The 71,864-nt window shown below is 47.1% G+C and overlaps 1 protein-coding gene and 1 long non-coding RNA gene across 2 annotated transcripts in view; both read left to right on the top strand.

The window, feature by feature from the left end:
* The window catches only part of LOC144172660 (uncharacterized), an 11,006-nt gene extending 695 nt beyond the window's left edge, over positions 1–10,311 (top strand). Inside the window, exons 2-5 of the long non-coding RNA XR_013323082.1 lie at positions 1,199–1,266; positions 1,869–2,364; positions 4,832–5,128; positions 10,088–10,311. This is a non-coding gene — a long non-coding RNA (uncharacterized LOC144172660). The remainder of the gene's footprint in view (positions 1–1,198; positions 1,267–1,868; positions 2,365–4,831; positions 5,129–10,087) is intronic.
* A 16,774-nt stretch (positions 10,312–27,085) lies between these two features.
* On the top strand, positions 27,086–64,116 carry LOC144172659 (uncharacterized). Its single transcript, XM_077701299.1, has 12 exons — positions 27,086–27,325; positions 27,835–27,923; positions 38,400–38,519; positions 40,338–40,563; positions 40,795–40,863; positions 40,950–40,982; positions 46,171–46,212; positions 46,783–46,845; positions 48,597–48,653; positions 50,094–50,197; positions 61,366–61,579; positions 63,874–64,116. The coding sequence occupies exons 1-12, from the start codon at positions 27,142–27,144 to the stop codon at positions 64,113–64,115; spliced, it is 1,443 nt and encodes a 480-aa protein (XP_077557425.1). The 5' UTR covers positions 27,086–27,141; the 3' UTR covers position 64,116.
* Positions 64,117–71,864: the final 7,748 nt, after the last annotated feature.

The following is a 71,864-nucleotide window of genomic DNA, read 5'->3' as shown; positions in this document are numbered from 1 at the left end:
AGCACGTTGACCAGACAGAGTTGTAGTTTCTTCCAGGCTCCACTCATTGTCTGTTGTCACTGCTACCAAGATGACACTAACAAAAAAAAAAAAAAACAAGAAGTTTGTAGTAAGTCCGCATGTACGCAATGTTTCTCACAGATTCCGGAAAATAGCCAGTAGATAACGCATGTGACTACAGAGACTGAATCAGAAATCGTTTGTAAGGTCCCTTTGATGTGATAAAATCCTACATAGGTCAGTGCGTTTAAGAGCACAGTTTAGCGTATGGACATTACAAATACTAGACAGTTGTTGCGCATTATGGTGCGTCCGCAAACTAAAACTCAACAATACAATAATCCTACTCATAACTCCAAAGAAAACAATGGAAATGACGGAGGAATTGTCGTTGTTCTGAACACAAATTGTTGGAGTTAATACACCATCTGTTTCCAAAAACCCGTATGAAATGCATGTCGTGCGATTTTGTAATCTGGACCAAAAATAAAGCTGGAGTGGGGCCAATTTAAGACAATTTGCATTGCCACTGACCGTTACTAGAGTCACTAAATAACCGTTACCACACTAACCGTTACCATATCTCCATGCTGCATTTATTGTTGATGTGATCAGTTGTCTTGAGATATTCATGATGGGCATATTGAGTAAATTTCTGTCTGAGCTAAAAATGAAGCTAATAGACTGCACATTTGCCTTACTGCTTGTTCCATTTCAGTTGTCTCCTGTCACATAAAACAGGATGACAAAAGGAGAATGGCATATTATCTAGCTGCAAACGTGTGTTTATGGAGAAAGTTTGCAATGGTATTGCTAGTGTCTGACATATTTTAGTTTTCTTCTGCTCACTCACATTTGAATTATGAATACTACCAGACCTTCCCGAAATATTGTGTGCATGTTCAAGGCACTGCCCTAGAGTTTTATTCATTCCAAGCCTTTCACTGTAGCAGGTTTGAGATTTTTGAATAAGATAAGCTCATTCACAGGCAAAGGCCGGTGAATGAGCTTTTGACTTCTTTTTTGTCCTTGTGCAGTAGATATTTTCATGTTAGACTAGTAAAACCCCTCTGCATCCTTGTTTACCTCGAGATAAGTTTTGCTTACCTTAAGTTTCAAACTGCTTTAATTCTCAGTGCTTTAGTTGTGTACACTGTATTATCTCGCATTTTTGCCGGCATCTGGTCGGTGCGTTCAGGGCGCCTTTTCAAGCCCTGGATGCCAACAAAGCTGCCAAGGAGGTGTCGCTGATCAACCTGTCCATGTGTGAGTAGGCCAAGCCGCGCTTGCACAGGGTCAATTAGGACGTTTCTCATTTACAGAAGGTAACCACTTTTTGTGTATAGCTGATGTTGCAATTGGAATTTTCCTTGCAGACCCATGATGTGTTTACAGTGCAATTAGCCGGTTATGCTGGGTGCATCAGGTTTTGGCAGGATGTGGTATGCAATTTGTGTGCACTAAATGAGAGAGAAGCTGTGCAATTTGTGCTCACTGCCCTTCATGTTACCGCTTTGCATAGAGCTGCCCTTGTGTCTAGTTTTCTTGTCTTCAGGTTTCACCTAGGAATATTTATAACTACGTTCATTGGGTTGTCCTAGGTTTAGTGGCTTAAAGTGGCGTCAAAATGATGTTAGGGCAGGAGATGACAAAGGCTTCAATTTCAGCGTCGTACCTGGGAGATGAAGTGGTTGCTGTTTAGCCAGCTGCAGGGCAATTCGACGGGCTTGCAAACCTCAGAGCTTTGTCACTTGTGGCTTAGCAATGTTTATCACACCGTTATATCCTATTTCCTAAGGTAAATGCGTGTTTTCCCCTTCCGAACTGCTATTTGCACCTATTGGTCCAGTAATCATAAAATGTCCCAGGTGGTGGCCTCTGGATGGGAGGGCCCTGGTTGGTCTCCTGCTCTGGTGGCCGAGGTGCAACTGGAAATCCTGGGCAAGCGCAGCAAACAACGGACGGCCCCACTGTGGGCAGCTCAGCTGGCCTGGGCCATCGTCCGAGATGACCTGAAGGGCCACACCCTGGCCTATTCGGGCGGCTCTGTGCGGCAGCGACAGGGCTCGGCCTCAGCAGGCGCCATGCTAGGGGAGGTCACCCGGCAGGCGCTGCTGTAGTGTGCTGTATCCTCAGCCACAGCCGAGCTGGTGGGTGTCAGCCTGGACCTGACCCCAGCGCTGTGCCCTGCAATGCTACTCCCGGGTGGCCCTGCTGCGCATCCGGAGGGCGACTTGTGCTCACTCGTGGTGCATGGAGTGCTGTATCGGGGCGCCTGGCTGCGGCCGCAGTGGGAGCCCAGACACAGGGAGCTCAAGGGCAACGAACCAGTGATGTGATATCTGCGCCGAACCGTGCCGAAAGGTAAATCCTGCTACATCCTTCTTCATGTCAAGCAATATGCGCCAATCTTGTACCGAAGCTTCGTTTCGCCGGGTTTCCGCAATGTGTTTGCTCTGGTGGGAGGAGTCCTTTACGCCACTGGCCTTGAAGGCATCTTTTACGTAAAATGAAGTGGAAGGAAGTTTTTACATAAAATGTGCTGAGTGCCTTCTGCACGACTGCCTTTCAACGACTGCCTTTCATTTTGCAGAGCCTGCGCTTCTTAAGCCCACAGCTGAGGAAAGAAAAGTCCTCTAGAGCTCATTTTAGGGTGCTGCAAGTGATCTAACCGATGAATTGACTTTGATGGATGAATACATGCTCGTCCAGCTTGAACATGTTGATCAGATCCGTCTACACGAATTAACGAGTATTGGCAGCAGAGTTTTGAGAAGGAGGCTAACAACAAAACCAAATTCCCTCTCTTGGCTTGGCTAGTGAAGGCATTGCTGTGCATTCCACATAGAAAAGCGGTTGGGGAAATGGGCTTCAATAAGAACTGCCGGCACCTTAATGAAAGGGCTCAGTGTGCAATACAAACTGTTCATGGCATCAGGCACATTGTTTCGTTCTTCAAGCGCTTTGACGGAGATGCAAGTCGCTTCAATGTGACACCAGAGGTTGTGAGAGCAGTACAAACATCGAGCAAAGACTGCCAAGAGCGCATTGCGGCTGAAAAGCTCAGGCAGCTAAGCAGTGGTGTCTTGACCCAGCCAAGGCTGGTCCTAGTCATGATGACCGAGACAGGGTCCAGCAAGAAGTGGAGACCACAAAAATAACATGGTGGCGAATACGGAGCATCTAATTAGCCTCGACATGAGGTCCAAGAGCTTCGGGTATGTCGAAAGTGGGCAGTCTCTTTTACCTGAGGGTAAAGCTAGAATGGTGGCAGCACTGGACAAAATGGCACAAAAAACAACTTTGGACCTGTCACGATAGTTCTACTTTCATGCATATTTAACCAGAGAAACGTGGGTTTTAGCACAAGTGTCTGTTTTGTTTCGTTACATTTTCTGCTTACTTAAACAAGCTCAAAGGTGTTTTCAGGGAATCTAGTCATACAGTCGAATCCCGCTACAACGAAATTGACGGGACGCGCGAAAAATTTCGTTGAAGCGAAAATTCGTTGAGGCAAAATCCGCCCCAATACACCACGGAAAGGCCCGAAAAATAGCCCCGTATGTTTCCGCATCACTGGCAGCAAAAAAACATTATTCGAATAACAAACATACCAATGGTTATCTGTGTTCACTGTACGCGAAGAACGCGTTACGGAGGGGGGTGAAGAAATGCAGGCGGAAAACGTATGGCTGCACAACAAGGCGTGCCCACCGAGCTGATTACTTTCAGATAGCTGCTAGGCCGTCGGAAGCCCCCCTCGCTTGTGGCAGGAGCAGTGGCGTTATCTTATCCTCTGACGGCACGGCAGCTACTGACCTTGGCAGGCAAGACGCGCGCGCTTGCATTAAACATGACCGCGCGCTCGCGACTAAGATAGTATGACTTGGCTTCAAGACCAAACACGCAAACACGATTTTTGCTTTTGGCTATGAAGAATGGTAGAAGGAAAACGGCAAGGACAGCTGCTCACGAGCCACAACGCATACATGACGTCGCCGCGCCAGCAGTGGAGCACATTCTTGCGATTTCAATTGGATACAGATTGGCTGTAGCTCCGGCTTGGCGAACCGGGCCTGTGCCTCATGTAAAGACGGCCAGCCACATCGTTATCACCATCAAACAATGGCGTCCGCCTATGAGTTTTTTTTTTTTTTTTTTTTTTTTTGGGTGGCGGTGTGGGCGCACCGCGCATGTTTTCGGTGAAACTAAGCGTCCCGAATGTTTAAAAAGTTACGAATAGCTGGCGCTATGCTTATTTTATTGTGAAATAATTGTTCAAACCCAGCGCAATTCATCGAAAATTTCGTTGAAGCGAAAGCAAGCCAGACAAATGGTTCGTTGTGGCGAGGACTTTGTTGCATTGACTTCTATGGCTAGCTGACGGGGAATTGGAAATATTTCGTTGAAGCGGAAATTTCGTTGAAGCGGACTTCGTTTTAGCGGGATTAGACTGTATTGTGTTTTATTGCCATGTAGTCGTTTTAGCTTCAGGATGTTTTCGTGTACATCAAACTGTCCACTAAGTGACTGTGTTTCTTTCATTCTGGTTTCATGAAAAGTTCTGTAGCCTACCGAATTGAATGCTACCCCGATAGTCGTTTTTTAAATGAAAGTCAAGTTCCTTCATGATCTGTTGGCTCATGTGGTGTATGTACACGTCGCATGAACTCTTTTGGTGCTTGTCCTGAGGCATTTCATAGTCACTGCTAAAAGACGTCTGTGCGGCAGAAACTCGTCTGTACCGAAGGCATTTTACTTGTTTAAACATTTCTGTGTGCCCAGGATGCTGCTTTTGGGGCTCCTCTTAGTTGTTTTCCTCCCCTTCCAGCAGCTCTCAGCCGTCCTGTGCCCCATGTGGGTTCCAAGCAGAGAAACACCACCTGGAGGTGGCTGACAGCCCTGCCTGCTGGCCATGGAGAGTGGCCAGATTTAACAACAGGGAGGCGAGCTGCTGGCCGCACGGCGGAATCTTCGGCTGCTGGACCAGCTGCTGTTGCTGCCGGGCTGTGCCAGGGAGCAGGACAAAGTCCACAAGGTCCTGGGCTCCTACCTGGATGCCTCAGGAGTCATCCCCACGCCTCGCCTCCCAGCCGGGTTGATTTGGAACAACATTGAGGGACTGAGGGTTTGTTTGTTTGTTATCTTCTCTTGTGCATGTGTGTGTGCGTCTTTTTTAATACCCCTTTTTATGCGTCACTGAAGTGATTTGTAAATATTGCAGGAATGCTAGTGCGAATTGTAGTCTGGAGTCTCTAGGCCATATTTTCACCACTCGCGGCATTTACGTGAATTTATTCGGTAGAAATAATCAATTCAAAAATGCGGCCTTCCTCCGCATACTTCTTGCTGATTTCCTGACATTTTGTGTGACATCAAAACAAGATGGTTTGGCTGCACTACTGTGCAGCTCGCCGACCCTCCGACAGAGTCAGTCGGTCCAGCGTATAGTCTTCTGGCCGCCAGCGGGTCGTCTTAATTTCTTTGCTCAGTTGAAACTAAGCCATGACCCGTTTGTGCCTGGAAATATCTGCCTTTAGTTTGTTAGTTTGTAGACTGTATTCTGTTTTAACTCACTCCACACATGCGACGCTCCGCTGACTGGTACGCTAGTGAAAAAAATCAAAGGCCAATTGAAGGTGGGAGAAGCTTTATCAAAGTTAATAAATGTACAAAAAAGAAAACTGCACATAAAACAAGGACACAAGGGAAGACACATAGGGTGCAGACTAGCAAGTGATTTTTTATTTTAGTGAAAAAGACATCATGAAGGAAACTGCGGTAACCTAGGGCACAGAACAAAGGTAAACAACCAAAACCACAGCCAAAAGACTGAGCGCAACACGGGGGGCAAAGAACCCTACACTAGGCATGTGCAATCGCTTCGCACATAAACAAACAAGGTGAGGGCCGGGGTAGTCCAAGGACACTAAAAATCACCCCCAAGAGTCCCGTTACGATACGCGATCTCGGTGCTTAGTAGGGACACTGACGGTGAGCTGACGCAATCTTCGCCTTGATTTTCAGAATCGCGTACGCTTCAAAAATCTCCTTGCTGCACGCACTCCTGTAACGCTTTGTCACTTTGCATGCTTTGAGGCGTGGCGCACAGCCTTTGCAGTCTTTACAGTTGGTGGCCAGGTTGCTGCCGGTAAAAGTGCGGAGGCTGTCGGCGTGTACCCTCAGTAAATCATTAATGCATCGGCCCATTTGGCCAATGTACGATCACCCACAAGACAAGGGTGTTTCGTAGACGACGCAGCTTGACAGTTGAAAAAGCAAGGCTAAAATGGGGGCTAGTTGGTTATACATCTTCTTGAACCGCGCTGCTCTAAAACTTAGACAAGGGAAGAGCACACAAGGACGGGGCAAAGCGCGAGTCCCATCCTTGTGTGCTCTTCCCTTGTCTAAGTTTTAAAACCGCGCGGTTCAAGAAGAGTTAACAAAGCGCTTCTCGTGTCTTTTCTGGCACCCCGCATGTCTATTTTCTTCAGAGTTTACACGCTTACACAACTTGTGTAGCTTGTTAGGTGCCGAAAAAACAACACGAGCCCCCACCTTTTCCTTAGCTTTCTTGATCCTGTACCCAACATTGTGGACGTAAGATAAAACGGCCATCTTGTCGCCCTTGTCCCGTTCGCACCTCGTCTTCTTGGGGCGTGACTCGACAAGAAGCTTCTTGCCAACTGCCAAGATAAGGTCGCAAGGAAACCCTGCTTCCTTCAGTCGCTCCACCTGTGAACAGAAACTCACCTCAGCTTGGTGTGTGCACGAGCGCTGCAGCGCATTCCCGAGAGCTGACGTGAAGTGAAGCAGTCCTTTTTGGATCGAGGGGAATAGATCCAACACACATGGCCACAGTTCACCTTGGGCTCGATATCCAAAAACTGCATCAATCCCCCGACCGGTGCTTCTATTGTTTACGAAAAGACATTGAGGGTGGAGCGAAAGAGTTCAAAACACTTCAACTTGATGTGTAGTGCCCTCTGGATTGAGCTGCTACAGCACTAGGAAGTCGTCAACGAAGCGGAAAATCTTAATGACGTTAGTGCGGAGCAAGGGAAGCAACTGATGAAGTTGTCGAAACGTGCGAGTAGGAGGTGACTGAATATTGGGGCAAGACACGACCCTATACATACGCTGTCTTTAGGAACATAGGAACGACTACACACCCCTTGAATTAGCTCAGCTGGTTGGGCCACTGGCACCGTCGCAGAGTCACAACTGCCGGTTGTGCCAAATCTTTCATACGGAGGCCCGAAGGATTTGGCACAACCGGCGGTGTTGACTCTGCGACGGTGGCGATGGTGGCGTCTGCAACGGTGGCAGCGGCCCAACCAGCTGAGCCAATTCAAGGGGTGTGCAGTCGTTCCTATGTTCCTAAGGACAGCGTACGTATAGGGTCGTGTCTTGCCCCAATATTCAGTGACCTCCTACTCGCACGTTTCGACAACTTCATCAGTTGCTTCCCTTGCTCCGCACCAACGTCATTAAGATTTTCCGCTTCGTGGACGACTTCCTAGTGCTGTAGCAGCTCAATCCAGAGGGCACTACACATCAAGTTGAAGAAGTGTTTTGAACTCTTTCGCTCCACCCTCAATGTCTTTTCGTAAACAATAGAAGCACCGGTCGGGGGATTGATGCAGTTTTTGGATATGGAGCCCAAGGTGAACTGTGGCCATGTGTGTTGGATCTATTCCCCTCGATCCAGAAAGGTCTGCTTCACTTCACGTCAGCTCTCGGGAATGCGCTGCAACGCTCGTGCACACACCAAGCTGAGGCGAGTTTCTGTTCACAGGTGGAGCGACTGAAGGAAGCAGGGTTTCCTTGCGACCTTATCTTGGCAGTTGGCAAGAAGCTTCTTGTCGAGTCACGCCCCAAGAAGACGACGTGTGAACGGGGCAAGGGCGACAAGATGGCCGTTTTACCTTGCGTTCATAATGTTGGGCACAGGATCAAGAAAGCTAGGGAAAAGGTGGGGGTTGGTGTTGTTTTTTCGGCACCTAACAAGCTACACAAGTTGTGCAAGCATGTAAACACCGAAGAAAATAGACATGCGGGGTGCTGGAAAAGACATGTGAAGTGCTTTTTTAACTGTCAAGCATGCGTCGTCTACAAAACCCCCTTGTCCAGTGGATGATCGCAGATTGGCTAAACGGGCCGGTGCATTAATGATCGACTGTGGGTACACGCCGACAACCTCCGCACTTTTACTGGCAGCAACCTGACCACCCACTGTAAAGAACTGCAAAGGCTGTGCGCCATGCCTCGAAGCACGCGAATTTACAAAGCATTACAGGGGTGCGCGCAGGAGGGAGATTTTTGCAGTACGCGATTCTGAAAAAAAGGCGAAGATTGCGTCAGTTCACCGTCGGTGTCTCTACTAAGCACCGAGATTGCGTTTCATGACTGGACTTTTGGGTGTGATTTGGTTGTTCATCTTAGTCCTGTGCCCTAGGTTATCGCACATGTGTAGATCACAGTTTCCTTCATGATGTGTTTTTCACTCAAATAAAAAATCACTTGCTAGTCTGCGCCCTGTGTGTCTAGTCGTCTTCTCTTGTGTCCTCGTTTTAATCGCAGTTTTCTTTTTCGGAATGTACCAACTAGCCCAAGCTTGCATTCTATTCTACTTAGTATAGGTACTAAGAAAATAATGTCAACTGAAACTTACCATACAGGGAAAAATCAGGGTGCATGAAGCGCTTTTTTGTGCTGGGTGAACTAGCACAGCAGTCACCAGCACGATCACACATCTATGAACGCTTTTCTGCTAAAGGAATGCAGTCACTAAAGGTGAGGTATTTGTGAAAATTTGAGGGATGCTTACTGCAGAAGTGCTATTCAAGAAATAGTCGTCTGGGCTGCTTGGAATGCCGAACCTAGATAAAAATGTGAACTGGGTATACATTATATACATTATACTTATGCCCTTGCCAACACTGGCTTATGGCGGAGTGATCTGGAGCACTAGGTATATTGTTATGCAATTCGCAAGCTCAAATCCCATAGCACTAAGTGGTTTATTTGTTTTTGGGCGGTATTTTCTATACTAAATTCACAATTTTGGCGCTGTTTCTGTAAATCTGGCAAAACTTTGTCGTTTCTGTAAACCTAGCAAAACTTAAGGGTGTGCAAATTATGCGAGTAAATACGGTATTTTACAGAACCGAAACAAACTGGTTTGAATTATAATCTTGGACATTGTCCAATTACGTAGTAACTTGTATGAACGTCACTGCTTTAGTTGCTGTGGCTGCCTAAGACCGCGCAGGGCAGTTTTTTCCTTTTCAGGCCTCATAAAATAAATACCGCCTTATCGACAGGATAAACGATGAAAAGTGTGTTTATTTGAGCCATTATACGCAGTTCAAACAAAAAAGACAGCAGCTTGACAAATTCACTTCGGTGTCCTACAACCCGCCGTCAATGGCTAAGGCGTTGTTCAGCTGAGCCTGAGGTCGCAGGTTCACTTCTCAATTGTGGTGGCCGCGTTTCTGATAGAGGTCGAAAGCAAAAACGCCCTTGTGCTCGAGATCCCGTGCAGGTGGTCAAAATGTTAATCTGGGGCCCTCCACTATGGCGCACCTCATCGCCTGTGTAGCATCGGCGCGTAAAACATAATACCCCCTCGTGCCTTTGTCTCCTCTCTATCTGCCTGTCATGCCCTCCCCCACTCCCCACACGAGTGGACATACTGGTGTCCATCCCTAGGTGTGACAATTTACAGCTGCTGGTGCACATTCCTTTCTGCCTTCCTGGAAATTCATTCATTTTGGTAAAGGATAAAAATTACTGCGACCTTAATTCTTATACTTGCTTTCTGGCACCTATACCCATCAATAATACAGTCGAACCCCACTACAACGAACTCCGCTTCAACGAAATTTCCGTTTCGACGAAAAATTTCCAATTCCCCATCAGTTAGCCAGAGAAGTCAGTGCAACACAGTCCTCGCCCCAACGAACCATTTGTCTAGCTTGCTTTCGCATCAACGAAATTTAATAAGCAGCTGTCTGTCTGATACCTTTCACTGCTCACTACTGGTACACATTGTAAGTGACACAGTGCCTTGTGTTCTACCCAGGCATCCTGCTGGCACGGGCAACACGGCTGGAGGCAAGAAGCAAGGACACTCAGCTTCATGGGAACAAGCCAGACTGCTGATGACTGCCACATGAAGCTATCATCCCTGTTTACAAGTATATAGCGGGTTGACGGTTACCTTTTTTTGTGAGAGCTTTCCCCTGTAATTCCTTCTACTTTAATGCATGTACCTAATGTTGCACTACAAATAAAGCTTGGTTTTCAAAAGATTACAGGTTGATTTTATCATTTTGTACACAGGACACAAAACATGTGAAATGAGACCTAGCTGGCATCAAGCAACTCTATTCTTAAGAGTTTATGCGAATACCCCCTATTTATGTTGTGCTAACATCACCCTCAGTTGTGCTGCCCGCTTGATGCTTTCACTGTTCACACAGGCCGGTTGTGGATGTTGCTGCCAGCTGTCAACAATTAACACACCCAGTGGTTGCTTCCAGAACACTCGGCAATGACCAGCCCTTCTCCGATTAAGTATCTTTGAAACTGCGTGCCAGATATTTATTCGGAGAACAGCGGGCAGTCGAGTCGGTGTTCCAAAAGCAGCTGCTGGGTGCGTCAGTTGTGGGGACAGCTCGTAGCGATATTTCAGGCTAGCCTGTGGTGTACAGAGAAAGTATTTAGTGGGTGCCACGAAGGAACCCCTGAGTAAACGTGGATAACGTAATTCCTGAAACCTCTTGAAAAGGTCTTAAAACTCCTTGAAAAGAAGTTGTATAGACGTCAACAAGAAGGTGCTGAGACATCCTACAAGAAGTCCTGTAGATGTCTTGCAAGCACCCAGATAGACGGCTATAAGCGTCGCGTTAGCACAGCTACAAGACTTCTTCAGGACGGCTTTTATAAATAACTTCTTCGCCAAGATGTCTCTAAGCAGTTCGAATCGTCTTGTGTAGATGTCTTTTAGATTTACAATAGCCCTTTTTGCGTTTCATGGGATATACAAACCCCAGCGCGCTTGCGCCGCGGGCTCGGGCCCGGGGTTTTTTTTCCCGCTTCATCCCCATGGTTGCCAGACCAGGACTGCCCTCCCCTTTACGGACTGCCTTTACGGGCCCCATACGTTTGTAGTAGCTCCCGTGGGGACGAAGCGAAAAAAAACCAGGCTCGAGCCCAAGCCCACGGCACGAGTGAGCAGGGGTTTGTAACCAGAACAGGCTTACAGATCCGCGGCCTTTACGGGCCCCATACGTTTGTAGCACCTCCCGTTGGGACGAAGCAAAAAATAAACCCGGGCTCAAGCCCGAGCGCGCAGGGGTTTGTAACCAGAGCGGGCTGGTAGATCCGCGGCCTTTATGGATGATGCCAGCTAATCAAGAGAGGGCAGTCCTGGTCTGGCAACCATGGTAGCCCCGCGAAAAAATGGCGGGAAAATTTGCGGGTACGCCAGCCGAAATGCTACCGACGTCACTGCTTGTTGCGCTGCCGACCGACAATGCACACATGGTTGCTTGCGATGCGCCTGAGAATGAGCATTTCAAAGGTGTCTCCGAAATTCCAAAAGCAATGAATTGTGAAAACATTTCGTATTTATGTTTTTAAAAGATTGTTCCTGCAGATAAAATTAAGCAAAGGCAAACGTACGTTCTGTTCACCACCCCTTTAAGAGTAATCATTGATTGCAGGGTATAACGCGCCAACGCAACGCAGGCGATAAGGCGCGCCATAGTGGAGGGCTCCGGCTTAATTTTGACCACCTGGGGATCTTTAAGGTGTGCCAAAATCTTGTACACACGGGCGTTTTTGCTTTTCACCGCCATCAGAAAAGCAGCCACGGCGGCTGGGAACCAAACCCGCATCCTTGTGCTCAGCAGCACAACGCCTTAGCCACTGAGCCACCGTGTAAGAGTAATCAGTAGGCTGGCTATTTAAAATAGGGCCCAGCTTCAGCATTCAGTACATTTGTTTTGTTTAGTTCTGACTTTTTTGTTCTTTTTATTATGCTCTAGCAGATTTTTCTTCTGTGCGGGTGGTCCAGACCTTTCTAAAATAAATCTTGCATGTATGACTGGTTTCGGATCACAAATCTTACAAGGCACCTCAGACGCTGAAGGTCCTAGTATAGTACTGACTAACATGTGCAGATAAGAATTTTCACCATAGCATGGAATCGTTCCAAAAAATACTTCTAACACAATCACCATACACATATTTTTCTTAAGGATGGCTGCGTGTAAACTTTTAAAGATGGGATCAACTACAGTACACACCTTATAATGGTAGTCCTCTATATGAAATCTCTCTTTATTTGAAGTATTTAATAGTCCCCCACTGCAGTGCAGAGAGGCCAAACCATCTCCACTTTTAACAAAGTAGTATTACCTGTTGATGACAGTTTTCTATTGTGAGGACTATGTCCTGCAAGGGTTTATTGTACTTGAAAATGTAGAACGTAAATGGCCAGTTTGGTTCAATGCACTTGCGAAGACAACCCATTAATTGCATAGAGTTCCAGCAAATATATCTTTGGAAAGATACCCGGAAAAATACACAGCAAGAAATAAAGTACAGAAAACTGAATATTCAACCATAAAGTGTCACTCATGCCTACAGCTGCCATCCTGGTGTGATAGTACTGATGAAGCAATAAAACTAGTTTTCAACAGCAACAGGTATGTCATTCAATACTGGTTTAGTGAAGACAACAGATTCATCTAGTTAATGGCAATAAACAAATGAGCTTCCTTTAAGATGAGTTCCTTTGAGATGATTGCATTATCACTCGTCCTATTTTTTTTTCCAATTATGAATAACAGGTGAGCGCATTACCTGAACACACAGTTCACTGTCAGTAGCATTCAAGCCTGCTTTTCTCTGAAGTAAATTTTGTAAAAACAATCAAACCATATCAAATAATTCTGTGAACCTCAAATGACACCACTATCTAGCCCTTTCTTGCAATCGAATTCCTACCTGCGCGGGCAATGTCGTTTGTGGACAGCGACTCTCTCAGGAGAATGTGAATAGCTTCAGAGAGCTTCGCCAGATGACGCCAGTATTCCTGCGGCAGCACACCCTCAAGGCAAGGGAGAGCATAGAAGAGCAGCCAGCTCCTCCACTCGGACGCCTTCCAGTTGCTTCTTTCATCGAGGGATCGAGGCAGCCGTGTTATACAATGAGGTGGCTGGATGGCCAGCAGCCGGTCATTGACCTTTTTCAGTTTCGGTGGATCACCTGCATATAAAAACATTCAGCGATAATATTTCTCTGTTTTTAAAAAAGTATTACCAAGTACAGTCTATGCCTGTTCCAACAGACCCTTTTAATCTGAAAAAATATGTCTGCTGTTCTTGAAGCATGCAGAATCCAAATGACAAAGTGGGTGGTGGGAGGGGGGGGGGGGGAAGGGGGGGGTGTATATGAGCATCAAATTGGAACTGGAATCAGTATTGCTTATAAATGCTACTGATAATCAACTCTTTTTACCCACATGCAGCATGAAAGTTTTCAAATCTTAGCACTGCTGCTTACAAGAGTCCTAGCCCATGCAGTCAAGTACATGGAGATGCACGCTAAGCTGGGCAAATAAGGCAAGAATGTAATCAGGAGCAATTACTACCTAGCTATAGCAATCAGCCCTTGCCAATAGAATTTGCCAAGGACTTTTTGAACACTTCATGCCAAGGCAGGTTTACCCAGAACCGTTTTTCAAACAATTTGGATCGCTGCCCCACGTTCTTCAAGCCTGCTTGCAGGTTTTTTATAAATGATCACATCTGGCCAGTAAAACTCTTGATACGAAATCTGATGAAGGTCGGCTGTGGAAATGGAAGTTAGATCAGCCGGACTGCACTGCCAGCGGCCGATTGCACACAATGGACGAGAACCATCCTCCCATTTGAAACAACTCTTACCCTTTTTATCAAATGGAAGAGAATCGATGCTGCGTGGAAATAATAAATGCCAAACTTCACTGAACTTCACCTCTGTATTACAGAGAATGTTGCGTGATGAGAGCAGATTCGACCCCTGGGTGCACCGCTTCTGCATTTCAAAGCACTTTTCTTCAATCTCACCAGAGCCCCATTTGTTGGCGGCATTTTTGTTTTTGACACGAAGTTGACCGTCTGATTAGACAGGCCAATTCTTCTGGTGATGTCGTTTTGTTTTTTGCCATAATGAACAGTGTTAATTATGTTCAGCTTATCTGAGTGACATCTACTACCCTGTGACTGGTGGATCTCCCCACAATGCGTTTACAAGAAATGGTGACCACTCAAGTTAAAAGTAAGAATCTTCCTGTCCATTGAGGTGGTCATTATATCTAGGGAACATACTAAAAGCATCTTACGTACCAATGTAAAATGGTGCTTTGCCATTTGGCTTGGTAGGTGGTACTTTGTCATTTGACTTGGTCGGCGCTGCTTTGTCATTTGACTTCGTAGGCACTCCTTTGTAATGTCCTTTGAACATGAAGTCTGTCAGTTGTTTACAAACCCCCTGAAGCACACAGTGCATGTAGTCAACACTGACGCCGAAGACCAGGTTGAAACCTAAAAGAGATGAATTCAAAGCCGGTAAGCAAAGCAGTGAGTCATACATACTGTGGCTGTGCCATTAAATTTCAAAATATTTTGAAAATTGCTATTTTGAAATTCAGTTATTATGTCTACTGCATAAAACGGAGAAAGGTTTTCGTCTTTTAAGATGCTGCATTTAAAACAACAGAGCATCAAACTTGTATGTCGTCCTAATAGCCCTTTTAACATTGCACTAATTGCCAAATTTGTGAGTATCCAGTGTTTCTTCAAACCCACTGTTATTTTACATTTAAAATGTCATGTGTCAAGGTAACTACCAGAGAGGCACGACACTTTTATGCGGTCTACTTATGGCCTTATCTTGTGAAATATTTTAAATACGGCATTCACTCTGGATTTTACAACCATCAGACACATAGCTACTGCAGCGAGACTTCTATCAATTACCTGACATTTTTGTGTCCTACTAAACTAACTTAATCTCAAACACATTGAAGGTATTCAGCAATTACATTGCACTTGCATATGCATTGCCATGAAAGCTACGCTTAAAATGCCTTTCCCAAGAGTTTTGTTTCTGCAGCTGGCACTTGTAAAATCCCCAGCTTCACTGGGTAGCTTTCTAGAAATTAACAGTAGATTGACAGCAATTTGTCGTACTATTCTGCAGAAAAAGTATGATCTATGCCGCAACATTTAGCTCTCAACAAACAGATCATTTGCTTTTAATCCCACGAGGTCAGTGGGGGATAAAATACTTCACGTGAATTAAAATGTCTAAAAAAAACAGCAAAAAGGAATTTCACCTCCAAGCCCCATTACAGAGCACACACCACAGGATTTGTCGTATTTATTTATTTATTTATTCAGTTACCCTCAAGGCCCGAGGGCATTACAGAGGGGAGTGGGTACATACATACATGTACAGCATACAAATCAAAATACAACAACAGAAAAATTGCAATCAAGTAACATCGCTTGCTACAGGGTTGAACTAAGGTGAAGTACAAATGAAATTAGTGACAGCAACTTTAAATAAAGCAGCATCTTTGATACCAACAATATCATGAGGAAGATGATTCCAACATACAGAAGTTTTTGGCACAAATGACTCCTGAAAACACTTGGTGCGCGCTGACGGAAGTCCTACTTTATGGCGATGATCAATGCGAGTGGAAACGTAAGTTGGTTGGGCGAATAATCTATTTCTGAGTAATGAATTGGTGAAGTAAATTTTATGAAATTGACACAGCCGAAACACTTTCCTGCGAAGAGACAGTAGGGGTAATGCTAGTGTGATTTTCATTGATGTGACGCTCGAGGTGCGATGGTAATTCGAAAGGATGAAACGCACTGCCCGATTCTGCACTCGTTCTAATTCGTAGATAAGAGAGTCATGACCAGGGTCCCAAACAGATGCCGCATATTCTAATTTGCTACGTACCAATACTTTGTAAAGTAAGAGTTTCAAGGAAACGGGTGCCTGATTAAAATTTCTTCTAAGGTAGCCCAACATGCTATTAGCTTTAGCTGCAATATATTCAATGTGTGTCTTCCAAGATAATGTAGAAGTTATGTATATACCCAGATACTTATACGAAGTTACTGCTTCGAGAAGAACATTATTAATTTGATACGCCCAGATACTAGTGCTGTGACGGTTAACGTGCATGTACTTGCATTTCTTAACGTTTAACGTCATGCCCCAAGTCTCACACCATTTCTGAACCCGATCCACATCTGCCTGCAATTCTAGAGCATCTGAATGACCCTTAATTGCCCGATAAATTACGCAGTCATCTGCGAAAAGACTGACTGAAGAAGTAATGTTTAGAGGCAAATCATTTATATAGACCAGAAAGAGCAATGGTCCCAACACAGAGCCCTGTGGGACCCCAGAGCCAACCGGGACCCTGGGCGAGTCAAAGTTATTAACAGTTACAAATTGTGAACGGTTACTGAGAAAAGCAATCACCCACGCGAGGACGTTATCATCTATATTGAGGCTCCGTAATTTTAAAATGAGTAAATCATGAGGTACTTTATCAAACGCTTTTGAGAAATCTAAAAAGATACAGTCAATGGGTGTGCCGTTGTCAAGAATAGAATGCAAATCGTGAATAAAACATAATAGTTGCGTTTCACAGGAAAAGTTTTTACGAAATCCATGCTGCGAATCAGTAAAAAAAGAATTGCCCTCTAAAAATTTTACAAGCTGCGAATAAATTACGTGTTCCATTATTTTGCATGGTATCGAAGTGATTGATACTGGTCTATAATTTTCCGGACAAAGTTTATCACCTGACTTAAAGAATGGAATAATTCTTCCCACACTCCAATCATCCGGAAGACAGCCTGCTTCCAGAGATTGCTCAAATATTTTTGTTAAGATTATGGAGCTGTAGACTTTAGTGTTTATTAGAAACTTGGAAGTAATGTTGTCGATTCCGGAAGAAGACGAGACTTTAACGTTTTCTATTATTTTTTGTACGCCTGCTGTGTCGAAACGAATTGCTTCCATCGGGAGATAACCACTAGCTTGATAAAAAGGATTTGATCCTTTGTTGAGGAAACCCGACACTGCCGCCGCGAAGGTGTCACAGAGAATAACAGCGCAGTCATCTTTATGGGTTAACCCGTCCGAAGTTTTAAGTGTTATTTCGCGAGTATCTTTTTTATTCACCACCCTCCAAAATTGTCTCGGGTTGTTGGCTAACATATTGGGGAGTGTGTTATTAAAATAGGTTTTCCTTGCTGCTTTTGTGGCCCTCCTGTATTCCCCATTAGCAACGTAGTAAGAATCCCATCTGGCCTGCGAGTTAGAAACTTTAGCGGACCGAAATAGCCTTTTTTTCTTATTAGCCAACCTTTTCAAAGATTGGCTATACCAGGGAGCATGCTTATTGGTGGTGACTAGCCTCAGGGGAACAAACGTTTCAGTCAGGTATGTTACTTTTTCTTTGAACAAATTCCAGTTCGAATTAACGGAACGAGCTTCGAATTCATCAAGATAGCTGTCCAGAAATAAACAAAGTTCTCTATTGATGGCATCAAAATCGGCAGCAGCGTAATCTCTAATGCGCTTAGTATAATTGTCATGATGAGGAACACAAACATTCATAGTGAAATGGAGCAAACAATGATACTTATTTGAGGCAAACAAAGTGGAGACATGAACAGGTCAGGCACGTTGGTTAACACTAGATCTAAAATGCTCGAAGTAGTAGGTGTAATGCGGGTTGGTTGGGTAACAATTTGCGTAAAGTTGAAATCAGAACAAAAGGTCAAAAAATTAGAACTGTCAGTAGAAAACGGACTTAACTGTGGTACATCACTGGACCAAAATATATTTGGGTAGTTAAAATCTCCGGCTAAAAGGACTGGTACATTAGGAAAACGTTCCATAACTATGTTAACAGCATCGTGAAGACTATTTACAAAGCCCGGATCACAGTACGGTGGACGATAGCAGATACCCAAAATAATCTTTTTATAACTTGTGCAAATTTCAACAAATACGATCTCTAAATTGGTTACAACAGGCACAAAAGACGAAGAAATATTATCCGCAACCGCGACAAGTACACCACCGCCGCATCTTTCACCTCTATCACGACGATACACATTGGAACGCTTTGTAGAGTCAAACAATTCACTGCTGTTAATTTTTGAAGTAAGCCACGTTTCTGTTAACAACACAACGTCAGCGTCACATGTGTCGACCGCCGCATTTAGTTCATCGCGTTTCGATACGACACTCCTTATGTTCGTGAAAAGAAAAGAAAGCGAATTTTTCGGGCACCGCCCCCCACCCCTCACGTGTCGCTACTGCGGTGAGTTTGCAACTGATAGCGGTACTCTGGAAACTGAGTGTTCATCTGAAAGCTGCTGATTAACGAATTCCCCAGAGGCACCGCCAAGTTCGTACACACTGTCGTCAGAAAAATTGTAACCGTAACGTTTATCACCTATGAGCAACTTATTATACCGAAGCTTGAAGGAAACGTCCCTTTGTTTGGCAAATTCTACAAGCTTCTTTCGCGCCTGCCGTGTTTGAAGGGAATAATCCTCGCTTACAGTGATGCCATTCTCTTTGAATTTTCCGCTGAGCGATAGTAATTCCTGCTTTAACTTAAAAGATGCGAACTTCGCAATAACAGGCCTATTTTGGTTGAGCCTGTACGTTCCTAACCTGTGTACTCGCTCAAATGCTTCGCTCGGCACTGGTGACTTAAAAACGGTAGTGATCTCTTTAACCAATTTTTCTTCAGTTTGGTTCCATTTCTCCTGGGGACAGTCTGTCAAACCGTAAAACAAGAGGTTACTGCGTCTCATTCTATCCTCAAGCTGAGAATGTTCATCGTGTAACCTAGCGGTTTCTCTGCTGAGATGGTCGGTTAGCTGCCTCAGCTGCAAAAGTTCATCCCCGACCTCGGCATTGTCACACGCTTTTGCTTCGACAGCGGCGAGCCTACGGTCGATGTCGTTAACTTTGCGCTCGATTGCTTCCTGGTTATTTTTAATTTCATTCACGCTAGATATTAACTTCACTTGGTCCTGTTCCATTTTTTCGGTTCGAGAGTTCACGCTCTGCAAAAGAGCAAACATGTCACTAAATTTTGGCTCATGAGCCCTATTGGATGCGTCCGACTCTGGAACCTTTTTATTGGGCCCTGGGTTTTCTTCGACGTCGCCAGCTAGCAAGACAAGCATAGCTATAACATCGACACATTCACTTAACAGTGACAACAAGACTCCCGGGCGTGGGAACAGCATCAAGCATGCATTGTTTGACTTCTTTGCATATAAAGAAGTATTGTTACTAACCTGTGTGAACAAGCGAGCAAAGTTACGGTGCCGCATTTCTGCGCTGTTCCCACGCCCACTGAAGAGGCCAGGTTGGTGCCATCCGTTTTTATCCTGGGCTCGCCATGACGTCACAACCGATGAAGTGGCCGCCTGGCTCGGGAAGATGTTGCAGGGGTGTTGCCGGCACAATCCTGGACTGGCCGAAAACTGGTCGCTATCAGGTAGAAGCACTGGCCGCGGCTTATGCCCAGCAGTCGGTGATAGCCACGCGCAGAAGTGAAGAAGTGAAGCAACCTGTGTGAACAAGCGAGCAAAGTTACGGTGCCGCATTTCTGCGCTGTTCCCACGCCCACTCTGAATGCTTCAAACCAAACTGTATTCTTCCTCACAACAACTATAAAACATATTTCAGTACCTACCTGAAAGGTTTATTAAGGCTGATGGTCCTCTGAAGCCATTGAACCAGTCATCTGTCACATATGCCATATGCATGTCTCGCAGCACGCCGTCATGTGTTCTTGGTTCCATCAGTTGACTGGTATACCGCATGCTACCTGAAATTATGCAGAAATGACACAAAAAATTGTCTACTCAGTGCCAAAAAATGTACAAGATGAAAAAGAGTCCAAAACTTTGAAAAAAAACCTCATGTCATTACCTGAGCAGCAATTACGCACGTGGCTAATGCAAGTTCTCTCACTAAGTGTAAATGTGGCTACGTGCACAGTACAAAAATAATACACAGCTTCATTAAGAGACCTGCACAGCTGTAACATCCTCTCCCACGACCATTCCAAACAAAACTTCCTGATTATAGCTGTCACTGTTCAGGAACGATTTCCTTTTTTTTTTATCTGTTAAGCATGAATCTCAAAGCATGTTACATCAAGCATAACTGGGGCTCTTCAATTTATGGTCTCAAACTCACCATAGACTCCGTGAGAAGCAGTCCAGCATTCGATTTTCCCATGCATCCCTGCAGCTTCAGGGAATCCTCGGGCTACCCGCGGACTATCTACAGCGAGTCCGACACTGTAAATCGAAGAGCCCTACAGTGCAGACTTTTTATAGTACTTAGCATTCCCTTAATACCTCCAATGGCAACACACACTTTTGGTATGGCTGCTGTAAAAGTTTTTTTCAACCCAACGCTAAAATGCCTTGCACTAAACGAAAATAGTAACATGTTATTAAAGCTCAATTCAAAGCTGCTCAGGCCAAAAATCCAGCAGAAATTCCATCTACAACTGTGCAACAAATCACACTAAAGCAAGCTGCTCGTGCAGGTGCATCCACTGCACAACACAGGAAAAACACCCTTGAGCTGTGCACACAAGCTTGGTGCTCCCACACAATCGGCTTCATTGCAGTTACACCCGCCACGAATCTCGAGAGGAAAGCCTGCATGTTGGGGTGGGTGGGCCCAAACCAGAGTCCAGCCAATACAGGATGCTTGAATCTGGCAGCAGGTGGCAGTTCATTTAAAACTAAAGTGGCCACACGGACGTCTTGGACGATTTGAATACTGGACTTCCGTCTGTGTTCATGGTCAACGTCAAATCATCCGGTGTTAGTCCTTCCGTCTGCTGCAGATAACTGAAGGACGTCCCATTTGTAATGTCGGTGATTACATCGTCGCACTTCTCATTCCGTGCCGTCAGACCACCTGCAAGGTCCTCCTTTGTGCCTTCAATAAGCGTCTGTAGCTGTTTCCTGGTGTCAAGAGTGATGAAGAAGTGCGACTTAGCGTGCAGGTCCGATGCTGGCACTTCAGTATCGCAGACTTCGCATACGCAGTCACCATTCTGGTCTTCTTCCAACACAGATTCACATTGTACGCACCGGTACCAGTACTGCACTAGGTCGTTCTTTTGTGCTACCCACAGCTTTCTAAACATGTACTGGCTGCGCGGCAATACTTCCATACCGGCAATGTTATTAACCAGTTTGGCGAGGTCACCTAGAGCTGTCCAGGTTAGGCCGTGTGCCACACAGAACGACATTGCCATGGCAGTTGCGCCAGCTTTGGAGGTCCCGAGGTTGGGTATCTTTTCCGTCGGCAGTTTCGAAAAAGACGACGAAACTATTTCTTCCTCGCTTATCTGAGGAGGCAAGTCAGTTGCACTTTCCTCACACGCGCTGGGCCAGTCGGCCACGTTCGTACCATCAGCAAGAATAGTGCCGTCCTGTAGCAGGTCGCCGAGTTCATGGGAGGGAAAACTGTCGTCCGCAGCAGGGAACTCCTCCACCGATCCATCTGAATCACCGCTACGAGAAGTAGAGGCCCCGTCGTTGCGCAAATCTTGAGGCGCCGATTGTCGCCGCTGCCTCTTCAGCCTGTCGTAGTACGTAGACTTGGGCACACGGAAGTCCTCACTCTCGTGGAAGTACTCGAGCTTCGCCTTTCTTTTTTCAGCAGTCGCCATTGCAACCCCACACAAGACGTCCAGTTAGTCTGAGTCTTTCATCGTCGATTGACGTCGCGGAACGGCGCAAAATCGAATTCCTATCACTTAAGCACAACAGCAGCGGGCTTGATTGGCTCGGCCACTCCGTCCGTCACTGTCACTCGTGCCTAAGCTAAATAGATCACTCAGCTGGCTAACCTGACTCACGCGCGCTGCTCCCACCCATGGTTTCTCCAGTTTCTCCTATCGATAGAGTTATGCTTCTATATACCTTCATCCATGCATGGAGAAAAAAAAAAAGCCCAGCAATTTTTTTTCCCTTCACTCTGAATATGTGCAATAAGTGCTGACCTCTTAGATCCTCGACCTCACACAGGGTCAGTCTTTTAGGAGGCATTGACCGGGCACACAATAAAGTTGTTCTCTCTCTTTCTCTTTGAGAAATTGTTTAGAAGCCTAGGAAACTAGGCCAGCGAGACCACAGTATATTAGTGTAATGTTCTTTTTTTTTTTCATTCATAAGGGTTGAACGTCAAGCAAGGTAACAGAAAAAATCTGATACGTCATTTATTTCTTCTCGAAACAGGTATAGCATTTTTTTTATGTTTAAAAGATAGAAAGACGGTAAAAGTGAAAGGCCCTCCGGTATCGCATCGGACGCCTATTGTGGAGATCGTGAGCTGAATCTACCCGTGTGCTGGGCCTTTCGGTATGGGCCTTTGGCCTTTTCAGCACACCCCAGCCCTCCTGGGTTGAAATAAAGTATTGTTACCCGGTGGGGGTTTTCCCACTTGCCAGCTGCCTGCCGCCACTCCTCGACAACATCCCGGGGATCTGTCATGGCCTATACGCTGACGACATAACCATGTGGTCGTCCAGGGTTGATGGGAGAGTTAGAGAGCCGCCTACACGAGGCAGCGGATGTGGTGGCTGCCTATGCCAAGTCATCTGGTCTCAGCTGCGCCCCCTAATAGAATGAGCTGTTCCTGGTTTCATCACGCAAAACACACCCTCCAGGTTCGCCTACTATCACTCTACGCCTAGAGGGACATATCATTGCGCCATCTCCGACCGTGAATTAAGATACAGGGCATGATATTCCAGGCGGACCGCTCCAACACCCTTCTTATCAGCAGAAGGGTTCATGCCTTTAGGTTCAGGTTCAGAAGCTTCAGGCCTTGTCCAGGCCTTCGTCGTGTCGAGGATTACATACGCTGTGCCTTACGCCCTGCTTAAAGCCACAGAGCTCGAGAAAGTAAACATCCTTATCAGGAAGGCATACAAGCAAGCCATGGGTCTCCCGGCAAGCACCTCAACTGCACGGCTACTCTGACACTTGGCATCCACAACTGGGCCGAGGAGTTAATAGAGGCGCACCTGTCTAGCCAACGGTTAAGGTTAGGAGCAACCGAAACGGGGAGGTTTATCCTCCCATGCCTGGCGCTGTCAGCCCCACTCAGCCACCCACCTCTCCTTACTGGTAATGTACCCCACTCCACTAGACAACGCTGAATTGTGCCCGCCTTACCATACAATATGCACCCTGTGCATCACGAGGATCGCAGAGAAGCCCAATCCTGGACCATATTTTGGTTGTACAGAGATGCATCATCTACTGCCTACAAGGACACAGCCTGTTACTCTGGAAGAGCAGCCATGGCAGCCACTGTAGTTTTAAATAAGCAGCACAAATGCAGCATCTTAATCCCTGGACACGGCCCTCTCCAAGCTGAGGAAGCGGCGATAGCACTTGCACTTAGCCAAAGCAACGCCAAAATTATAATCTCAGACTCCGAGCAGGCGTGCTGCAACTTTGCCTACAGTCGCTTGCACGTCACAACACTTCGACTAATCAATCAGAGACCACCAACGAGACCAGTCAGGATTGTATGGGCACCAGCTCACAGCGGCATCCCTGGCAACGAGATCGCCAACCTCATGGCTCGCGATTTGACCCGCCGAGCCAGTGCTGATGAAGCCGAGACCGAGCGCATGCAACTTCTTGTCACATACCAGGAAATTACGCAACCCTATAGGCTGTCCTGTAAAACCTACTATTCACCCCACAAATCGCTACTGAGGGATAAGGAAAGATTATTGCGTGTATTGCGTGCCCTGCAGGTCAACGCCTTCCCACATTCAACCAGACTTCACCTCTTTGACCGGACACACTTTTCTCCACTTTGCCGCTGCTGTGGAGAGCCTCGGACTCTCAGACACAGTGGGCGGCTGCGACAAGTCTACCCTAGACCCCCCCTAACATCCACCTTTCCACAGAGCTTTGGGAGAGGCCTTGGCCACCTCCAGCCTCAAAGATCAGCTGCGCCTGATCGAAAGGGCTGTCGACGCGGCCTGAGCTCAAGGCATCCTCGAATGAGGAGACTTTTGTGAAGCAATTGCTTTATGGAATTAAAGTTTATTCTCTCTCTCTCTCTCTGTCTCTCTGTCTCTCTCTCTCTCTCTCTCTCTCTCTCTCTCTCTCTCTCTCTCTCTCTCTCCACTTTTTCTATCCTGCAAACATTTTTAAAAAACCTATGTCTGGTTCAAGAAGAAAATGTTGTACCACATTTTTTCCTTGATTTCCATGCCGTTCATGACTGTACACCCTTATTTCTGTTTTCGTTTGCCAAGCCCCTCATTTTGAATTGTGTGTGTGTGTGTGTGTGTGTGTGTATGTGTGTGTGTGTGTGTGTGCGTGTGTGCATGTGTGTGTGTGTGTGTGTGTGTGTGTGTGTGTGTGTGTGTGTGTGTGTGTGTGTGTGTGTGTGTGTGTGTGTGTGTGTGTGTGTGTGTGTTCGTGTGCGCACGTGTGTTAGCGAAGGCGTTGGAGATGGGAAAAATGGCTCACGTCATTGAGTGACTGAGAATGGGTCTGTTCACAGAAGTGAACTGGTTCATTTCAACGGCTGAGCGGTTCATTAACCTATGTTAAACATAATATAAATTATTGCTTAATTTAGGTACGGGAACTTTTCCTTGCTATAGACACCTTTCTTTTGTCACAGCGTCTGGTGTATTTGTACAGAAAAGACCTGGCTTCACCGTCATTACAAAGGTTTTTATGTGTCTGGTATTTCAAGATCACTCTGTCAATATTTTAAGAAAAACACAATCTCTACTATTGAGCTGAGACACTAGAAAAAATGACTCTGGAAAACACGATACAAGAGACTAATTTTAATACATGAAATGTAAACTGTAGTTTTTAAACAACCCTTTGCTCAGTTTATTCGAAACGAGATGGGCTTGCTTTTTGGCACTGATAATAGACGCAAAAGTTGCACACCAGACCCAGCTTGGTCGGCCGATACGCCTCTTCTAACGCTACCGGAACGTGCCGACGTGATTCATCCAGAGCCATCTGGTTCAGCATGATTCTCTGATCGAGCGAGCAGCCGTTGAGCGGCAGTTCTTAGAGAGAGCCACTGTGCCAAAGAACCGCTGGGAGCAGGGAGCCAAGAACCGCCGCTGAATTGAGCGGCACAGAAGATCCGGCTTGTTCCTGACTCGGACTATAGCTGAGCGCAAAAATGTAAGTGCGGTGAATCATAAAGGTCACAGGAGTGTATTTTCTAATTACTTTTAAAATGCATATGCAGTTCAATCACTGCTGGCATTGCGGCCTCCCGATTTGCCTCTCGCAGCCGCGGTCTCTCAACCGCCGTTCTCAAAGAACAGCTCAGAAGATCCGGCTCTCCTGACTCGGACTGTCTGCTTACACGACAGGTGGCGCTGGAGGGATTTGGAAAATTAGCCCTGCCTGGCCCGGCAGTGCAGTTGCTTTCTTGCGGCGATAATAGATGGCGCAAAGAGCCGGCTCATTTGACTCGGCTTTTCGGCTCAGTAGGCCCTTCTTCCTCCGTGGTTGGCTCTGCTGTGGCTTGCCCCGTTCGACACGGATCACTGAATGAGCGAGAAGGGGCTCCCTCTCTCCAAAAGAACTGCAGCTCACTTTCACTGAGCCGCAGCTCACCTGCTCTTCAGAAAGAGCAGCTCAAAAGATCCAAACCGCTCCTGAGCGACGCATCTCTAGAAGGCGTAGTGGACGTAGCACACACAAAGCGGGGGACACCCGTGCTGATCTAAATAACAGAGGCGTTTTTTGTACCTGAACTGGCTGCACTGGTGTAAGCAGTGCAGCGTATGTTCATTTTCCTGCACTGGTCTGCATGACACTTGACTAATCTGCACCGGTTCAGAATGCACTTACAAATTCACTCGTCATGGAGCCAAATGAATTGTTGGTATGTTGGGCCCTCTCTCACGCAATACTCTAAGTGTAAATATACGAATAAGTATATTTTAATGCTGACTAACCGTGGTCCTACGCAATTGCATGACCCCAAACAGCGTTATGAGAGCTTTGGATGAGAGCATTAACCGTGGTCATATGCAATTGCGTGACCACGATCAGCGTTATAACAGCCTTTTGGATGAGAGCGTTGCACAAGGGGCTCTCAAATTGTATCTAGGAGTGTGAGCCCAGTAGAACTTGCCACACGTGGGGGGGGGAAGGGGGGAATTCAGCTGGTTTTCCCCAGTTGGACATAAAAAATTGAATTCAAAGTGAATTGACTCACATTTTAAGGATTAACAACGTGAACAAATCTCCAATTTTTAGTGGTCATCGGAAAGGGAAATGACAATCTCTGGACGATTGCTAATACCTCTAAAGAACATGGAGGAAGGAGCTTCAAGGTGTAGTAGCGAATGTGAACAAACAGCTGAAGGAATGCGAATTTCGGAAAAATCCCCCCCCCCCCCCCCCCCCCCAAAAAAAAAAGAAATTTCTGCCGTGCTAGTGCATACCAATGATGCACTAAGGCAGCTGGTGAGTATATATGTTTACTGCGGGTGCGAGCATTTGGTCCAAACACAAGATACGAAGTATTTTGTTACTTTGTTCTTGCATTGCAGTTGTTACCCAACACCACGAGCTTCTCATCGCAAAAACACCAGCCCAAACAGATTACCTCAACAAATCGGCTAAAAAACAGCATGAGGCAATTTCTGAGCAGTGCCCTTGAGCACTGAGAACCGTGCCTTTGAGCTCATAATGTCATAATTTAGGCTGCTTTGCCACTTTCAATTGCAACAAGCAGGTTTTCTACCCACTGATATGTAGATCGAGTCACTGCACTTGCTGAATATCTTCAAATTTAGGAATGGAATGACCAGTGTGCCCCTTAGTAACGTTTATTATACAACTTGTATAGAAGGCTCTGCCTCCATGCAACTTGCACCGCCATTCCGGCCATTCTCCTCCTCCTCCTCCAACTCCTCCATGCGACTCGCGCGAGATCCTCCATTGCAGCTCGTTTTCTCCCATCCTTGGAATGTTCGCGTGTGTGCTGTTCACGGAGGATTTACAGCCTGCGGTGCTTCCTACGGAGCTGATTAAGGATTTTCACCCCAAAAACGCGACCGATTTTTCGAGGCAAAGAGCAGTTTCTGCGTACTGGCGCAGCGAAGCGGGCGACGTGGAGGGATTTTATCCCGCGCACGTGACGGCACTGTCAGGTAAGCGAATAGGTTTTCTTGCTTGGAATATGCCCGTGAAATAGTACCAAAGTATATTGTTCTATAAGTTGATGTGCACGACGAATGGTAATGAGCAAATTAGCTTACGTTTATTAGCGTTTAATGGACCCTTCTCGATGCCACAAGGGTCTTATCGTTCTCGGTCGTAGCCGCGTCTCTAGTTACACAAATTACTCTTTCTGTCTCAAGAAGAGCTGGCTTTCCTTTTATTGGAACAGGAATTGCTAGAGGAACTGCTTTGTTAAAACAAAATTGTTGAAAAAAACCGCAGTTGTTGCGAATAGCGAAAAAGTATCCTGTTAAATCAAACTCAGCCAAGAGCAAATGTACGCCGAAAGCAAAATCTCATTATAAAGAGCAGATTTTCCTGCTTTCTCCTAATTTGTCGCGATGAGAGCAGACTCTATCGACCTTTAGCGACTTCCTCAAATTGTATGAGTTATCTGATGTTGTAACGTAATAGTAATGATTTTAATCTCTCTCTCTAGACTCACTGCCGGGGCTCACTCAAGCTTTGAAAAAATCCCGCTTCGCTGTGCCGAGAGTGATTTTGGCCGAAGTCACGAAGACTGCCATGGTAAGGTGTCCTTACTACGTCGTGGAGCCCCACCGGAAATTGCTATACGATGATGATGATGATGATGATCTGTGGTCGTACCCTTTGTATCGGGCGGGCTCCAACATTGGTGCCCAGACCGTATAAACTGTTCACACACAAACCTTAAAAAAACAGCACACAAAAACACTCGAAAGGACAATTTCGGAGAGCTCAGTTTCGTTCTCCGGGGAGCCGGTGCGTACGGTGACGGTCCATCACGCACTATGACTCACGTGCACACACACACTGTCGTTGAGTTCAGGCTGCCTTTGCGGAGCGGTTGCTGCAGGTTCAGTTCAATTACCGGCGCACTATGGTCCACCACTCGCTCAGGCGTTTCTTGGCCACCGTCACCAAGGCCCCCGTGGTTTGCTGTTCCGAGCCGCCGTGAGAGGGGCTGTTCTCCAGTGGCTCAAATCCTAGGAGGCTGTCCCTATCCGCACGCCTCGCGCGGATTATTTTTAAAACTGTCCGCACGCCTCGCGCGGATAACTTTTAAAACTGTCCGCACGCCTCGCGCGGATAATTTTTAAAACTGTCCGCACGCCTCGCGCGGATAACTTTTAAAATTGTCCGCACGCCTCGAGCCCGAATGCAGCCAATGCAGCGCCGTGTGCCGATTTCTTTTTCCGGGTGTTATTATGGGCGCCCCAGTTTCTTCCGCACCCAACTTGGATGCTATCCCCGCGTGTTACGTTGTCGTGGCTGGTTACTTTAGTGTTCGCTAGTACGATGATTTCCTTACCAAGTGCAGCGCCGGTTTGCTAACGCTCGGCTTCGCGTTGTGTGCTGTCCTGAGCCAGCCAGCTCACGGGTGAAGCCGGCGTGCTAAGCCCTCGTCGGAGAAACGGCGACCACGACGACACCGACCCATCTCCTGAAGAATCGAGGACGAAGTTTGCCATCGCTAGTTCTGCACTTCCTATCCTACAAGCCACGTTGCAGCAATGTGCCAGAGATCACCACACGAGCAAATGCCGTGCTGCGATATGGCGAATACTGTGAGGTGAAGATGATTGTGTGCATCGGGGCGTAGAGCTCGACGTATGTACTACCACATTCGGCTTGTGATTGCGGTGACGGCGTAGCACATGGTAAATGCGCGAATGAGGTGGGGCCGAGTGCAGGGTGCGTTCTCTGCGCTATCGCCCTTCATGTCGGCGCATTCGGTGGCTGAGTGCGATGCTTTCATGGGCAGAGATTGCTGCAGGCAGCCGTTGCAAGCAATGCGCGGTTGCACTAGTCAGCTACGGTCGCCTTGGCGTTTGTTTATCGCCCGAGGTTCTTTCTTTCAACGTAGCTGCTACCTGCGTAACATTTAAGGGAAAAAAAAAAACGTGATTATCGCACGGAACTGATAACCTGAGCATGCGTGTGTGGTATATTCTGTGCAGACCTTGAGTGCTTAGTATTGTTCTGCTGGTGCTTGCTTGCTACTGCGCGTATTAGTTTTCAGGCTAGAGGAACAGACACAGTGCCAAAGCGATACTGAATCAAGTGTTCATGCATTGGTTTTGAAAACAACACGAGGATAACGCTCACAGCACAAAATAAAAACAACTAATGGAAAAAAAAACTACCGCTGTTTGCTGTCCTTTAATGTGCCCGTTTTTTTTTTTTTTTTATTGTGAGCATTATGGTTTACCCACTAGCTGGCCCCCTCATGTCCTAGCTGTGCTAGATGTGATGAGGCGTCAAAGACCCTTCGAAAACACTGCGTATGAAAAATCAGTCGACTTCTTGCCTATAAAAATTTAGTTCGAAATTACAAGCGCTCCATTTTAAAGCACTCGCTTTTGTGGAAACTGCTGTTGTGAGAAGCGAGTCTGATGCATTTAAATAACACACATCATTGCCACATTCTTGCTAGGTAGCGGCACATTGTATGCACGGCTATTATGAGCGCGTTAAAGCATTATAAATGTGGTATTCATGCCGAGAGAGAGAGAGAGAGAGAGAGAGAAATCTGTACAATATAGGCAGCCATAGTCCAGGTTGCCTGGCCGTCTCCTAATCTTCATTAGAAGACGGCCAGTCTGCAAATCTCACAGAGTTCCTCACTAACCCGAATGCCATGACCACCAGAAGTTCTTGCATCGACTTCACGTCCACACCATGATCCGCGCTCAGCCAGTCTCCCCAGGAAGCGTGTGGCGGCAGGTATAGTGCATGGCACCCCCAGAAGAGGGGTAGTACTGGTGGGGTGGAAGGGCAGTTGGTTGTCGGTCAAGTGGGGCAGGAGGATTACATTTATATAGTGGACACGAGGCTGGGCAAGAAGGGAAGGGGTTTGTGCATTTCGGACCATAGATGCAGCTTCACGAGACAGGGTGAGGTGGGGGACCCGGAAAGACTGCCTATTCTAGCATATGTGCAATATGTGGGCTTGGACATACAAAGCTTCTCAGCAAAACTGTACACAACTCAGGGTCTGCTATGATGCCAAAGAGTGCACTGGCAAGCATTTCATCACACGAGTTCTTGGTGTGTTACGTCTTTCCTTTGTCATTGTTCCAGCCATGCTGTTTTTTCCTGTTGTGCAGAACCAACACACTGCCACTGTTGTATATTTTATCACATGATGCGACATGTGTTGATCCCTAGCCAAAAATTCTGTGTGCGAGCATCATGTGTCGGTCCAAATTTTTCTGTTCAATATACTCTATATGGTAATAGAGGAGCTAGAGCCAAAAGCAAACACTTCAAAAGCTGATAATTCCAACCTGTGCCACCAGTGCATACTGGTGGCACATGTATTATGGGGAATTATGTCACAGTAATCACAGTGTGTGCCTTTGAAAGTTCTTTCCAGAGAGGATGTATCTGTTAATCTTTTGTATTATGAGTGCATGAGACGGCACACATATTAAAAGAGTAGTTACTCATAATGTTCAGTTCTTCCTACGAGACTGAACTGGGCCAATCTTGTTAGACCATAGGCAGTGCAAGTGTTTCAAGATATGTACTCGCTCGTGTTGTGGTGTTTATCAATTTCCTTTTCTTGGGTTGGTATTCTGCCTTTTTTTTTGCATCGTTTTGCCTTTTGAATTTGTGCGAAGCTTGAAATTGTTTTATGAAACTGTAAAGTTCCAACTTCTAAAAGATTATATACACAAGAAGCTATTTGCATAGTTGCTCAAATTGGAAATTTCATGTCAGTAGTCCTTTAAATCACCTTTATTCTTCACAGGGGCAAGGAAGATGAGAACAGGGCTGCTTTCGACATAGGTGCCTTAGTAACACCACTCTTCACTCAGCACAAAGGAAAAAGTAAACACAAAATTTTGTTTCAGGTTACTATAAAAGGACCATTACCTTGTTCATAATTTTGTAATGAAAAGGGAAATAGGTGACATCAGTGCCAGAGAAAGGTGCCCGGAAATTGTTTTCATTCATGTAAAGGTTCTGGTGGTATTATGCAAAGGGAGGGGTAGTAATGTGGAGTCATATGTGTGATTGTTAAACACATTATTGTTGCATTTTATTGAGTGTCGGAAATACCACAGTTGAAACACCTTACATGATACAATTTTAATGTCGAGGCAGTGCTGTTGCCTAGCTCACCGTGCTTGTGATGTCAGCTTGTGAAATGAGAGCAGCCTTAGTAAAACTTTACTGAAAGAAATGCTGAAGATAAACTGATCTGAAATCCACTTTCACTCGCTAGTAACTTTTTTCCGAAAGAAATTGAGCACAATAAACCTTTTGCCCGAACAGCATCATATTGTTTTCATTTTTTTTTCTGGATTATGCTCCTCACCTTTTCACCCACAGACGATAACTGCGGGTGGTTGATGTTAGCCTCAACTGTAGCTTATGGTCTAGTTTTTAGGTGAAACTGTGCAGACATTAGAGGGTGTTTTTTGGATTGAATCGGTGCAACAGAAACGAAGAGAGGGGAAGAAACATAAGGACGGTCGCTGGTCTAACAACTCATGTTACATATGTTGGATTTATCACGTAGCCATAGTTTTTGCCATGAAAAACATTATGGCTTCTGAGTGCACGACAAACCTTCCCACTGCACTACAACTAATCTGAAGTTGATATTTGAAAGTGTCCGGTATTTTTCAGCTGGCTATTCGACCGAAAATGGTACCCTGGAGCCAATGTGCAGCGAGTTCATACATAGTTTCACTAAGCCTGCCTGTGCAGAAGGAGCTAACATGAGGCCAAATGTGAAAAATATGCAGGATTTTTCAAGTGACAAAGATTTAGTCTCATCTATATGCATTAAGTTGACTTAATTCCTGAACCATATACTGGGTCTTTACAGTGACATTTCACCCGTTGTCCACGGGTAGTCACAAGATTCTCCACACCACAGGAATACATGTGAGCAAGAAATGCCAGATTCCCTCTCGGGGAGTTCGTAGAGAGTCCAGGACTGATAATTGAAAACCCCTACCGTTGTTGCATAACGACTTCTGTTGAGCACTTTTTGGCTTGCAAGTTTTTTCTACTCCCCCTACGCATTTTTTCCTTCCTTTACAGGTTGCCTTTTAGAGTAAAAAAGGGAGACCTAAATGGGATTGAGAAGAAAGTGAGCGAAAGGCGGGGAAAGGCAGTAAAGGAAAGGACAGTGAAGAGTAATCATAGCGGGAACGGTGCAGTGCTATCAGCAGTCTCTCACACAGGTCAACAACCAATAGACTACCTTCACTGCACACACTGCCAAGAATGGCCTTGGTCCCACAGTGGATTATCAGCACCCTCCTCAGCAATAGGTCGGCCAGTCAAGACTGCATTTGTGTGAGGGGAGCTTCCTCCTCCTGGAAACAGCGCAAAGCAGGGAGCAGGACATTAGAGGGCAGAGATTTTTGAGCTAAAGAAAACAACAGAACCTGATGGCGGTAACTGGCAAGGATTCACATAAGGCGAAGGGAAAATGTGGTCGGCAAAGTGGTTACAAACATTCAGGCTGTGCTCTTGCAAATACCTCTATAGAGATCTTGAACAGCGACCAGGGATACGCTGACAAACTCAAAGCATCACCAAGCTACTTCAGGTGCTTCACTGTGTTCATTGAACTAGCATACACGTTATCTTGGGTCGTACAATGCTTACAGCATTGACAGCACAACATACGTGTAAGAGTACGAGTACAGGTGACGACGTCTGGGTGGATGAGGTTGCGGGGGTTATTCCCCCTCCTCTCAGTGGAATGGCTACTTCTGTGTGCAACACAAAGTGGGCCTGAGAAATAGTAGCAATGGCTGTACACCACCACGAGGGAAGGTGTTACGGTCAGAGAAGGCTCGCTGTGAAAATGAGGATAGAGCACCAAGGCCACTAGCAACTGGAGGAACTACGCGTTTTTTTTTTTTTTTTTTTTTTGCTCTCATTTACAAACTTTACGCCGTCACCGCAATCACAAGACGAATGTGGCAGTACATCGAGCACTACACCATGGAGGAAGAAAAATCATCTTCACCTCACAGTATTCGCCATATCACAGCACGGCATTTGTTCGTGTGGTGATCTCTGGCACATTGTTGCAACGTGGCTTGTAGGATAGGAAGTGCAGAACTAGCGATGGCAAACTTCGTCCTCGATTCTTCAGGAGATGGGTCGGTGTCGTCGTGGTCGCCGTTTCTCCGACGAGGGCTTAGCACGCCGGATTCACCCGTGAGCTTGCTGGCTCAGGACAGCACACAACGCGAAGCCGAGCGTTAGCAAACCGACGCTGCACTTGGTAAGGAAATCATCGTACTAGCGAACACTAAAGTAACCAGCCACGACAACGTAACACGCGGGGATAGCATCCAAGTTGGGTGCGGAAGAAACTGGGGCGCCCATAATAACACCCGGAAAAAGAAATCGGCACGCGGCGCTGCATTGGCTGCATTCGGGCTCGAGGCGTGCGGACAATTTTAAAAGTTATCCGCGCGAGGCGTGCGGACAGTTTTAAAAATTATCCGCGCGAGGCGTGCGGACAGTTTTAAAAGTTATCCGCGCGAGGCGTGCGGACAGTTTTAAAAATTATCCGCGCGAGGCGTGCGGATAGGGACAGCCATCCTAGGAGCTGCGGGAGCGTAGCGCCCTCTGCCAGCGGGGTGAATAGGTTTCGGCAGCAACGCACGACGTATACGCACTACCCATATAGCGCCATCTATGAGGCTCTGTCAGAAACTCCCGAGCTTGCTTGGTGGCGGGCTGACGCATCCTCCCTGTTCTGTGCTGACGCGACCTTCGTACGAACGGCAAAGTACCTGCGTACCTGGTTTCGGCCACAGCAAAGTTTGCGCTGTAGTCATGGGCGTGAAATAGATTATGACTGCCCACAAGGCCGTTTACGACACGTTTGAGCATTTAATCGAGGCAGGAACAGAAATTACGCGGGCAGCCGGTGCATAACATACGGTGTTGATCAACATATCATATGTTGTGTCGGGCCGCCCGCGTCATTTTTTTATTTTACTTTTGAGTTTTGCGTAATCAAGTATATATCTATAGTAGCCTCAAGCTGTCTATTCCTGGGTATCGCCAACTCTCTAAATAATATCCCACGGCGGCTTTATTCGCCTTAATAAGATTCTGAGATCCCTGAGTGAGATGTCTAATACGCTGCCCCGTGCCTCTTAGCGCGATGTGGTTTCGGCGGCGCACAAAACACCAGTTTTAATTGACTACGCAGCAGTTAACTAAAGCATGTTCTACAGGAACTCTTGAGTACAAACGGGGGAACGCGCACGTGTGCTTTTAGCTCGTATGCGTTCGTACACCTTGCCTCGAGCTGTTAAAGTTGGCTTCTCCGCATGGCTGTTAAGCTGTGCAAGGAAGTCATCGGGGCTAAACGTGATGGTAAGAAACCCTTCTGATGTAAAGCAGCTAATCCATAGTGTTTACGAAACTCTTAAGACACATTCTTTTGCAGTGTGACCTTTAAACGTTTCACATCCCTCTTCCCACTCAGCCTTATTTTGGCAAATAAAGGCGCTTTCAACATGCAGACACACGAAAAGGAAACCGGAAGATGCATGTATAGAACTTTTTTCCTGCATTCTTTCACGTGCATAATGTCACATGCTAGCAGTGCCGTTTGTCCAACACGGTTTACGTTGTGCATTGAAGCAGTTTCTTAGCAAGCTCCAAAGACTCCCCTAGGCAATTTCACATCACGAATGGTAAAAAAAAAAATGTAAATTATGTGGAAGCAATGCCCATCTCTTCATTATTGACATTTTCTAGTTTATCAGAGCTGCTGCAGCCAAGCATTATTTTATTTATAAAGTAGAAAATACAGAACTGCCATTTCTAAGCAGAAGGAAATATATATTGATTAGCATCTGCATTGTTTGAATTGTATGTTTTCCAACTGGCAGAGCAACTGCCATTATTTCTATGCCACATAAGATGCCCATGATTTTGCTCAAGTATGTGGACTCTTAGGTGGTTACATGCTGATAAAAGAATTCTGTGCTACCTTCATTCACACCCTGCAACTCGTCCGTGCCCATGGTGAGCATGCAGGGTGCACGTGTGACGCTTCGCATGATAAACTTCAGGCGACGTCAGCTCAGTTGTACTGAGAATATGTCTACTCCAGAATGCTTAAATAACTGAATCAATCATGAAAAACAGTCAACTCAAAACAACCTGAAAGAAAGGAAGCACCACCTACCCTAAAAGAAAAAGAAGACAAGAAGAAACGGGTTAACTATTTTACATTGTTTTCAAGTTATCAAAAATAAGTCTGCATGCAAAAGGTCCAAGAAAGGCTGTTGTTTCTTACACTTTCAAGAAGACATCAACAGCTGCTATTGTTTTACAATATGAAGTAAATTTTTATTACACCACATCCTCAGCTTCAATTGAAGTTGTCCTTTCTGGGTGACCTAGCTGTAAAACCAAAGGTGCAATACAATTAGCAATACGGCTATGTTGCTTGTATAAACGATAGAAACCCAGGACCTTTATTATGTTTTTTCATTGTGTTATTTTTGTCTTACTGGCACAATTTGAATTCTTGAAACCAACTTTCGTGAAAAACCTATTGAGCACGATTTTCCATACCAACCATTACTACATTAAATGGCTGCACAACGGACTCATACGCCAATCCTTGGAGGATGAGCCACATCGACTCGGACTACGACGGAACTGCTACGTGTTCAAAGTGTGATGGGCATGTGAACTTGGGTCATATGTTGTGTGGTTGTGCTACGCAAGCCTCCTATCTGGAGGATAAGGTCAAGTGGGACAGTGCTCTCAGGAGCAGTGAACTTAACGATCAACTCTGGGCTGTCCAGAAGGCCTGCGTAGCGGCGGAGAGTCTCGGGCTCCCCGTCCCGACGTGGGAGATGCCCTCTACACCTTGACACCGGTCAGGTGTCCTTCAGGACCCTTTTTGGAAATAAAGTTTCACCACCACCACCAATACTTTTTGCCTGAATGTAAATGCGGCTAAGAAATTTACTATTATTTTGAAGCAGCCAGTTTTTATGGCCAGTCACAGAAAATGGGAGCAGATGCCGTTGGTGCAGGGCTGCATGTGACCACACCGTGTGAAGTGTTGTGCAATTTTTTTGCAAATCTGTTAGCCCGACAGGAACCACACCGCATGCAGAAGCTGTCGTAGTTTTTGTTATAAATTGACGTGAACCTTTTTCCTCCTCACTTAGAACTGATCTCCTTTTTTTTTTGCTGTTTGGTCCCGTTTACAGTAAGAACTACATTTTTTTAGGAAAACAGAACTGCCACCCAAATAAAACCAGTACTTCTGAGTCAAAAGAGCAATGCACAAGATTAGAATCATACTACACAATGGGAACATATACATGTTGCCCCCCCCTTCCCCCCCCCCCCCCAGCACTTGCACCCTCCCCCATGCCCCCTCCCTATTCTTGCCCGAAACAATGGATTTGCCCTCTCAAGATAAAATTCTGCAGACGCCCATGCTAATACATACGGAACCAGTGAAGTGTGCAGCTGGTCGAATTTGTTCTCAATGCATAAATACAAGGCTGCTTCAAAGAGAAACAAGGCATTGGTGCCTTCCTGGTCTGTTCCACAACTTTCACTACAACCTGGAACGATGTTTTGGCCCTGAGAAAGATTCAGTACACTAATTATACGGCACTAGAAAGCGGATACAAGCATCATCACTGACTCTCCCCATCTCCTATTATTAGCTTCACACTTGTTGATTAAAAAAGTGCTTGTCCTTATGCGTTATCGCACTTGTAACAATGCATGAAACGACATTTAACAAGGTGAGGGGAAACGTGCTGAAGATATCCAATACGCGTTCGCACCGTTCAGTTGCTCGGGCCGGCTGAAGGAACCACGCGACATGCATGCATGCTCGCGCATCGGGTGGAAAGGCTGATGACGGAAATATAAGCTCGGCGGTCGACGCGGGTGTCCAACTTCAACATCAGTAAAGCAAGCGTTACGGGACAAACCAACGAGGCCAGAAATACCTACCTTCAGACTGGGCAAGCCGTCTTTGAACCACTGCGGCGTGTTGACGGCGCGATCGGGAAGTTGCCACGCCAACTTGACGGCCCTGGCGCGAATCGTGTGCATCAGCCCGGCCCACGATTCAAGACTTGCGCTTTATTACCGTGATTTGTCGCAGGGGGGGGTCGATCCATCCATGGATCGTTCAAAAGCGACGACAAGCAGCCATGTCGACCGGCCGAACGCTTGAGACCGCGTAAAAACAGTAAAAACATAAAAAAAAGTGCTTCTGACAGCGTCCATAGATGGCGCTATATCGGTAGTGCGTATAGCAATTTCCGGTGAGACTTCACTACGTAGTACATATAGCATCGTCCTAAATATAAAGCGCCTCTTGATCTGACAAATCTGAGGGATTGTTGTTTTATTGTAAATTACTTGCTGTGGCTTTGTTTAATGTATAACGTTGGAGGCAATTCTGCTGAGTACAAAATATATAATGTCATTATAACCAAAAAAAAAAAAACTTCCAGTAATGCATGTTTTTAGCATCTACGCGATGTTTGATTGTAGGGTTGAACGCGCCGACGCAACGCAGGCGATGAGGCGCGCCGTAGTGGAGGGCTCCGGATTAATTTTGACCACCTGGGGATCTTTAACGTGCGCCGAAATCTCGTACACACGGGCGTTTTTGCTTTTCGCCTCCATCAGAAAAGCGGCCGCCGTGGCCGGGAATCGAACCCGCGACCTCGTACTCAGTAGCGCAACGCCTTAGCCACTGAGCCACCGCGGCGGGAATCTACGCGATTTTTACAGACTACTAACATTGCATAACAGTAGGTTAGGGGGGGGGGGGCTGCCAGTAAACTGCACTGAAGACATAATGTGCTTGGAAATTTTAATGTGATCACTGTTATTCAATGTGGTCCTGATAGTGTGGAAATGTTTGCATGGCATTGTGTTTTCTACAAGGTAGTGAAGTTGCGGTCAATGTGTGGTTACCATTCATTTAATTAATGACCTATATAACTTATCGCTTTCTTTTTGAAGCCACCTAAGAGCCTTACACAAAAAGAAAGGGCCGCCAAAAGGAAGCAAGCTGCAAGGAGGGAGCTAGGTGGCATCATCGAGGCTTTTAACGCCTCTGACCGCAGCCTAGAACTTCCGAACGTAAGTTTCACTGCAACTTATGTGTATTGCAATATATCTATTCTACCAGAATTTGACCGACATTTAATGGGGTAGTTCTGAACTCCGGTTTGATGGAAGGAAGCTCATTTGGTCAGGATAGGTCATGGTATAATGGAATAGCAAAATAACACCCACCAAAATATTTCACTAATTACATATGTTTTGGCTCGTACATGAGATTCCTGTTCACTACAGAAGCATCAGTACATAGGGTCCATTTAAGCACAGCCAAAAATATGACATTCAGAGCATTAGTAAAGAGGAGGCAGATTGCCCTTCGTTCATCTTAGCTTTCGTTGGGGAGCCTACATCTTATACTAGCAAAGTATTTTGGTTGCTGTTTGTATGTTTTATTGTGGCTACTTTAATTATGACTAATATTTGAGCAGCAGTTTAAGTTAGCGCTGCTCGAATAAGTCATAACAAACCTTTTTAGCCAGCAAACGTGCTTGTGAAAAAAAAGTTTTTATTGCAGCAATATCTCATTAGCATGACCACGACTGATCGATGTGATATAAATTTTAAAAGATTTTTCGCCAAAGTGTGGTTAAAAAGGGATAAAATTTTGGGTGTTACAAATGTGTTTCTGTCCACGGTGGATGGTGAGAGGGACAGAATCATTTAGCCGACCGCAAACCAAAGTGACTCCCTTGCAGTGACAATCAACGAAGTTTTGTTAACAAGATAAGTAAGCTCCTGTCCCCCCTTTTGTTGTAACTGTAGAAAGTTTATTAAATTCCACAGTTTGGCAGATGCCGTCTTATAGCTTTTGTAATTTCACCTTGCTTTTCACTTTAAAAACAAAATATTTTTTTCTTTATTTTTTTACGCAGGACATCTTCTGTATTGAGGTGCAATGTCTAACTCACTTGTTTGGTTGCTATCGCACGTGGCAGAAAATTAAAGGCTGAGACGTGATTGGTACTGGCTTGGCTTAGCCCAGCCAGGACCCTGCATCGCGCAGTCTAGGATGGTGGCAGACATGGCTGTTCTCATTCCATAAAGGGGCAGGCCATAAATCGGATGCTTACTGTGTAGAAGTAGAAATTTAAGCATTAATAAAAACAAACTTTGCTTTGAATTTAGTCAGCTGTAATCAATACTGAAATTCGAAACAGCGCCAAAAGATGGGACAAGGAAACGATGAAGGCACTGACTAACCAACAATTAGTCAGCGCCTTGTGTCGTCGTTTTCTTGTCCCGTCTTTTCACACTGTTTCGAATTTAAATAGGCACCACCAACTAGCCCAAACCACCGTTCTAACGCAGTGTAATCATCATCATTATCATCACCAGCCTGTCTACGCCCACTGCAGGGCAAAGGCCTCTCCCATTATTCTCCAATTACCTCGGTCCTGTGCCAACTGTGACCAATTTATCCCCGCAAACTTCTTGATCTCATCTGCCCATCTAACTTTCTGCCGCCCCCTGCAGCGCTTGCCTTCTCTAGGGATCCACTCTGTTACCCTTAATGACCAGCGGACTAACGCACTTAACGCAGCGGACTTAATGACTAACACAGTGTAACCAATAGTCCCATAAATCTGGGTTTAACGCTGTAGCTTTTTTAACCTAAAATGTGGGTGACCAAGAGACGAAAAAAGGTATCATCTGTATTGAAAGCTTGTTGAAGCTACATTAGCAGGCATTACATGTACTAGTATGTATTCTGCACTGAAACAATACATGACAATGTAAAGCAGGTACTGTTAGTGGTACTGCGTTCATTACTGTGCTGAGACTAGGTTTCAGTATTGTTTCTAAAGTACATATTTATGACATAATTTTTTTGTTTAGTGTGATGATCTAGCCGTGGCGGGGCCATCCATGGCTCAAGGGGACGGTATGGGCCCTGAGGAGTGTGCGGAGCTGAGGAGGCTCCAGGATAAGGTCGCAGCACTTGAGGCGGCCCTCCTTGAGCAGCAGGAGGGGCACAAAAAAGAAGTTGCTGCTCTGGAGGAGCAGGTCCGAGAGCAGCGATGCCGGGCGGACAGACTGTGCGATGCCCTCTTGGAAAAGATAGGTAAGTGGCAGCCATTCTCAAATGATTGTCATGCTTATAAGTAGACATTTAAAATGTTATTCTTTAAAATACTACAAAAAACATAGTGAAGTAGCGTGGTAAGGACGGGACAAAAGTAGAGACCACTCGGGACTAGCGGTAGACCTGTGTGCTCTCTTAACCATGTTTCAATGTTCGAACCACCTATCCCACATTTACTTGTGACTACAAAAAATTTTGTGACTTCTGCAGAAATCGCTCGGGACGCTGTTGGGCCGGACGTGGTGGCAGAATTTTCACTGCCCGACAACGAGCCCACAGGTTAGTTTGACTTCCCTTTATTTTGGAGACATTTTATTCATTGTAGTCTTTCTATCTTGCTTATATTTCCTTTGCTTAATTTGCAGTTCGCAGTTCGACACCAACTGCACAAACACAAGGTAATGAGTGACAATGTTTCTGTGCTTGTCAGTCCTATATTGTAAGAGAAGAAATTCTTAAAACTCACACCTCAGCTTGTAGTTCAGGTTTGATAAACAAGCACAAGATGATGCAAGCCAAGATAAAGGACAACATTCTGGACAAGGGCCAACCAGTTTAGTCAGAGAACAGTGTTGCCTGCAAAACAATACTGAAGTGCTGCTGAGGGCTACCGAACATCCAAATAATGTCGGCTGATATCTTGCACATGTAAAAGAAAAAATGCTCTCACATCTCGAATCAGCATGAAAACGTGCCTGTTATGTAAGCCTCAAACCTAATATCATTCTCTGCTTGCTAATGGGTGAATTTTGGGGTGTGGATACCGTGCAGAGAGAGGGGGGGCTTTCCCGGAACGGCACGGAAGTTTGAAATTAGCAGTGAATTTAGTCGGGACCCTTACATGGGTGGGAGCATTTGTTCGGGATTTCATGGTAGTTTATGTCAAGGCCAAGTACCAGGCCTCGCCTTGCAGTGCTTTGCTTGCCCCTGTATTTGGTCCTTCAAGAGTACTCGTGTTATCTTCTCGCTCAAATGCGGGCTGAGGTAATGAGATTGAACTGCTAAGCATTCCAAAGAAGGTGAGAACTGTGTGAGCCAGGTGTAGCAAGCCCATTTCTTAGTGCTAATGCAATGGTTTTTCTGCTTTTATTTTTAAACTTTTTGTTTTCGTATGTGGGCCAGATATCAAATGAGTGTACGTGGCTTGTTAGAAGGTTTGTGCCATACAATACATCGACAAGTTGTTGCCAGGGCAGTGTGGTATGTTGGGCAAGTTATGTTTTCACCTTAAATAAGTTGGGTAGAATCTGCCCAAAAGTGAATATGTAGGAGGCACCTAGCTGCAGAGCTTACAGTCTTAAAGCATCCTTGGAACGGTTTTCTTTCATTCGGTAGTTTCTGTTGCAGAAACAGACACAAAAAGAATGATCAAGATCTGTGCAGAAATGAGGGAGCTATTCAATCTGTAGATTTAAAAAACAAGCAAATGAATTGCAGCCCTCTTCTAAAAAATTTGGGGACTGCTGCTTGCTTTTCTACTGGCCCCGGTGGCGTGTTGCAGTACCAGTGATTGTGAAACATGAGAAGTTCTGGAAGTTTAAACTTACCACAATGTCCTGACTTGGGAAGCTCCTTTTTATGCTTGACGGCATTATTGACAGCACTATGCCGACAAGAGAGAACAAGTAACCAGAGGCTGGCATATTCATGTGCTGGCTCTGAATTGGTTTTTTTTTTGCTAGACTTATTTCTCTGAACTCCCTACCACCCCTCAAGCTATTTTGGGCTAACTGGGCTTCTATTTATAGGAAGACCTATTTTGAGCTTGTCCTCTGAGTGCTGCTTTAATTCAAAGTGCAAAGCTGAGTTCTATGCTGAGGTTTCACGTGACATGACAATTCTTGTAAGCTCGTAGAAAGGCAAAAAACTCGCACACCGTGGTTAAAAAAAAATGAAAGCGCACACAGAAAAAAAAGTTTGGTGGGGTTACAACTACCAACCTTCAAAACAAATCGGGTGCGTTACCACTAATTTGATTCTGGCAATAGAAGATGCTTTAAAAATTCAGTGTATGAAGCCAAGGGGTCAACACATATTTTCAGGTGTGTATTTTTTGTATTAGAGAAGTTCTGGCAGTGATAGCACTTGTCAAGCACCAATCTTTACAGACAGGCCCCATCATCCTAGCGCTATAACAGTGTAGCCAGAGCTTGCTGTATAGAAAGTGATTGCAGATTTGCAATCCTCCTTATGCAAACCAACGTAGCCATGAATGGGAAGCGTCACTAGTATTGCAGTTGTCTTGGGTAATAGGTTTCTACCTCAAATAGCTTGGTTGACTTGGTCTCAAGACAGCCGACTGCTGCTATAGAAAAAAGGATTGTTTTTAGGGGAATGGAATTGAGTTCCCCATTCCTAAAGCATGTCCCCTAACTTCAAGATATACTGAACTGGCGTACACTTTGTGATGTTACCATCTGCACCACTTCTGGCATCAATGCTGGTATATGCCGAGAGTGGACATCCATGTAAAACTAGTAGATGGGCAAGTTCTCGTGTATGCACCTTGGCTAAGTGTGCAGACACCGAGTAATGCTTAATCGGTTCATTGCAACATGTGGTGGAAAAGCACACAAGCTCTCGGACCGAGCAAGCCCCCTATTACTATCTCCATTTATTTTCTTTTTTGAGTCGATAATCCAGTTTTTATGGTTACTTTAAAGAATACGAAATAAAGCATTCCTTGTTTAGGCCTTTTTGGTCAATACAGTGGCATGTATAAAATACTGGGAGCTCGGCCAATCATAAAGTCCCTGTTTGTGTTGCCATATCTCGAGGCATCAGGTGTGGCATATCCAGTGCCACATTTTATTGTGTTTTACCTAATTATAATTGAATAGCTTTTATTATTTCTGCACTGATTATTGGGTGGGGAGGGGGGGTGAGCACAGGAAGGAGACTGTCCCTTGCTGGGCAGAGACAGTTCATCAGACCTCTTTGTCTTGCGGCAAAGTGTGCATGTCCAGACAGGGGTGTTGCATGAACATGTCTTACCATTGCTGCACATGTGGGGGCTTGGACGCACTTCTGTTTGTGAACCACTAGTATATACTCATTGCATTATTAAATGAAACTACCGTATTTATTCGAATATAGGTCGACCTTTTTTTCCCGAAAATGTGCTTAAAAATTGAGGGTCGACCTATAATCGTGACCGAAGAACCTCGACCTATAGTCGTGATCAAAAATGGCGAGCGCACCGAGCGATCCGTTTCTCCGTCGCGCCCGGCGCTCCTCAATTTGAGGCGGCAGCGCGGATCATATAGAACAAAGACAGGCAAGAAAATAAAGGAAAAAATAACAAAACAATCAGCGTAAGAAAATCACCCACAGTCACTGCCGGCTATCGCCTCTATCGCGCATTACCTGCGGCTGAACCGGACACGAGCGAGCTGACGTACCATGACGTACTGGCTATAGAGCCAGATTGGCTTGGCTTGGTGTCTTCGGAGCCACGGTAGCGGCTAGCGCGAGGTGGGGGTTAAGGTGACTTTCGCCACCTAGCGTAGCCACCTCGTGAACGGAACGGCGTTGCCTGCTTCGCTCGCTGTCTCTACTATCTCCCGTTCTCCGTTTCATGCGCTTTCTCTGTGTTTGCTTCGTTGTGATTTCCGCACACAACGTTTTTCTCGTGCGCATTTCGCGATGTCACGTCGGACTTTAAGCGGCGGGTGATCCTGTTTGCTGAGAACTTGAACAACTGCGCCGCTCAGCGAGAGTTAGACGTTAATGAAATGCTGATCGGGGGATGGCGGAAACAGCAGGACGAACTTTTTGCTTGTAGGGGACTGCGTCGTGCGTTTCGTGGCCCTACAATTGGGAGGCACGATGCTCTCGAGAAAAAACTCCGGCTGCACGTGGAAGAGGAGCGTGCGATATTCAGACCAAAGCTCAACAGTTAGCGCTGCGAGGCGGGATTGGCCGTTCAGCCTTCATAGCCAGTCGGGGGCGGGGGTGGGTAATGAACTGCGGCGCATGCGGCGCAAGTTCCGACGACGCCGCAGTGTGTGGCTCCGACCAGTGAGGTGACCGCGTTGTAAATAAATGGGAATTTTAAAAGGTTTCCTCAAGTTTTTTCTTAAAAGTATGGGTCGACCTATAATCGAATATATTATTTTTTTTTTCGGCGACTTCAATTTTTAGGGGGTCGAGCTATATTCGTGCTCGACCTATTTTCGAATAAATACGGTAGTTTAAAGTCAGAACTGAGGGTGCTATATGTTCCATTTATATTTTGTGCTGTTTTTGACCTAGAAAACCAGTATTCATTGAGCAGTAATTATTCCTAACAATAGCTAATACAGTTGAACCTCGTTATAAGAGACACTGATGTAAGAGACAAATGGGTATAAGAGACACTATTCACCCACATGGTTGGCTGCCCTATCTCTCCCATTAAATCGACCTCCTTTATAACAGACATCGGATGTAGAAGATTGGTTATAAGGGACAAGTCATTCTTGATGTTTAATCAATAATCTCGCTTGTAACAGACATTTTAACTTCAGACGCAGTGCCACCAGTCACTAATTGCAGTTGCTTCCATCCTGGAAGCACAGGTGGACGACAGACACCTGCAGTTGCTATTTATTGTAACTTCAGCTAACACAAAGTGGTTCAGTCAGCTATGAAATCACAATGAGAAGCCCTGCCAATGAAAATGCAACTTACAGAAGTGGTTGAAGCTTACTGCCGTCCATTGAATGGAGTAAGATCGCACATGCGGGCTTTCCCACTCGTGTAGCTCCCAATCAAGAAGCACTGCAGATGTTGAGTCCTGCAAGCGTAATGAATAGCCTGAGCACACAGCGGAAGAAGCTGTGCGCTCTGGCTATTGATCAGGCTTGTGAACTCAACATCTACGATTCATCTTCCACAAACAAGGAAAGGAAAAAAAGCTTGTAGAATTGGTTGTAAAAAACAGTGTAAATACAGTCATGAAGCGAACAAAGTTTCATTAATGCTTGGGCCAAACATTAATTAGAATGAATCTTTTTCAACATGCTGTAGCATTCTTTTGAGCTTATTTTAGTCATACGGTGCCCACATTGAACTATGGGTTGATCAGTTGGTAAAAACATGGATGGCACCCTGCTTATAAGAGACATCTTATATAAGAGACAGAAACTGCTCCCCGGTACGTGTCTCTTATAAAGGGGTTCAACTGTACATTTATTGCACATCAAGGCATGATAGTTTCATTTAGCAAGGCATGATAGCCTTGCGAAATTTTTATTTGAGCCAAGTTTTTCTCATTGTGTACCATCAGTTATTGGAATGCATTGGTTGCTGTGGCAACCTTCATCACTGCCCCTGATCCCTCTCCATGTGGCAGAAAAATTTCGCATACCACAAGCTCACTGTATTCATGGTATTTACCTACATGGGGAACTGTTACGAGCTTGTGTGCATGCATGTCATACAGGTGACATGTAGATTGGATCCTTCATATTTCGCGTACCAATGCATATGGACCTACATGGGGAACTGTTACGAGCTTGTGTGCATGCATGTCATACAGGTGACATGTAGATTGGATCCTTCATATTTCGCGTACCAATGCATATGGAACTGTTCTATGTACAGAGCCCGGCCCGTACGACGTCCTTGCCAGCTGCTCCTTTGAAGGCAAGTTCCTCTATAGCTGTTTTGAGTTTGTGCTGCATATTCTGTGCCTTGCAGTCTGGTAATTTTTTGCGCCATTTGTGTCATCTTTCATGTATTGGCTTAGATGGTTACGAGGAGAACTTCTTTTTAGAGGTTAAGAGTGCATCGATGTTCTGAAAAGCCACTGTACATTATTGCTGCTCACCAGGTCTAGAAATAATGCTTTGGCGTGTATGAAGAGTCCTTTTTGAGGCAAATCGCCAATCGCTGCAGTTTGCACGATCATTAGAAAAATGAAGCCGACTGGATACGGCAGCGAAACAGTATTTGAAAGCAAAAGCCTTAAGTGCCTTAGCTATCTGCTGATGCTGCTGGCAATGGAACAAAGTGTTTTTTTTCTTGCACATACCTGCTGGGGGGATGGCCACGAATCGGGAGCTTTGAGGGGCTAATGTTGCTTGCAGGTCACTGGAAGGAGCATTGGCCACTGAGTTACATTTATTTTGTGTGAGCATAATTAGTAGTTGCTTGGCGTTTAGTTTCTTTTCGATTAATCTAGGAGCATGTTTATTGATGACTTTTAAATTTCAGGGGAGGACGTCATCCTGACAGCTGGCCACAGTGCGGCGACATGGAGTGAGCGGAGTGAGCGAGGTTAGTCCTAGTTTCTGCCTTTTCTGTTTTATATTTTTGTTACAGTTTGAAGTTGAAAAACTGTCTTTACTGTATGAGCAGTGTCTTAAAACTTCCCCACTTACAGAGTAAAGTGGTAATGGCATGATGAATGAGAATTGTTACCCAGCGCATTACTGGCATGCTACAGTGCAACACTTAAATTTCTCGTGACAGTGGAAAAGCCAGTTGTACTTGTTTAGTTTGCTCTAACGAGTGTTTTTTCGAACAGAGTCCAGGGAAGCAACAGTTTCTTTGGCGCCTGCCAGTTTCATGCACGATTACATGAGCGTACTAGGGCAAGTCGAACATCTGGGATGAGCTTAATGCAAAAGTTGTATCATGCACATTAGTCACCGCATCACGCTGACAGGCATTTCCCTAGAGTGTGCAGCCATCATTATAAGGCATTGAAATGAAAATGTGAAACTTTGTGCTCATTGTTGTGGGGTGCAAGGACAGGTGTTTTTTGTACGCTGGACAAATCAAAAACTTATGCAGAAATAAAATGGGCAGGGTCCCAGTTTCCACCGCAAAGTATACATTACATGATGTGGTATGTGATTGCTCTTGCAGACTGGAGGAAATTAGCTAATTAGCTGCTGGGGAGAGCTAAGAAGGAGAGGGTCACATTTTCAGGCACAAAGGCGGGAAGGGGTGCAGCCGACCAAGAGAGCAAACCAAATGCAGGGGGTGAGGGGGTTGTTATTCAGTTTTGAGGAAAACACAAAAAGAAATGGGTAGGGGTATTATTGAGCTCATCAGAAAGTTAATGTGCATGCAACCGAGTCCTTGGGAAGGGGAGTGGGACCCGCTGCGGTGGCTCAGTGGCTAAGGCGTTTCGCTGCTAAGAATAAGGTCGAGAGTTCGATTCCCGGCTGCGGCGGCCACTGTTCTAATGGAGGCGAAAAGCAAAAACGCGCGTGTGTATGAGATTTCGGCACACGATAAAGATCCTCAGGTGGTCAAAATTAATCAGCAGCCCTTCACTGCGGCGAGCCTCATCGCCTGCGTTGCGTCGGCAGTTAACCCCTACAACCAATCAATCAAGGGGAGTGGGGGATTGAAGGGGTATCAAGAAGAGTGAAAGGAACAGAAGAGGGAGGAGAGAGGAGTGCAGTTATGTCTTGATCACCACATCGGCAGAGGCCTACAAATGCAGGGGGCACAGCATCATTAGGGAACGTGAATAATTTTTGGAGGCCACAGGTGGCTGCCCCTGTTTTACCTTTCCTTCAGGTTCACCACTGTTGAAGCATGTCATGGTTACACCAGTACATTTTGCCAGGCCAGCCGTGTGTTATGTGTGATAGCTTGTTGTGCTCGCACATTCTCTTCCACAAGGACAATCTGATTTGCTCAGTTGCACCAATGTGGTGTGCCAGCAGTGGCTGTACTGGGAGGCAGTGTTCGTAGGTATCGCTTTTGTAGATGATGTGCTGGTATAGTTAGATGTACCTGTGTTGAAATTTTCTATGCCAATCCTAAGCCTTCGCAACCACAAATAATTTAAAAAATAAGCTTTATCTTTCAATTTGACGCAAATATTTTCTGACAGTAAAAAAGAAAGGTGTTTTCTCTAGCTTTGTATCATAAAATGTTTCAGCCTCGCTTGGGACATAAGCTTGTATAGTGAATTTATTGTGCCCAGCACACTTTCGGCTTGGCCTAGAAAATTTTTACAGACTGTACTTAGTTTTGAAAAGCATGCTATGATACCCCCTAATTTTCAGACCGAGATGCTGTTGCGGCCAAGGCTGTGGCATCAGGCAGTCATCTGCATGATGGTGGTGAGCCATAATTTCTGCATTTTTGTGCACCTTTTGTTGTTAAAAAAAAAATCAGTCCGCTTTGCTGGAAAAGCTTCTACATTCAAAAATTGTTCTTGCACAGACAAGCAAGACGTGATATTGATACATTACGTTTTGCTTGGCCTCAAATATGCTTTTACAACATGGATAAAGGTAGAACATGGCAGTAACAACAGTTTTATGCTGGGCTTTGTAACCAGTGTAGGAGCAAAGCTGCCTAATACATTCTTGCATTTGTTTTGTCATGTAATTCTTTGATGGATTCAGCTTTTACGTTGTATATTTGCTTGATGCCTGCTTCCTTTTGGATGATAGCTGCTTCAGGTCACTTCTGTACAGCCAGCAGGCTTTTTAGGAGTGGTAAATTAAGGAGACTTGCTGTAATTTAAGTGCTGCAGGCAAAAATGTGAGGTATAACTTGTCTATCTAGGAAACCATTGTCTGCTGGCAGCGCACTGCCTTGTCTTTTATGTGGGGTGAGTGCTAGGGCTGACATACTACTGCAGCACTAATGCAATGTGTATTGCACCAGACAGACATATTCCAGTAGCTGAAACATTCTACTTTGAAGATGCAAATGTGCAGTGTGGTCCACTGAAGGGAATTGAGTGTGTGGCAACTGCACTCTACGAAGCGCCGATGCTGAGAAATGGCGAGTTTCGGCAGGAGCAAGCACATGCGCACTGATCCCACTAGGCAGGAGCAGTCGCGCATCATCTGCTACGTATGTGTTATCTAAACTTGTTATAAATTGAGTGCACAGTAATGGTTTGGCCTAGATCTTCGTTCTATGGCACATGTGAGGTAAAAAAAATTGTAAGGCACACAGAATCACAGAAAATTGGGGCACAAGGCGGGCAGCACAGGCTGGAAAGGAAAACAGGAGCCGCCAAATGAGAGCTGGTAGAGAAGGCGACAGTGGAATGTTCTGGACATGCCTTGTATATGTCGCTGCGTGGGCATTAGACCCTAATCACCAGTGAGGAAGGCCGAGAAAGTATGCAATGGCAGATGGGGCTAAAGCAGCTTGAAATGCTGCTTATTGTAATTGCCATTGCAAGGAAGTGGCAGCTGCAGAAGCTCCATGAGAGCAACATGCAAGTTTAACAGTAGATTAGCAGAACGTCCAACTAACCCCTCATTTTCACAATGTTAAGAAGTTCCCCCGTAATTTTTCTTGGTTTAAGTACTAATACAATTTGTAAAAGGAAGAAACATTTCACACAATGCATGGTGTAAAAGAAATTCGAATCTGGAATTTGCCCACGGCCAATGAAGTTCTGTTGATGTCAACAGCAGTGCATGTTCTGACCTACATTTAAGATCAGCCAGATAGTGCAGTGCTTTTCCCTAGCTGTGCACTCCAGAGTTCGTGTTTTGTCATTACGAAATGTGTCATTGGTGTCCTTTTTTCTTCAGGTACCAGTGCTGAAGCAGTGGGACTGCCTGCCGCCAGCAGGACAGCCTCAGTTGAGCGGCAGCAGGAGAGCCTGCCACCACTGTTTGCAGTTAAAGATGGCGAGGTGTGTATATGCTGAGGAGCGTAGTCCATCAGTTGAAAACATGATTTCAGCCACGCACAATGAAGGCCTGGTCTTGAACCGCATGAGCCTCAGTACGCATGTGCTCTTTGTCGAATGCTTACATGACTTTTATTTGGAAATTAGGCATTTTTGTTCTCCTGCGGCACGCATTTTTTACTAGTAAAATGATTGTACCATACCATCTTTCATGGAATTTTATTTTAAAGCTTAAAGGAGTACTGACACGAAATTTCAAAGCTGAGATAACTATGTAAAACGCTTCCTTTTTATCAGGAGATATCTCCCAGCAAGTTTCAACAGCAACCGTTCAGCGAAACATATTTGAAATCCATTTTAATCTTCGCCCTCACGAGAATGCCCAGAGCGGGCCGGCATGACATCATGTGCTACTTGCCCCAAACTGCTGACGTCGGGGCTCCCGTGACGAAGCCGACGCGCTGGCGGTGGTTGGCGCGCGCTGCTCAGGCGTGTGTACACATCATTGTGGTGTCTGACGGATAAACCACACGGCGCCACCGTCCCTGGGCGTACGCTTGAAAACCGAAACCCAAACGTAAACACGGGCGGCCGGAGCGGGGCCGCGGGAGGCGCAGAGAGAGAGAAGAAAAGAGAAGCGCACTGACGCTAGGTTGTACGCTTGCATCTCGTCTTTTACAATAAACCCAGTATCCGTTTAACTGAGTGTTTTAATAAGAACAAGCACACTACAAATTTCTGGCGACGAGGATGGGATCCCTGAGGGGATACCGAGAAGACCCTGCGAAACAGCACGCCTAGAGAAGATAGAAGCTCGAAGAAAAGATCACGAGACGAGCCACGCCCAAGGAGCCTACTGAAGGACGCAGCGAAAGACAGCAAGTAAGCCGTCGGGATGGAAGCCCAAGTTCCTACCATTCTTCCTTTCGATCCGTATGTGGACCCGACATCAGTCTCCTCGAGATGGATGAGGTGGCATGCACGATTTGAAAATTACCTCGTTGCGGCTAATATCACAGATGATCTGAGAAAAAGAGCACTACTGCTGCACCTAGCCGGAGAAGCCGTCCATGATATTTTTCTTACTCTTCCGAACACCAGAGCTCTCTACGACACGGCTGTTGCGAAATTGAAGGCTCACTTTGCGCCCAAGAAAAACTCCGTCTTCGAAAGGCATCTGTTTCGACAAGCGAAGCAAGAGGCAACAGAAAATATCAGCGAGAAGAGGACGCAATAACGGGTTTCAGGACTACTACAACTACAAACGACTTCAGTACGAGCCCTGGGGCCGACGACACGCCTGCTTCAAACGAAGACACCGCGAGACTTCCCGCCGAAGCTGAGGAGCCAGAAAACTCCGAGGGAGCCGAGGATTTACCACAGCCTCCACTTCAATCACCCCAAGCCGAAGCGGCGCCGCAGCCACGGTGGCCACGGCGTTCAACAAGAAATAAAACGCCGAGCCGGCTCACGGACTACGTCGTGGAGACCCGCTAGGCGAACATTTCCAAAAGCACAAGAGGAAATGTGGTGTCTGACGGATAAACCAGACGGCGCCACCGTCCCTGGGCGTACGCTTGAAAACCGAAACCCAAACGTAAACACGGGCGGCCGGAGCGGGGCCGCGGGAGGCGCAGAGAGAGAGAAGAAAAGAGAAGCGCACTGACGCTAGGTTGTACGCTTGCATCTCGTCTTTTACAATAAACCCAGTATCCGTTTAACTGAGTGTTTTAATAAGAACAAGCACACTACAAATTTCTGGCGACGAGGATGGGATCCCTGAGGGGATACCGAGAAGACCCTGCGAAACAGCACGCCTAGAGAAGATAGAAGCTCGAAGAAAAGATCACGAGACGAGCCACGCCCAAGGAGCCTACTGAAGGACGCAGCGAAAGACAGCAAGTAAGCCGTCGGGATGGAAGCCCAAGTTCCTACCATTCTTCCTTTCGATCCGTATGTGGACCCGACATCAGTCTCCTCGAGATGGATGAGGTGGCATGCACGATTTGAAAATTACCTCGTTGCGGCTAATATCACAGATGATCTGAGAAAAAGAGCACTACTGCTGCACCTAGCCGGAGAAGCCGTCCATGATATTTTTCTTACTCTTCCGAACACCAGAGCTCTCTACGACACGGCTGTTGCGAAATTGAAGGCTCACTTTGCGCCCAAGAAAAACTCCGTCTTCGAAAGGCATCTGTTTCGACAAGCGAAGCAAGAGGCAACAGAAAATATCAGCGAGAAGAGGACGCAATAACGGGTTTCAGGACTACTACAACTACAAACGACTTCAGTACGAGCCCTGGGGCCGACGACACGCCTGCTTCAAACGAAGACACCGCGAGACTTCCCGCCGAAGCTGAGGAGCCAGAAAACTCCGAGGGAGCCGAGGATTTACCACAGCCTCCACTTCAATCACCCCAAGCCGAAGCGGCGCCGCAGCCACGGTGGCCACGGCGTTCAACAAGAAATAAAACGCCGAGCCGGCTCACGGACTACGTCGTGGAGACCCGCTAGGCGAACATTTCCAAAAGCACAAGAGGAAATGTGGTGTCTGACGGATAAACCAGACGGCGCCACCGTCCCTGGGCGTACGCTTGAAAACCGAAACCCAAACGTAAACACGGGCGGCCGGAGCGGGGCCACGGGAGGCGCAGACAGAGAGAAGAAAAGAGAAGCGCACTGGCGCTAGGTTGTACACTTGCATCTCGTCTTTTACAATAAACCCAGTATCCGTTTAACTGAGTGTTTTAATAAGAAGCAAGAACACTACAATCATGGTTTTGGGACTGACGTGATGCTGCCCGGTCCTGTGGGGACGGCGAAAACCTTGGCCGGTCTGGGCGCGCGCGTGCGCTCGCTCGCGCGTGCTTCCAGAGAGGCAGCGATGCGGCAAGAATGGTGACGTCATGTGATACATCCTGTCATGGCGGCCGCTCGGCGTTTTTCAGTCGAAACCGAAACTGGCACGAATAAACGACGCCGTAAATGAACGTTTACGCTGCGCTCGACCGTCTAATCTGTCATTCTATGATTAGTGGGCTGGTAGGCACGCATAGCAGCGAAAAAAACTTAAAGGGACCCTGCAACACTCTTTGAACAGTGCAAATAAACCTGCGCAACGTTTAGATTACACTGCCAGGAATACCTGAGCCAAATATTACACGTGCACGTGAAGCGGTGAGCGCGCAAATCGATGTGAAAGACGCGGAAAAACAAACCGCTCTCTCTTCAGTTGTCCTCATTATGCATGGCCTGAGGGACGTCACATAGGCCATGGCTGCCTGATCGGCTGTCACTGGTCAACTTCGCGGGTAGATTCTCCCATTTCCGTCGTCGTCATTGCTGTGTACGAACCTCTTCTATGCCTGAACCTGTAGGCACAGTTTTGCCGTTTCTTTTGTGTTTTGAATGCGCGCGGAGTTTGAGTGATGAGCTCAATACTTCCCTTTCAACGGAACCACTCGACTACAAACGTTTATTGCTTCAAAAACGCCCTACCAGCCCGAGCGCGCACTTGCGAGCAGGCACCCATGCCTGCTTTTTTGTGGCACCAGACCGGAAATAGGCCCCTCCGCGTTGCGGAGAAAAGGAGAAAACTACCCGGCATGTGATATATCGAAGGCCGCCGAAGAGAACGCCGCGAGCCGCCCCCCTCTCCGGGAGAGAGCGCGCAGCTTTCGTCGCGTTCCCCGCGGTCGAGTTGAGAGGGAACGATTATGCGCGATTTCTCATCGCGCGTAGTTTCGTTAATTGTGAACGGATTTTCATAATTCTTGCGGGAGGAGATTTCTGGGACAATATACTTTATCCCAAAATACATTACTAGTAGTCGATGGCAGGTGTTGCAGGGTCCCTTTAACACGAAAATTTCGTGTCAGTACTCCTTTAAGCAGACATGCTGAACGGGTGTAAAAATGAACAGGTACAATTAAGTTGAATAAAATATGTGCATTTAAATATGTGTAGTATTTCCTGAATGACTGGGAATTCAGTGCTGCCACTTTTTAGTACATTTGGAAACTGCATCACGACTAGAATATATGCTTACAGACAAAAAACGGTGCAGGGTAATTGTGTTGTACACATGTGTAAATAATACATGCGAATTTTAGTCTCTGGGCAATTGCAAAAAAGAAATTGCTGTTGTGCTCCTTTTAAATAAAATAGCTCACATTTATCTTTGATCAACTGATGGCCCAGCAAATGCGAGTAATGCATTATTGCGAAATCATAATTTCTATCAGATAATCAGAGGCATTTACTATCAGTTAATTTTTACTCTTCTTCCTATGAGAAGAAACATCCTCCTCTCGGGAGAAGAGAAGGATCATTCCTTTACCAGTGTAGAAGACCATGGGATTGAGTAGTGCTGTAGCGTATTTAGGAGCGATGTTAATCCACTTACCTCTAATGTCACTCCCTTCCTCCTCTTAAAGGCCAACTGCACTCAAAATTTCGACCCCTTGAAAACTTAGGACTTCAAGCTAGAAAATATTAAAGCTGAAATAAGTGTATCTACGGCGTGAAGGGCCATAAAAAAATCTGAGATTTTGGAACGCACTGAGATGAGCACAGTCATTACGGCCCAAGCCGGCCTGCTGGAGCAAACCTGTGCACAACTTTTCACGCTTACACCAGCCCTATGAGAAGAAGCACGCCCAGCGGAGCTCAATCAGTTCTACTGGCTGGCCGCAATGTCACTTCCATTTCATGGCTGTTTTGCGTGTTTCGCTGGCAGATGCAGCATTGCCTGCGACAGAGCTATTTTAAACATTTGTAACTAACATTTGTAACTGATTAACTACGCATTGCATGGGACTACCAGTCATGTCCCTGTTGGTATGGTGGTACGTACTGTACTTTCACAGTAAATTTGGCTGAGGTAAAATTTGAGTGCAGTTGGCTTTTAAGGAGGGACTCTGCGAAGTAGGGACATCGCTAACTCACCAAATAAAAAAGAAGTTAGCTCACTTCTGTGTGCAGGGGCTACACACACTATTTCAACAAATGGCACAACTTGAAGCTGTATATGCAAGTGAGTTCACCTTACTGACATTTCTTTAAACCCAATTTAGAAGTTAGTGAAAGGAGGGATTTTTTTTTTTTTTTTGCGAAACGGGTGACAGTGGAGACGTTAAAGATTGTGACAGACTTACCACTAATAGTGCTGAAAATGCAAATGAGCGATGTGGGGCACTGTCTTAAAAGGACTATGCAGACAAAACACAAGTTTGGTTCATTCGAAAGCCTGCCGTGTTAGAATCGTGCTGACACCACGTTTAACGCACACTTCGCTGAAGTAAGCTATATAATTTGGAAAAAGGGAATGGCTGCGCGACTCACAGCTCATTTGCCACAACAGAACATAAGATGTAATATGCACAGCTGAGTGTTTGGCTGAGGCCAGCAAAAGCAAATGCAAGTCAGGCAGGGAAATATAAGCTCATGCGATTGTTTGTCAAGCGTCAAGCACCCGGGCAAGGGCGAGGGGAAGTTTGGCGTCAAGCGTGGCACTCTCGTCGTGAGCGAGCGCAGCGAGATAACAGCGCCGCGGTGCGCCCCAGCAGCCGCTCCGGCTGCCTGAGCAGTGGTCCGGTTACTTTTCCGGCCGATAGTACATAAGATGTCACACAATATCAAGAAAGTAGTTGGAAGAGCCGGCGTTTGCGTTATTTTCACTGCGCCGATCGACGCCTGTGCAGAAGAGTTAGTTGCAAGCCCAGTCCAGCCAAGACCTGCAAAAAGAAACATGCTTGGCCTTATGTTGAATGCGAATCTCAAGTGCTGTACAGCATCCCACTCAGTTGCAAAAGGTGCTACATAGGCCAGACAGAGGCCGTTGCATTAATGACCGCTTGCGTGAACACGCTGAAGCACTGAATGGGTCGGTTGGCGGGCACCTTCCTGCGCACTGCAAAAGTTGTGGCTGCACACTTTTGCTTGAAAAATGCGGTGTATTGGGCTGTTATCGGGAGCAGAAGGCACGCAAGATTTATGAGGTGTTTTGCATTTCTCAGCGCGGTGAAGTTTGTATTAGCCCACCGGACATCTCGCTCATCAAAAAAGGGATTCACTATCTCAGAACTTGACACGTGTCTCCTGTCACCATTGCTGTGCATTTTTTAGCAACCAATTTGGTGCTGCTTTTCCTTGTTCCTTCTCCCCTACCCCTTCTTCTTTCTTTCTTGTTTTTTGTGGTCGACCAGCATGTATCCCGATGCAATAAATCCTTTGTTTGTTAGTAAGCGCTTCTGTTTCTCATCTTCGCGTCGTCCCGTTCGTTGCGCCGCCCTCTACTCTCAAATTTATGTACCAACCAGCTCAAGCTTCAACTCTTCTGAGGTAAACTGGATGTTCCTACAGTCCACTGCAGACTACATGGCATACTAACATTTACTTGAAGACCTGTCTGTTACGTCATTGAAGACGTCACAAAACGTGATTGGGCAGAAGAATCAAAATTTTAGATTTCATGGATTAATTTATGATTGAATAAAGCATCATTTGCTGCTAAGCAAGTAAGTGCTCAAGGCACTAAAACACCAAATCTTTCCAATAAAACAAAGTTGTATTTGTTGAGGGTGGCCGAGCGGGTACGCCGAGGGACCGTCCCGGCAGAGCACGCAGCCCTGAGAGACACGTACAGCCACGATGCTACCAGCAGGAACATAACCCGCCCCGGCGGGGAGCTCGCTTTATTAGCGCACCTAGAATCCACTGATGATGATGGTCGCCGTGGCGCCATCTAGTCGAGACGCGACACACTACATCCCCCCTTCAGAAGTCCAGCTTCAGAAGCCCTCACAAGTCCAGCCTCCTTGGCTGGCGAACGGTTCGACCGAACCGTGACACCTGCGCAGTGGGCTCCCGCACAGTTGGTGGTGTCGCACCCTGTGACGCAGACGGGGACGCTTGCTCACTCCTGGTGGCCACTGCTGGTGAGGGAGAAGTAGGAACAAGGTGACTGCGGTTGCGCTGCAGCACTCCTTTGGGTGTCTCTACCACATACGAGCGCGGACGCTGCGCTGGGCTCAAGACGACAGCTGGACTCTTGATATCTCGGACCCAAACATGTTCGCCTGGCTGAAGCAGACGAAGTTCACGAGCAGCGTGTCTTCTGTTGAAGTCCTTTGCCTGTCTTTGCCTGTTAGCACGATCCCGCTGGTCCACTTCTACCGAAGACGGCCAGCCTGGCTTCAGCTGGTTACCCGATTTGGGTATGCGAGTTTGCAGGCGTCTACCCATTAACAGCTGTGCAGGGCTATGTCCATTGACGCCCGGTGTGTCTCGGTAGGCCAGCAGGGCCAGGTACGGGTCTTCCGACTTGCCTAGGAGGTCTTTGACAGTGCGGACCATTCGCTCCACCTCCCCATTTGACTGCGGGAACCGAGGACTGCTCGTGACGTGATGGAAGCGGTAGGCCAGTGCAAAGTCCCCGAATTCCCTGGCCGCGAACTGAGGACCATTGTCTGTGCGCAGTAACTTGGGGATACCATGGCGGGCGAAAACGCTCTTGATTGCTGTGATTACTGCTGCTGCTGATGTTGACCCAAGGCTGATGACCTCGGGGAATCTGGACCTGTAGTCAACCAGAAGAATGTAGTCCCTGCCGTTCAGGTGGAAGAGGTCGGCGCCCACCTCCTCCCACGGAAGACTTGGTGTGACAGTAGCCATCATGGGTTCTGGACGTTGGACCCGAGTCTGCGCACACTTGGGGCAGCTGGAGACGGTGTGTTCAATTTGGCTGTTGATGTCAGGCCACCATACCGACTCTCGTGCCACTGCCTTGCAGCGGTTGATCCCTTGATGGCCTTCATGGAGCAGTTCCAGCATGTACCGCTGAAGAGAGGTGGGGATGACAATGTGAGTGTTCTTCAGGAGCAAGCCATCACACACAGTGAGGTCTCCCCTGTGTTGCCAATACTTTTTCAGATGAAGTGGCAACCGAGACTGTCTGGGCCAACCCTTAGTACAGTACTCCACGAGAAGGTCACACTCGCCGTCAGATGCTTGGGCTTGGCGCAGGTCGTCCCACCGTGTGGAGACAAGACCTGGAAGGGAGCGGACGAGTTCTTGCACGTAGAGTTCGACCTGGTCGGCCTGCTGCGACGAAGGAGCATCCACAGGAGCTCGAGAGAGCGTATCAGCTGTAGCCAAGAGTTTGCCGAGTACATAGAGTACCTTGTACTGGTAGCTCATGAGCTTCAGACGGAAGCGCTGGATTCTAGGTGGCAAGAGGTCGATTTCCATGTTGCCTAAAAGTGCAACGAGAGGCTGATGGTCGGTCTCCAGGATGAAGTCCAGACCACGGACATACTGGTCGAACCTCTGCACAGCCCAGCTGGCTGCCAATGCTTCTTTTTCGGTTTGGCTGTATCTTGTTTCTGCCGACGTGAGAGACCTTGAAGCGAAGGCAACTGCTCGACGCTCTCCGGATGGTTGCTCTTGCAGAAGCACGGCCCCCAGGCCAAAGGAGCTTGCATCTGCTGAAACCGTTGTCTTGTACTGGGTGTTGTAAGTTGCAACGCACCGTTCAGAGCACAGCAGTTCTTTTAGCTTCCCGAAAGCAGACTGCTGCGATGGGCCCCATGTCCATTCAGAGTTCTTCTGAAGCAGGGCACGAATAGGTGCGGTGACGTCCGAAACATTCGGCAAGAAACGTCCCACATGATTCACGAGTCCCAGTAGACGACGAACGCCAGAGAGGTCTTCGGGAGCAGGCAGACGCTTGATGGCTGCCACCTTGTCAGGGTCGGGTGAAATACCGTGGGCACTCAGTACGACTCCTAGAAACTTGACACTGTTGGTGCCGAAGGAACATTTGTCTCGGTTGAGCGTGATGCCTGCCTTGGAGAGCCGTGCGAGGACCTGCTGGAGGCGCTGGTCATGCTCTTTACGAGTCTTGCCAAAGACAAGGATGTCATCAATCATGTTCACTACGCCGGTCTGGCCTTCTAGTATCCGAGACATTTGCTTCTGGAAATACTCGGGTGCCGATGTGATGCCGAATGGCAGCCGCAGAAAGCAATAGCGACCAAACGGGGTAATGAACGTTGTGTACAGCTGTGACTGTGGAGACAGCATGACTTGATGAAAACTTGACTTAGCATCCAGCTTAGAAAAAAACTTGGCCTCTCCAAGCAAGCCTAGGCATTGTTCCACCGTCGGTAGCATGTGGCGTTCGCGAAGGACGGCTTTGTTAAGCTGAGAGAGATCTACGCAGATCCTGTAATCACCATCACCTTTTGGCACAGCTACCAGTCCAGCACACCACTCTGTCGGAGCATCGACGCGGCGGATCACTCCTTCCGATTCCATCTTGTCCAGTTTTTTCTTGATGGGCTCATGGAGAGGTAAAGGAAGACGTCTCGGGGCACTTAGTGAGAAGGGCGTCGCCCCGGGTTTCAAACGGATTGTGTAGGCGTCAGGCAATGTCCCCAGTCCCTCGAAAAGGCCAGGGTCTAAGAGCAGCTCTCCGGACGACTCCTGTGAGCCTGAGACATGGTCAAGGAACTTGCATACCCCCAGGGCCTGAATTGCAGGGAAGCCTAACAAGGGAACTGTTTTGGATTCCAGAACATACAGTTTCTGCTCCACGGACTTGCCTTTCCACGTGAGTGTGGCTTGGTATGTACCCAGGACAGGCAACGTGTGATTACCGGGACCTTTGAGCTCGCCTTCTGGAACTTGAAGTTTTGGCGGAACTCCGGAAAATGAGCTTGGTACGACCGAAACTTCGGCTCCCGAGTCCACCTTGAACGACAGTGGGGAGCCGTTCACGAGTACTTCGATGAACTTGGCGTTGGGGCGGTTCTCTGCCACCGCGTGAAGCTCAACGGAGCTTGCTGAAGACCGAGTGCGCTTGGAGTTGCATCTTCTTTTCTTCATGCAGACAGTTTCGAAATGCCCTTTCTTGCTGCAGAAATTGCAAGTTGCTTGTCGAGCCGGACAGTCTGCACGCTCGTGCGAAGGACGTCCGCAGAAAAAGCACCCTCTCTGGTTGGGCCTGTCTGGTGACCCAGGCTTTCCTTTTGCGTTACGAACACGCGCGGCGGCGTCGACGGCAAGCGGTGACGAGTCGGCCGAGTCGCGTGCCCGGCGCTCGTTTTCTGCGTCTTCGTGTTGACGGACATGCGTAAGTGCCTCTTGCAAGGTGAGCTTCGGACTTCTGCACAGTTTATCCGAGAGGTTACGGTCGAGCAAACCAACCACGAAGCGGTCGCGGACGAGCCTTTCCTCGACTTCCGGCGACGCGTAGTTGCAGCGCTTTACCATCGAGCGGAGAGCCGTGTAGAAGGCATCGGCAGTTTCGCCCGGTTCTTGAGCACGGCGGTGAAAGCGGGCCGTTTCGTACAGCTCGTTGGGCGGATGAATGAAATGGTCGGTAAACGCTTTTTTGACGGCGGCAACGTCTTTGAGCTCGGAGTCACCCAGCGGCGTGGTTGCGAGTACGACGCGGGCTTGCGGACCCATACAGTAGAGCATAGAACGCACCTGAACCTCCGGCGGTGCTGTGTAGTGGCCCGTGGCGAAAGTGTAATCCTCATATTGGAGCAGCCACGTAGTCCAAGAGCCGGGGTTGTCGAAGTCGAAGGGCGGTGGTGGGCGTAGCTGAGTCAGCTGCGGCGCGGCGGCGGCGGCGATGGCAGGGGTAGTCATGGCGGGGGCGGCGGCGGTTGTCTCGTGACGGGCGTACGGGGTTGAACTGGTTGAACCGTTGAACTACGGACGAGCGTTGAACCGAAGAACTAAAGCCACTTCTGACACCATGTTGAGGGTGGCCGAGCGGGTACGCCGAGGGACCGCCCCGGCAGAGCACGCAGCCCTGAGAGACACGTACAGACACGATGCTACCAGCAGGAACATAACTCGCCCCGGCGGGGAGCTCGCTTTATTAGCGCACCTAGAATCCACTGATGATGATGGTCGCCGTGGCGCCATCTAGTCGAGACGCGACACACTACAGTATTTTATCTGCGTGGTTCCTTGAAGACTGCATCTCCAAAGCTACTGGTATTACTTAAATTCAGTTTATTCTATGTTAACCAATTTCTGTTGTTGACTTCCTGCAACCTATTTCCAAGCCTGCCGGTAATAGCTCCTGGTAGATTTCACCCAAATTTGGGAATAGCCTTTGTTCCTATGTTGTGTGTATTTTGTTGTTACAGGTTCACCTTGGGTCCGGCCACCTAGTCAAAGAAGCCAAGTTCGGCTACATCATGGCTAGTCGGGCGCCGGCACGTGTGGCTCGGGAGCTGGCTCGCAATTTTCGGTCAGCCAAGGAGCTGCAGGCTCAGACGTTGACTGGCCAGTCCCACCGCCAGGAGCCGGGCGGAGTGGCCTCTCTGCCAGCTACGCCAACAAAAGTGGAGGCTATAATGTGTAAGGGGGCATTTTGAAGGAGGGAAGGTTGATCTGCATCAGTGAAATGTTACCATGCAGGCAGTGCAGTTATGTAGCAAGCTAGTTTGACCCTATCAGGCGGCCCAAAACTACCATACCATTCCGAGTAGGTGCCCCCCTGCATGCAAGTCGAGATCACTGGCAGAGTGCGGAGGGTGCTCTATCCCAAAACGACACAAAAATTCACGATGGTGGCGGCAACAATCCCTCGCCAGGAAAAAGACGGAATCCACATTCACCTAACATTTTGCCAACGAGTGTTAGTCATCAATCTCAAAAATATAAAAAAAAAATCCTCTGAGTCAGTCTCAGAGAAAAGTTTTCAGAATTCAGCTTGAAGTCTGCCCTGTTCTCCTGGTGTCCTGGCTCCAACATCTGCAAGTCCTCCATGCAGGTCGCCTTCCCCCGGGCCATACAGTGCATTCTTATGGCACAGCCCCTGAAAAACCATGCCGCGGTATCCTCGGGTACAGCAGCCCATGCCCCAGCAACAAAATCGAACATATGCTATTGGGCTGCTAACCACAGTTGGATTGGATTATAGACTGAACGTCACATGCCAATGTTGCCTGTATGCAGTGTAGCTCGGGGTGTGGACACTATAGGGCAAAGGGAGAATCCCGCAACAGCACGGAAATTTGAAATTAGCTGTTGATTAAGGGGAGAAGGGCCTTGATGGAAGGGGGGGGGGGGCTTGCTTGTTTGGGATCTTGCGGGAGGTGTCACATGCCACCAGCATGCCCTCCAACATTTTGCACAACCTTGTGCTAAATGTGAGATTATACACCCGAGATAATTTACATGAAAAAAAAAACAAGCTCTGCTTGCTCATTTCTTTATTATGAAAAAGAAACTCAAAACAAGCAACATACAGTTTGCTTTCAATCAATTTGGTTTGTTTGTGGTTTCGCTTTATCGAAGCCTAATGGTACGAACTGCAGAAAATATGACATGCAGATCACTGACCAAGTAAAAACATAAAAATTGATGTTTGGGAGCAGTGCGGCTCGTTTTACGCAATGAACTTGAAAGCACCGATTTGTGTGGCCTTCAGTGATCTTTCCAGAGTTTTGGCATCTCTGGGGAACTTGCAGCCACCAGTCCTATTGATTTTCGGGAGTTCAGTCTGGATAACCAAGAATTCCAAATGAAGGCATGCTTATACGTTGTGCTCTATGGACAGAATCTGGGCAACATCCCAGTTTATCTTGCGCCCTGTTTTCTTTGCTTGCTCAGTGGTGGCATTGGTAACCACTTTCTCTTTTTGGAATGGCAGTGCAGGGAGAGTAAATTCCTGTTTTTAACGAAGCTTTCTGAGAGCGAAGGGAATTTTATGTCCTGAGGACTTTGTATAAAGTTTTGTGTATGTGCCTCGGGTGTGCCTGTCTTGACAGTGTCCTACCCTATCACCAGAGTCCTTCAATGCTTCTTTGGTCATGAAACTCCCAGCCAAGTTTCGTACGGGGACAGATGCTATCGGCGAGGGGCACCACCACAGATCAGAGGGCATCGGGCTCGGCCGCCGCTGCTCTGTAGCCAGTCCGGCAGGCAGGAATGCAGTAGCAGCATGTCTGTTCACGCCAAATGTTTTCGTCACTCACAAAATGACAAGTCCATTTCAGCAGTCCACGACGCATGAAGCGAAAGCGCACTGCTGACAAGGCGCCGAGCGTCCGTTCCCTGCCAAACGCACTCTGACCATTTCCCCTGCTGCCCTGCCCTCCGATCAACACCAGTGCCGTGGTGCAGCCTCCCTGGGCAGCGCACGGAGCTCTCCCACAGCGTGACGGCACAGTTTCATGACCAGAAAAGCATTTAAGGACTCTGCTATCACTATAAATGTCAGTTTAGTGCAACACCCACCGTGGTTGCTCAGCGGCTAAGACGTGCTGCTCAGCCCAAGGATATGGATGCGATTCGCAACCTTGGCAGTTGCTTTTTTGATAGAGGTGAAAAGCAATAATGACTCTGTGTTTGAAATTTCGGCGCACGTTACGGATCCCCAGGTGGTCAAAATTATCCGGACTCCTCAAGTATGGCGCTCCTCATCGCTTGTGTAGCATTGGCATGTTAAACCTCAATCTCTCAGTTAGTGCAAAGTCTCACAAGTGGGTCAGCAAACTGGCTGTGTAACTGGACAGTCCCTAAATGCTTCACGTTTTGTTGTGAGCACCACAAGGTTTTGCAAATGCTTGTGAGACATTTTGATCTGCGTTCATTTTCAAATCCAGTACTAGTGGTTCAACTACAGAGCATCTGGTGCCGTTTTGCAGGTGTCGTGCAAAAGGTGGTACATGATAATCCGTGTGATGAGCCACCCGCGAAGAGGATCGCACGGGGACGGAAGGCCCTGCGGGACCTCTTCGCTGAAAGGGGCAGGCTCATGCACCTGAAAACGCCTGGCGTGCCTGCCGTTGCCGTGCCTGCCGTAGCCGTGCCTGCCGTTGCCGTGCCTGCCGTTGCCGTGCCTGCCGAAGAAACTCAAGAGGGTGCTCTTCCAGCTGCCAGTGCTTAATAAAGCAGCATAGATCACCTCTCGGACAACTAAAGCGGAGAGTTGGGCGAGCTGGTTACTGACTAATGAACTCATACTTCTAGCGAACTTTAACACAGGATGAAGAAAGAAAAAACGAAACACACGCTAGACTTCAACTGGGTTTATGCAAAAGGGAACAGAAAAGCACGCATATATGTACATGATTCGAAAAAACAACCAAACAAGCACGATTCCACGGGAATGAAACACCGCAATGTTCGCACACGCTCTATCACTTTTACACTGAATCACAAACAATGCCTGGTCACATCACAGCGCCTGTTCTTTACCGACAGTTTGCACACCAGTCGCCGATTGCACATGATCAAAGGACACCCCTTCTCTTGATCATGTGCAATCGGCGACTGGTGTGCACACTGTCGGTAAAGAACAGAAATAAAGAACCTTATTTAGTGACTCTAGCCTAAGCTACACTGGCCGAGGTTGAGCAGTTTCGCGTGGACCCTGAAGGGTCGTGCTGAGCAAGCGCGAGGAGTATAGTGAACTAGAATATAGTGAACTAGAATACTTGGGTAGTGGGAAAAGCGGCCGCCTCCGAGCGTGGCCTCCGCGATTTGCTGCCGGCGGCGCGCAACGGTAGCCGATCGCGGAGGCCACGCGGCCACGCTCCGAGTGAGGCACTTAGTGTCAACCCCACGCGGTGGCGCTCGCGTACCCCGCCCGAGCGCTTTTTCGCCACGTTAAGGGGCGGGCAGGCGTGCATCGGGGCAGTTTGCCAGGACCTACAGTTCTTTTTTAGTGTAAGTATATTAGAAAATGCTAATAATGTACCAAGGTTTTTAGGGGAAAGGTACCTCCATCCTGTATTTACGGTTTACTCCTTTTTTCCGTCACATTTGGACAACCGAGCAGAACGCGCACGCCGTGTTTTAGCATTCGAGGCCAGCGTGGGGATACTTTTTTCTTCATTTGTGTGATAATTTTTCTATCGTGTTGTGTTATCTGAGGCATGAGTGGCGTGCTTTAGGCTGGCCAGCGTACGTCAATATTTGTGCTTTTGCCTTCCTTATTTGCTGATTTTTCTATCAAGTTTTGCATACTGAGCAAACAGCGTCGTGGTTATACGAAAACACTTACGTTGTCCTTTTCCCAATTTTACCCACGCAGAATACATGACATATGCCTTAAAACTTCACTCAAGTCATCGAAAGGCGTGCAAATACAGTATTCGCGACCGCAATTCTCAGAAAAGCACCAAGCCACACGGCATCCTTTTACTGCGCGACCATTTTAAAACTGCACTCTTTTTTGCACACTGAACATCCATAAACATAAAATAATTACACATTATTTACATTTAATAAGTTACATCCACGTTGCAAACAATTAAAAAAAGTACCAAGATCATTCAACCAACTGTGGGTCCTGCTAGGCACCTCTTACAATTTTACAAACCAAGATCATGTGCGGCGACTAGCTGGTTTCGATTTCCTGTAAGGATCATGTGCAGCGGCTCAACAGTGGGGAGGCAACGTCATTGTGTCATCTGTTCATTGTAGGTGTTCGCTTTCCGAACTGTAAATGATTACCAGTGTGTGTGCGCCCACGTGCCCGCACGCTCAACGAACGTGCGGAGCGCTTAACTATAGCAGACTAGGAACACGAAGGGAGAAGCAGTACCGAAACCACACCTGAGAGTCGAAATGCAAATGCAAAAGAAAAGCTCGGTGCGCTTGAAGCAAGAACAGCTACGGAGAAGAATAATCAGTACCACACGAAAGCGTCAACTCGCCGGAGCGGGCAGCAATGCCCAACGGGTCCCGGATGCGCGCAAACGTCGCGCGTGGGAGAAAACGCACAAAACCCCCCCAAAAAAACCACAGAGAAAGGAAGCAAACCTATAACGCAGCCCGCAGCGTTCGTTGTGGACTCTATTCGAGGGGCAGCAGTTCTATTAAATGCAGAGCATTTCAGTAACTCACGATGTCACCCGCGTTGACGTCCGTAGTCCGCATCGCTCCCCCTACACTATATAAAAAAATAATACTTACTGGCGCCAGGTTTCGATCGCACGACTCTCCGGGCGGAACGCAAGGTAAATGGTGCTCTACCCACTGCGCCACAAAGCCGACACAGAATGGAAAATGACGAACGCGCCTTATATCCTTGACTCATTCAACCGTCGGCCACAGGTGCGCCCTCTCCCCCGCGTCCTCCTCGCCTTCTCTCCGCTCGCAACACCCTCTCTCGCCGCGTTCGGTTCGGGCGCACAACAGGTGGGGACGTGCGCAACCCCCTCTCTCGCCGCGTTGGGTTCGCGCTGAGCAACAGTCGGTTCGCGCACAAGAACAGGTGGGGGCGCTCGCATCGCGCTCTCTCGCCGCGGTCGGTTCGCGCTTAAACCATAGAGTTTCATACTAATATACACTAGAGGAAAATGTGGCGCCACCGTCTAGGGGAGCCGCGCTTCGGCGAGCGTGCCGTCATGTACCGGACAGGCACGTTCCACTTGTCCTTGGCATGGCTCACGAACAGGCTTAAAAGTTGGCTTTGGCTGCAAAAATGCAACAATATTACTGCAGAAAATTAATCGAATTTGTTCTGTTATTAAAACATTAAAGCTCCATAAAGATTGATTTGCCAGGGATTATTTAGAAGCTTCATGGAAGATGAATAAAAAAACAGTGTTACCCCTTTTGGCTTCAAGACGAAAAAGAAGCCATGTGGCTGACCAAGCCAAGGAGGCGAGGAACGTCGCTAGCTGTAATGGCGCCGCCCACGGCGGCACGCGAATGCAGCGCCAGATTTCCCTCTAGTATATATTAGTATGAAACTCTATGGCTTAAACCACATATGTCGTTCGTGCGCGCTCCGGTCGTTAACATCTATGGCGTGATCGGGACGTCAACATCACGCGTTCGTGTGGTGGCGCTACAGTGTAGTGGCGCGATTTCGGCGCTATAACACTCTCGCGAGGGGCATTGGATTGGATTCGATTGGATTGGCTTGGTTTGGATTGGATTAAAGTGGATTGTGTTGCGTCATAGCCGCGGCAGGGGGTTCACGGCACGTTTCACCATCGATTTCATCGACAATGTCTGCGCTGGAAGACAACATTACAACAACAACAACCAATACGTAATCCATACGACTTGCAGGCGCGCCCCCCGCGGAAATGCTCTGCATTTGATCGTGCCCCTCGCGAGAGGGATGTTTTTTTAGTGTAAATTCCTCCATGGTGTGGCGAATGCGCCTTGCAATAGCAATTTGCAAATGCTATTAGTAATATATCAAGGCTCTTATGTGAAAGGTACAGCTATGTCGTGCGCATGTACTCTTCATTTTTTCAACCAATTTGGAAAACCAAGCAGACCGCGTGTGTCGTTCTTTAGTGATCGAGGCTAGCGTTTGCTTTGTTTGCTAACGTTTCTGCCGTGTTTTGTCAGCCGAGGAATCAGAGGGGTGCGTTTCTTCCGTTTTTTTTTCTTTTTTTCTTTCAAATTTGATTCACGCTAGAGCACTGCATATGCCGCAGTTCCCAGGCGCGGTCCGAGCCCGACAAATTTTTTTAATATAAGCCTGCCCGAGCTCGAGAATTTTTTTGAATATTAGCCCCAGCCCCGCCCCCACCCGACAAAATTTATTAAAATAAACCTGAAACTGTCAAACTGTTTTGAAATATAAGCCCGCGTCCGGCAGACTATACACATGACTCCGAAAAAAATGGGTGTTTTCAACCTGAAAACGTAACATGGAGCGAGTATATTGGATTTAAAATGTTTAAACTTCGACCGAGCTTTGTAAATATATATACGGACAATGAAACGTAACTTCAGGAGTATCGGCGAAATATATTTTCATCGGAGCTGCAGTGACTTCGCACTTCGATTTTTTTTCATTTAACCTCATTCAATGAGCAAACGTTTTGGTATCAACAATCATGAATTTGCGGCACACGACTGCCGGGCCTCAGACACTGCATGCATGCGCCAGGCCAGCACGGCCTGAAAAAAAAAAAAAAAAAAAAAAAAAAACCATTGTTGAAGGCCGATCCCCGCCCGGGCCCGAGAAAATGCGTGCCACCTGGGCCGGGCCCTTGCAGTGCACTAATCCACACACACACACACACGATATGTTTTTAATAACTTCACTCGAGCGAAAAGCATCGCATTCCCAACGGTAATTCTCAGAAAAGCACCATACGGTACACTTGATAGTGTGATAAATCTAAAACTGTACAGTTCATCGGTACGCCGGCCATCCATCGACATAACACAATTACCATATTACAAATGCATAAGTTCATAAAAAGTGCTGCCCACGTATTGCGGACGTAAGATTCAACTAATAGAAGCAGGCTAAAACAAATCGCAAATGTAAAATCTTTGTAGCAATCACATAACTGTATTAGGGGTACAGCCCCGCAACACTCTATTGCCTAGCTACCCTTTCAAACTGCATGGGCCATGGCCCTTCGGAAATAAGAGACCGCCGCAAGCATATGCCCTCTCCAAATTACAAACTAAAGAAAGAACCAAGAACGTTTAAAGATCAGCGTAAGACCGGCTAGGCTGCTCTTGCAATTACACAAACAAAAATATCATGTGCAGCGGCTTAAGAAACATCAAAACCGAGCGTGAATCAACGCGCGCAGCGTCGGGATCTCCTCGGGCGGGGCACACCAGCGCCACACGCGGCAGTTAACATGTTCGGCCTCAAGGGAGCTGTGGGAAGAAGGCCCCGCTTTTTCCACTACCCAAGTATTCTAGTTCACTATAGCGAGGAGTATAGTGAACTAGAATGATCTAGTGGCGCGAACGGCGAGGAAGGGGCGTGCTCTTCTGTGTAGAAAACACCAGGTGGCGCTGCTGCGCCATCTTCGAAAGGCGCCGCCGCGGCAGGCTGTCGCTGTTCCGATGTTGGGTAGTAATTAACCCTTAAAAAAAAAATGCTACTCGCGTCTGGCATTTCCGTACCTTGCTAGGAACGTTTTGTTGCAAATCTGCCCGTTTGAGCTGTAGGGAAACGGCTATAAATCGAGTTGTTTGGTGTCGTCTGCTACCTGCGCAGACGATCGATGCGAGCGTACGCGTTCGATGTGCTGCCGGCGGACAACTGCTATGTTTAATTCTTTACGAATGGATTTACTTTTTATATTTACTGTAATAAAGTCCCGGCATGAACCTACTTGTGAATTTCACTCTACAAAAGCAAATTATACCCAGTATTCACGCGTCCAGTAGCACCCGGCTGATTTTCTCAGCAGCAAAGTTTGCAATAAACAAATTACCTTCAGAGGAAACTTTCCCCAGGCACTTAGTGCTGAAGGCAGCGTCTCCAAATGTGTCGTTTGAGATCGCAGCTTCTGTGTTAGCACGTGTAATACATCACTAAACCTCCTAGTCGTCATGGCCCCTTTGCAGGCCGAACTGCTGTCAGCTTCTTGCAGCACACTGTTCGCAACAGCTAGGGAATATATGTCACCGCTTCCGCATAACACACCACGAAAAGAATGTTTGCGACGACACTTTGTCGTCATGTGGATAGAAGAGCACAGATTTCTCGTGAAAATGTCTAGCTTTTTTTTTTTTTTTTAGTATCGATGTCGTATAGCGAAACGAACGTTTCGATCGTCGGCACAATTTAGCCGGCACCAGAGCTTTGAAGGAAGCTTGACTTCTTGAAGATGGCTCATTGTGAAAGCATCATTCCACAGAACTTGCGACTTCATTTGATGAGCACTGCGGAGAGAGAGCCTCGTGTTGTGGCTGGTGCACCTCATCTTTTTCGGCTCTTCAGCTTGCTTGCTGGCTGCCGAAACTGAAACTCTTGTCCGCCTTTTCCTTTGCGGCTTCCGCGTGCATGCTCCGCGCAGAATTCGAAGCACAGTCAGGCAGGATGGTAGGTACAGCACCTGGAGCCAGTGACAGCTTCCCGCGTACAAGTCGCACTTTACAGCCGTTTATTACGTGGATGTAATCACGCAATAAGCACTCGGGCTCAAAGTGGCGCTTACCAACGGCTGAAGATATGGTCAAGAGTTTGTCCAGTCTTCCCAAATTTTGTCCCCATTTTTTGCACAGTTCATCGTCCAAAGGAGCGGCGAACAAAGACGCCTTGGGAGCACCTGCAGGGTAACCACTGTGACAACCCGGAGCAAAGCAATAGGTGTCCGTCCTTCGTTTTGACATCGCGTACCCGGCCTGGCCAACCTCTATTCGACAGCACTCGCAATAACTATATTCCTGACGATTGTATACCTCTTGCTTCTGTGGAACATCACGGAAACGTAAAACACGCAGAAAATGAAAGGCCGGCCTCAGCCATAAACAGACGGAGAGTTTGTCCGACCGCGCGCCGCCAACGTATCGCACATCCGCTCGTATCGTCTGCGCCGCTAGCAGACGATTTGTTTGTAGCCGTTGCCCGATGGCTCAAACGGGTCTGATAAGCAACAAAACGTTCTTAGAAAAGTACAGGGACAACAAAAGTGAGCATCTTTCTTCCGCAAAGGTTAATTACTGTACCACAGTAAAAAACGGCAGCGGCAATAGCTGGCGAGCGCCCCAAGGAACGGCCCGTGCAACCGCGGTACCGTTTTCGAAGAAGGCGCAGCGGCGCCCCTGGCGGCGGTAGACGCGCTTTGCTTCAGCCCGAACGCTGCAAAGCGCTCCCGTTCGCGCCACTGGATCAAGACATTCTAGTTCACTGTAGCGAGGAGCATTAGATTGGATTGGACTTCGATTTGGATTTGGATTAGATTGCATCCAATCAAAGTACGGGTGTGTAGAGAATTGGGTCTCCGCATATGTTGGTCTGCACATTCCAGAGGAGTGACGTCAGAGCCGCAGCAGACGCACTGGGGCCGGCGATTGCCCAGCTGTGAGCCTCCGTTGCGCAGTAGCCAAGTCTGACGCTGTGCCGGAGCCGCTTGATAGCCGTTCCGCGTGGCTCCTGAAGAGCCGTGCTGCGTATGCGCGAGAAGCAGTGGCTAGACTGACTGTACCGGACCGGAGTGGATTGCATTGGACTGGACTGTACCGGACTGAATTGGATTGGATTAGATTGCTGAAACTTACCTCACGCACCGTATATCCCGACATAGCCGAGCTAGCCCACTGCGATATTTTCTGTTTCGATTGTTATTCCCGTACCACTACAACAGCGGCAACTAGATGTTCCTGTGAATGACAAACACTTTATTGAGTAACTCGTTATGATGATCGTGTTTTTAGGTAGCTAACTCGCCCATACTGCTTGTGAGCCTACATAGCCAATGTTCTTTTTCGTGTTAAACTAAACAGTAAAAGAAATATAAGCGCCACGAAAATGTGATACCGAGATGGAAGCGTCTAGTGAAAGCGTTTAGGCGAAATCTTTCGCTAGACACAAGCGAGATCTTTCGAAATCTTTCGCTAGAAACAAGCAGAATCGCTTGTTTTGACGAGAATGAGGCGAAGCAACGGGAGCGCGAGGTGCTCGTTCTCTTCCTCGTCGTCACCGAATGCACGACCGCAAAGATGCTCGTTGAATGTCAGCCATGATCGCCCATCCGGTGAACGGCTCCTTTTGAGCGACTATAAGAAGTACGACAGCGTCGTCGGCACCGGAGACGGCAGCGCATTCGAGACACAAGAGACCTTGTGGTGCGCAGTGAGCCTTTTGTTGCGGGACTCCGCCTGCACACAGGTCGTCGGCCGTCGGGAAGTGCCCCGCCGTGGGATCTTAGAACCTGAGGTGAGGGACCTGCTGTCTATTCTCTACTCG

This window comes from Haemaphysalis longicornis, unplaced genomic scaffold (assembly GCF_048455015.1).
Source record: "Haemaphysalis longicornis isolate Haplotype H1 unplaced genomic scaffold, Haemaphysalis longicornis Haplotype H1 scaffold_25, whole genome shotgun sequence".
Classification (NCBI taxonomy): Eukaryota; Metazoa; Arthropoda; class Arachnida; order Ixodida; family Ixodidae; genus Haemaphysalis; species Haemaphysalis longicornis.
This window is presented reverse-complemented; position numbering and strand designations above follow the sequence as displayed.

What these genes read in the sequence shown, in the direction of transcription:
- LOC144172659 (XM_077701299.1), top strand. Translation starts at nt 27,142, where the DNA reads ATGTTCGCGTGTGTGCTGTTCACGGAGGATTTACAGCCTGCGGTGCTT. An exon ending in AAGTCACGAAGACTGCCATG is followed by an intron (nt 27,924 to 38,399) that starts GTAAGGTGTCCT and finishes TTCTTTTTGAAG; the next exon opens with CCACCTAAGAGCCTTACACA. An exon ending in GAGTGAGCGGAGTGAGCGAG is followed by an intron (nt 46,846 to 48,596) that starts GTTAGTCCTAGT and finishes CCTAATTTTCAG; the next exon opens with ACCGAGATGCTGTTGCGGCC.